Source organism: Coffea eugenioides, chromosome 2, assembly GCF_003713205.1.
Source record: "Coffea eugenioides isolate CCC68of chromosome 2, Ceug_1.0, whole genome shotgun sequence".
In the NCBI taxonomy this organism is placed as follows: Eukaryota; Viridiplantae; Streptophyta; class Magnoliopsida; order Gentianales; family Rubiaceae; genus Coffea; species Coffea eugenioides.
Genome location: NC_040036.1, coordinates 11,365,659 through 11,429,043, shown reverse-complemented (window position 1 = coordinate 11,429,043; position 63,385 = coordinate 11,365,659). Strand labels below are relative to the sequence as shown.

Sequence of the window (63,385 nt, the reverse complement as noted above, 5' to 3'; positions counted from 1 at the left end):
CATAAATTAGGCCAAGATTTTGAAGCATCAACATGCATATATAACAAATGGTACGTAGATGTTTCATCGGCTGACTTTGTTGTGATGTAAGAAACGAAGAACAATTACAAAAAAAAAAAAAAAAAAGGGACTCAATATAAGAACATTAGGCTTGGATGGCAGAAAGAAGTATATCAAATTAGGAGCTACCAAATTCATCACCTTTTCTTTTTGGATATCCTAAAGGAATTTAGTTGGCGTAGTTCGAAGAACAATAATAGTGCTGCAAATTAATCGAACCATACATCTATTTTAGGAGGATTTGGGAGGATTTGGGAGGATACGGGAACTAAAGGCAATAATCAAATGTTGAGATAAAATCATGTTTGCCATAGTGTTGTTTATTCTATGCTCAACTATGCATATAGAAATCCATTGAAGTCCAAATAGTATCCAAAATTTCGGCATTATCAAATAGATTAGATCCTTAATTAATAGATAATTAAAGCAGTGGTTAATACATGATGCTATGCTTCTTTTTTTGTTGAAAATGAATTTTAATTCGCCAATGACTCCAATAAATCATTTAAGTAAGCAAAAGTTTTGTTGAACTGCTTATAAAACCTAGGGTCCGTTATTGCTAACTAGTGGCTAAATATGAACAGATTCATCACTTTTGAAAAGAGTACTTTGCACGCTTGGTTGGAGTCAAAATAATTGTGTGTGTTTTTGAGAGGTTGAATTATCATTGACGTATCAAGTTAGGCCTCTTTGCTTGATCTCATTCGGCTGGATTTCCACCTAATCTTGAAAGGAATCAATTTTCTTTAGGTAATTAGTCAATGGCTTAATCCTTTTTGTAGGCATTAGGCATTGCTGCAGTCTAAAACCTTTAGACTTGCGTCGTTCGTCAAAAAAAATATATGTATATAAACGAAAGATTTGCTCAAGTTTTCAACGCAGATTAGCAAGACACGCAGGAGAAAAAAATTGGTGTCAAAAGAAATGATGACAGAGATGGTTTCCGATCAGATCAGCATCACGGATCTTAATCTTTCTTTGCTTGTCAACCCATAACAAAACATATTAACTGCTACTGCAGCTTTTCCCTCTGAGTTTACGCGCACATAAACTGACATTAATCCAACATTACTATTCTAAAAGGGAAAAAACAAAATTGGACACTCCACTGTTTAGGTAATTGTGAATGAATTGAATCCACTGTAATAGTTGTTAATAATGATGATTCTAACTGTTTGGATAATATTTGGTCTCATATGGTATAGAGATAATGTTGACTCGTACTGTAACATGCAAATAATGAGTCTAGCTGTTAAAGTACTCGTCTTTACACCGTTCGTGTGTTAACATAAAAGAATATGGAGCAACAAAGAAAGTTTTGTCAACTGTGAATGATGATCAGTGACACTAAAGGAATAATCAATGTAGGAAAAAAATAATTAGTAGACCTCTAGTAAAAGAACCAATTAGAATTGAGAGATGAATCAAGTTATTCGATACCTGAATCAAGTTAGATTTGATGAGAGCTCGTTCGAGTTTGATTTGCTAACTAATTAAACTAAATTTAAATAGTATTTTGTGTTTAATAAAGTTTCAAATTCAACTTGAACTTGGCTCGATTAGTATAAAAGGAAAATTTACATATTAAAAGTTCAAAACTGCTCGAGTTCAATTTAAATTTAATTTCATAAAATTGCGTTTGAGTTGGATTCGAGAAGTAAACAAACCAAATTTGAACAAAATTGGAAACTCGTCAAAATAATCAATCAAACATGAATATAAAGACATTCGGTTTGTTTAGTCTCGTTTACGCCCATAATTAAAATCACACTCCGACTAAATATTGTCCTCTTGCTGTAGTTAAAAATAAAAAGATCGTATCTTTGGTAGAAATTTCCACAGACCCAAATTGAGTACCATTGCACTTGCTGGACCAAATTTTTGGTAGGTCCTGAAGGCTGTTACCAGTGCCTCGTTGGTTGTGGGCTCATGTTGTCTCTTGGGTTTTACATGCGGCAGCCACCACCCAATTATGAAAACTTTTCCTCTTGGATCAGCAGACTTGTTTCTCTAATTGAGCCAGATCAAATGGTACTGCACCATTCCTAATTGAGCCTGGGTCATTGGTACTACAACACGACCAACATGGCGTCTGTCTTTCTCCGACCAAAAATTTATGAAGGTACGGAGGTGGAGTCCAATTCTCGATGGGGTATCTAGTTGATTTTTTTTTTTTGTAGACAAGATCATTCAATTTAATAAATCTGCAGTAATGACAGAAATATATCAAAATCAAATAAAATATAACATAAATATATATAGATCTGATGACAGAAATATATCAAAATTAAATCAAATATGACACAAATGTATCTAAATCTGAAATTAGTTGAAATCCCAAGTTGAAGAGGGGTTAATTTTTGCTTAGATACCTAAAGAATGGCTAAACTAAAGCATGCAAGTTGGGATAACACTACTGTTTGTTTTTGGATCTTACTTTGGAATTTGGATGAAGTCCGCCAAATTTTGCGTGTTGATTTCTGATTATTAGTTTTTCTCTTTGTAATTAGGCCTTGGGCCTCCTTTTTAAAAAAATTAAAATTAAAAAGAGTACCATTTCCGTAAAACTTCCAGTTGCCTAAATAATTAAGTCCTCAATACACCTTTCTCTTACAAAGTTCAAGGGTTGAATGGACAAACTTGTTAGATTAAATTGAAGACTCTAATTTTTGGTGGTTGGAATATCCACAATTAAGGTCAAATTATAATCCGTTCATGGATCTTTTATTGGCAAAAATTCACTTTTCATCCTCATTGTTTGGAGTGTTGAACAATTTCATCCCTAAAGTTGAAGTCAAAACACATTTCATCCTTATAGTTTTATAATTTTGACGAATTTCATCCTTAAAGTTTCATGCAAACACATTTCATCCTCATAAATTCATAAATTTAACTAATTAAGAACAATTGATAGATTGCCAAGTAATTTGAATAGAATATTATCACTTGACCACAACATGCACATTAGTAAAATGCAAAAAAAATATTGGATCAACAAAAACCTCAAAAATCATTTTTTAATTCATTTTCTTATTAAAAAAACTAAAAAATTTTCAGCCCCCATTATTCTCTTCTTAATCACAAATTGAACAAAAAGATTGAGAGGAAACGAAGTCATCGAAAGAAATAACCCCATTATAGCCAATTGGATAAATCTTTCAAACAATTCCATTGCAACCAATTGAAGAAAAATATCAACGTGAAAGAAAGAATTGTTTAGATTGTTTTTTATTTGCAAACTTTTGTTTTGTTGATCATATACATGTTTTTTTAAATTGTCTATCGATCATCTAATCTATTTTTTTATCTCGCATATATTATATCACAAATTGAAAAAAATAATCTCTTACCCGAACACACTCATTATTATTTATATAATTTAATAAACAATCAAATTAAATATTAATAATACAATTATTAACAGGGCATGCTAGTCATGTGATGATACTCTGTCCAAATTGGTTAACAATCATTCAATTTTCCTCAATCGGTCAATTTGATGAAAATATGAGGATAAAATGTGTTTGCATGAAACTTTAGGGATGAAATTAGTCGAAATTATAGAACTACGAGGATGAAATGTATTTTGATTGAAACTTTAGGAATGAAATTATCCAATACTCCAAACATTGGGGATGAAAATTGCATTTTTTCCATCTTTTATTTGCTAGCCAAAAAGATTTATTTATTAAGAAAAAGCCAATAAAAAGAAAAGGAAGACGAAGAAGTATCACAATCCATATGGCCTCATAAGTTATGGAATTCCTTTTCTTCTTCTTCTTCTTCTTGGTTTTTTTTTAAAAAGCGAATTGAATTCCTCTCTATAAACCAAAGGGATTGAATTTCTCTCACCGAATAAAACGATCTAGACTATCTTTTTATCATTATGTTTGTAAAAGATCTTGGGATCATTTCCTCTTTTTCCCCCTTTTCTTCTACCTATTATATAAAAAAAAAGTGGAGTTACTATAGTAGCTCCAATGATTGCCAAGTGGATCCCTCTCAATTTGACACATGGCCCATTCCTTTTTTTTTCTTCATTTTGCTTTGTTTTTTCTTTTGTTCACTTTATTTCCTTTCTCCTTTTTGATTAAAGATAATTAAACAAATCCTCATGTACACTGCAGGTTTGTTATTTAGTTTCCACTTTGTACTCCATTTTTTCCCCTATCATCCTAATTAATCATTTATTCTATTTTTTCTCTATTTGATTAGTTGATGCATTTTCTTTCATTTTTGTCCATAATTAACTAAATGAATGATTTCATTATCGGAGATCAAGAATGGGTTTTGATATTTCCTTTTTCCATAGTCCAATAATTATGATTCATGATCTTCTACTTTTAATGTCTTTTTGGTATATACTATTTGATATTTTTTTTTTATCATTTTTTGCGTCTTGATCAGCAACGTTTGCTTATTGCTTTTCTCACCTATTTCTTCTTCATCTGACTTTCTTTTCTGCCCAAAATAGGTATGTGATGCTGTGAATATTTTTCCCCAAATCTAAAGAAACATTTTTTTAGTTTTTTATATTTTATTTATTCTGAAACTACTTTTTGATCTTTTTATTTTTGGAAAAGGCTGACAACAAGACGGGTGGTGATTACATGAATAATTTTTAGGCTAACAATGAAAGAATTGTAACTACTTTTCCCTCATAAAATAAATAACACCATTATGTAGATTCATTCTAATTCTAATTTTTTATTTATTAAAATTGTTATTTGATAATAGGGTGACAGTACTACAGTAGAGGAGAAAAAAATCTAATAAATGAAAATCCAAGGTAAACGATGATCAGGAAGAAAAAAATGATGCCTATTAAATTAAAAATTAACCAGAATCTCTTAATTTATGGATAGGTAATTATATTTTAATTTATATAAAGTTTATTAATTGTGAAAAGTGCTTATAAACTGGATAAGGTGGATGACGGGTAAAATAAATGTTGGTGCTAGCAATTTAGAATGTGAAGATAATATTTTATATCTCTTCATTCAACATTTTGAACGACTAGCTTGTATCCATAATAGGTAGTTTATTTTCATGGTTTTAATTTTAGCAAATGATAGCTTGGAAATAAAAGAAGTGCAAAATTAGATTTCAGAATCTTTTACTTAAACTGGTTCTATATGACTTTGTACTCTTATCCCTTTTTATTGCCCATAATGATAGATAATGTAATTAGAGTTCGAGATGATTGTTAGGCATAGAACTGGACATATCATTACTATTTGGCAAAAGAAGTTAATAATATTTTGTCGATTTGACTAGCTAAAACAATTGCAGTTTTCAAAGGAATGCATTTGGTGGTGGAAGTTAGTATTGAGGCTTTTAGCTTAGAGTGTCACTCTACAAAATATTATTAGAAAATTCTATTTTGATTAAGAAGACATATTTGCAAACAAATTGTTGGATTTGAATTTGCATATGTAGATTTACAAATATGGCAATTCATGTTTTTATTTAAACTTGTTATACGTATTCTATAACTATTTGGTTAGATAATGTTTTCATCTATTTGTAATGCTATTAGACATGATTTAAATGGACAGATTAACTCGCTCTTTCTCTCAAAAAAGAAAGAAAAATATGCAAGTTTGTATTTTTGTTATTGATGTTGAAGATAGTGACAGGTTTTTGTGGCTTTCTATATTTTTTCTAATTATTAAAATGTTAGAAACATTATGACTACTCTTTATTTAATTACAACTAAAACTATATTGCTATTAAACCGATAATGCACTCATAATGGATTTGCTTTCTTTTCTTTTTTGGTATCATTACGTACACATAATATTGGATAAAAATTCTTTTTCCAAATCACAATGAATTGGGGTTAATTTTATATATGAAATTTCTTTTCACAGTAAATTTTAATTATTTTTATAATTAATTTTTTTCCTATATTTCTATTCAGTATGTACTAAAACATTTGTTACGATGTATTTAACTAATGTTCTAGAGGCCCTGGCTGTGCGTTGTACAGCCGAGGTACCTCTAGCTTTCATGATAGGAGGGGCCTTAACTCGGCTCGGGTCGAATTGCTATACTCCTTATCTTGATATGTTTTAACCACAAAATTGGACCATTTGGCTTGTCTATTAGCGATTGAGGCACAAAAATATCTCTGCCCTTTTCGGCTCTTTATTTCCCTATTCTGCTGCTACTATTATACCTTTCCTGCCTTATCCTTTTTCCCAGTCATCTTCTTCATTTCCTTGAACCCCATGGCAACTCTCAATCTCTCTAACCTGACCAAAACCCTAAACCCCAGCTTCCAATCCCACCCCAAAACCCCGACTTTTCTGCAATCTCTCCCCAACCCATTTCCTTCTGCCTCCCCATCGTTTCTCCCACTCCAGAAATCCATCCAATTGTCAAGAATCCCGCTTGTAAAAGCAGCTTCTGATAATAATGACTTCTCTGCTAGGAGAAGCAACAGCAGCAGCAATGAGCCGAGAGAGACTATTATGCTACCTGGCTGTGACTATAATCATTGGTTGATTGTCATGGAGTTCCCGAAAGACCCTGCTCCTACTAGAGAACAGATGATTGATACTTATCTTGAAACTCTTGCCAAGGTTCTTGGCAGGTAACTCTATTTTTTTTCCTCTCTCTCGAATTTTTCCACCCTTTTAGTTTGGATTAGATCCTTTTTTTGGGGCCTGATAATGTTATAGCTTGTGTTTTTTTGGCATGGCTATCTTAAAAACAGCATTTGTGTGAGTTGGTGTTGAGGTTTCACCAATTTGGATGGGGGTGTTGTTTGTGCGGTTATTTGATTTTGTCTGGATGAACGGTTGAAATTGTGTGCTTTTGTGCAAATGGGATATTTGGAATGCTGAATGACCTCTAAGAATTGATGTGAAAGATTGAATCTTTGGTGAGAAAGTTTGAAGCTTCTTTTTGGTATTAAAGGGGAGGATTTTGAATTTAAACAATAGTCTTGTATTGCCTAGCTACATAGCTGAAATTTGTTTAGAGTTAGCTTGGTCTGAAGTTTGGCAAAGATCATAAATCAAGAAAGAAACATCGTATCCGTTAGGAAATAATGTACCTCGTTGGGCTTTAATCTGTATTTGGGGAAGGTTCTGGTGAATTAATCTAGACTGACTCTGCGTAGCATGTAGGACGTTATGTTATCTACGTATGTGATTGTTGTTCATGATAAAATTTTGGGAAAGACTATGACTTTAAATATGAAACAAGGGAAGGAAGGAGATGAATACTGTCTCTGTTGATTGAAGTGCAAGTTTGTTACCGATCTTTAGTTGTAGTCCAAATTAATTTCCCTTGCAAAGAAAGAGACCTTACATCTCCTTTTCTGTCAATTGATCTTGATCTGCAACATTGGAAAGAGCAAAATGTTCCTAAGTTCCTAACATCGTTTGGGGTTACTTATGTGAATGAATCAAGAAAATGTCTTGACGCATCACATCTAGGATGTTGTGGTAAAGATGCTACAAGAATACTATAATGAACATTTAAGTAGTTTCATCAATGTGGTTTTATGTGAAAAATTATGTTTATCTTTTGAAATTTCTCATATGTTGGGTCATCTCTCTGTTTGTCAGCATGGAAGAAGCAAAGAAGAATATGTATGCCTTCAGTACGACCACATACACTGGATTCCAGTGCACTGTAGATGAAGAAACATCTGAGAAATTCAAAGGTTATTATTGTGTGAGAATGTAAAATTTGAGTTTACAATGTTATTTTGCAGTGGTCATGATTTTTTTGGGGATAATTTCGGAAACCTCCCTCGAGATTTCTAACAATTTCACCTAGTATTCTTGAACTTTTCAATATTACACTTACCTCTCTTGGCCCTACAAAATGACCATAATAGCCTTAATATATTAATTTTTTTTCATGCAATTAAACAATCCACTCCTAATCTTGTTCATATGAATACATCACACAATAAGACATTTAATGAAAACCAAAATAGAATTCCCTTGTGGAATAATCGATTATGTCCTAAACAGAATTATAACATATTAAAAATTAATTTTAACTTTGCTTGGAGGATCTGGAGATGAATAGAAAAAGATGTAAATTGGGTTTACAAAGGATAGGGATGGTATTGGTACTCCAATATTGGAGGGATAGGATGTTGTATTGATGCGGTTGTTGAAATTTTTTGAGTTTAGCTATGCAAATTTTTTAAATTTCGATCGAGGCTTTAGAATTTAGGGATTGATGGTGGTAATGGTCATGATGATAATGGTACTAATTTGAGATGTGGTAATATGAAAGGTTTAAAACAGTAGATACAAGGGTTGACAATGAGTTTGAGATTTTGTGCATGTTTAATAGTTTTTAAATAATTTTACAAGGTTAAATGAACTTCACAATTTCATGAGGCATTTTGGGTTATTCATTCAAAAATTTGACCATTAAATAGTTTTTGTTACGAAAACGGTAAACTCAGGGAGGTATATGTAATTTTTCAAACCTCAAGGGAATTAGGTGAAATTGTTAAAAATCTCAAGGGAGGTTTCTGAAATTATTCCTTTTTGGTTGGGTGAGGATTTCATCATCTTGATGTACTTGTCATCTTCTATTTTCATATTTTGTAGGAATGCCAGGGGTTCTGTGGGTCCTTCCAGACTCTTATATAGATGTGAAGAACAAGGACTATGGAGGTCTGTTTTAGGAATAGCTGTTCTGCTTTAGTGATTCATTTTATTCCGGATGCAGCCTGAAGTTTTTATATTTTTGTTTTAGGTGACAAGTATGTAAATGGAGAGATAATACCTTGCCAGTACCCTACTTATCAGCCAAAGCAGTCTAATAGATCCAAGTACAAGAGCAAAGCATATGTGAGGCAAAGAGATGGTCCTCCACCTGAACGAAGAAGACCAAGACAAGGAGCTACTCCAGAATCTGCCTCACAATGAGCTCACTGTGAGTTTCAAATCTTCATCCTGGTTCTCCGTACGGACGTTTTTTTTTTTTGGTCTTCAATCAAGACGGTTGTGAATGTGCATTTTGTGTTTCTTTGCCTTCTCTGCTGAAGAAATATTTTGTTTTCGTAGTCTTTTTTTCTGATCAACTCAGTTAAAATGCTTTTTGATTGTTGTGTTAACTCTGCCTCCTTGCAGGTTGTTTTTCATTTTAGAGTTGTCTAGGAAATATTTATCAGAGAGACGCCCATAGTCAAAGGTTAGGAGCGCCTGCGAAAACCTCAAATTCTTGTTCACTGTGTTTCTTGGAGATGCCAAACTTGTAGTCTCATCACGAGTAAGAAGAATCAAGGTTGTATGAGCGTGTAATGAGCAACCGGCTCTCAGGTTCATTGATGAAATTGTTTGAGCTGATGTCGGATACTAGTAGTTCCAATTTACGGTACTTGCTATCAAGTTATTATACACCCAATAGACAAATCTGATGTTTGTAGATGACTTTGCAATGGTGTGCCTTTTCATCCCTTGAGCAGAATACTTGAAGTCGCAAAACCACGTTATTTATCTGTTACATTTAGGGGAAGCCATAGATGGGCTGCCTCCACAAGGATATGTGCTTTGCAGACTTGTGACTCAAGGCTCTGCCTTCTACAATTGTTGCTACTTGATGCCACCTAGCAACTTATCAGCTGTTATTGCCATATATATAATCTGATTCTTCGCGCTGCAGGACAAACCAACTGCATGATGAAACGGTTTGTGAAGCTCTTTGAAGTCAATCCATTTGATCTGAATTAAGAGTTTTATATCTAACTTCGAGATGAAATACGTAAAATATGCTCCATCTGCTGTCAACAGTCAACTGTCTCAAATTATCATCCTTCCCCACTATTTAGAAGGTCGGTAGAGATTTCGATTTGATCCCTTCTTCATGGCTGCGTTTTCTTGAGCAGATTGTCAAAAAGAAGGGGTAGTAGTTTGTGTTTATGGGATTAAGCATGTAAACAGCCGACATTTCTCTCGATTTTCATCAAGCCAAATGCTGCACATGCCCCTGGGCAGCAAAAACGAAAGATGCAACTGCTTGGCATGCTGATCACTGAACTGGCTTCAAATCCTCGGTCCCGAAGCCTAGCTGTAGCAATTCGGTCGCTTTTCCACGTGGACTCTTCACGTTATCCGTACTAAGATTGATGAAGCTGATGCCAACTTTATGAGACAAAAGACGTGCTTTCACGTGGAAGAGTCTGGGTGAAGCGACCGAATTGTGACCGCAGGGCTTTGCAACTGAGGATTTGAAGCCGAATTGTCAAACCGTTTTGCACGTTAGGTAAATAACTTATTTTGTAGAAACGATAATATGTAACCAAATTTCCAGCCAGCATCATTAATCAACTGATGCTGAACTGTAATTCCCCAAATTTCTTTTGAATGACCAGTTTTCAACCATTTTTTCTCCGACACTATCAGTAAAGACTGGAAACTAGCCCTTCCAGCTTAACAATAAGCTGGAATGTCATCATCTGAAATTGACATTTTCGTTTTGTCTTACAGATTTATAATAGCCAAATGCAAGTTGTGTACGAAATAAAGCTAGCTTTTCAATAATGTGACTTCTATATTCAATTTTTCCACTATTGACATGAACAACAACTAGTCCTTTCACGTTTGCTTTCCCCCCCTCTTGCCCCCATATTGTACGTGTGGATAAGAATCCAATGGCTAACATTCTAATTCTGTTTGAGATACACATCTTCAACAGACCTCAGTAGTTTTGCAACTACCAAGAATTGAAGTTCCTTTCATTCTTCTCTGATGGCTTTCTATGGCTTCAAGGGAGATGTCGATGAGTGTTACTGGACTCCTTATATGAGCAGTACTTGTGATTATGATGCTCTTCTTCCACCTCCAGCTTCATTAGCATATTCTTCATATGAGGTGAATGAGCCAAGATTATATTCTTACAATTTCTTTGATTCTTATGCCACTCAACCAGTACAGAACTACTCTGTGCATAGTTTTTCTGAACCGAGGCTTATCCAATATGAGCCACCTCCCTCCTATGGTGTCGATTCCTTTTATTCTCGGACAAATTACACAGTCTCTTACTCCACCTTAGAGTTTAACGAGCCTGAGTGGGATGAATATGATCCAACACCTTATGGTGGCGGCTATGATCAAACTCAAACCTATGGCAAACCTCTTCCTCCCTCAGATGCAATCTGTTATCCTCGTTCCACCCCACAGCCAAATGGTGAATTGTTGGGCGGCTTTTCATATGCATCCATTCCTTCAGCTTATGGAGAAAAAGATGGCCATTCAACGAAGCCTGATGATGGACGCAAGCCTGCAGACACCAAAGAGCAAGAGCAAGAATCCCTTGATGGTGATGGAGATACTGTTACCGAGGGAACTGATGACAATGTTAAGGACGACGACGACCTTGGGAAACCTCTGGAGGAAAAACTTGGTCATGTTGATGGGAAATTGCCGGAGCGAGAACCCAGGGATTTTGATGAAATTCCTTCATCTGATTATGGAAGAAACGGAGGATATGGTCATGAATGGAACAGGCAAGTACCATATATTCCGTATGGTTCTGGTTTGGAATCTCTGGACCTTTGTGACAGTATATTCGGTTATTGGCCCTGCTTAGCCAAAATCGAACGGCAGCAGAAATGTCCAGTTTGTGATGAAGCAAACAGAAATGACCCCTGGAAAAGCACAGCAGATTATCTTTTCGGAAGTCCCTATGGATATGGTGAGCAACAGGATGGAGGTAGTGGAAATTATTACGATAGAAGCGGAAGTTATTATCAGTATCAACATCAGTACCTACAGCAATGAGCATGGCAATCACAGAAGAGCAAGCAACTTCTTTGATGGATATTGACATGTATTTAATTCTGATTCACTTATGTTTACAGAAGATCATATTATGCATGTTTCATCTATTTAATTGGAGGGCAGATTTTAACTAATTAGTTTGAAGACTTGTACAGATACAGTGCAAACTTTGATTTGAAAACTCTGCAGATTTAATTTATCTGCGAGGAATGTCTGGAAGCGAACAGGTACAATGACAACATAATTCAAGCGTCTCTCACAAGGAAACATGGAAGATTAAAAATGAAGAAAATCAATTAGAAGACGGATGAAAATATGGGGGGTAATTTAATGCAGCCGACGGTAAGCAAAGAAGAAAAAGACCAACTTGAACAAGAAAAAAAGAATAGAAACTAAAATGAGGATAAAAGGATAAGATATCAAACAAGAAAAGGCAGCAACGGAATACATATATGCCTGGTAGAAACAGGAAAGCCCAAGTCAACAAACTCAAAGAAGAGGATAGAAACAATCTCGATTTTGTTAAGAAATTGGTACTGGACGAAATCCAGCAAGTTTATCAACAAAATTATCATTTTATCAGAAAAGGAAGAAGAGGATAGAAACCTGAATGCAAAATTAAGTTGCAGCTAGTTGATGATGATTCGCTTCTGGAATCTGAATGTTGGCTTCTCTTTAGTAATTTTACAGTTTGACTTTTTTCAACTCTTTCCAAGAATTTGACTATCAGTCTTAAATTCCATATCTAGAGCCTAATCTTGTCAATCCAAAGTCCAAGCCCACACCTGAATTGGGATTCGAGATGCCTACGAGGTATAAAACCTGATTTGGCAAATTTATATGTCAAAAAAAAATATAACAGGCTAAGATGCTAGAAAGAAAGACTATTAAAAATTTCACATGTGTTATTGTTTGGATTAATATTTTATATACTTTTAGTGTATATACTATCACCGTTAGATTATAACAATTAATTTTAATTAAAAATTAAAAATTAAAAATTTAAATATGTGTCATACATTCAACTCAATCGTATTAGTGATTACTAATATGATGATGTATATAAAATTAACTTTTACTGATAAATGTTTGTTGCTCCTACTTGGGCCACTTTCAGAGTTCCAACTTTGCCCATGATTTTTGAAAAGTTGCCCGTTGCTAAGGCCTAAGAGTCATTGGAACCCGATTTTCAACTTAATGGGGCCGAAGAGAGTTGGAAATCGCAGGCCTACATACATGGTGCAACTTGTTGGGCTCGTTGCAATCTCATGCAAAAATCAATTTGATTCGATCAAACTTGTCATTAGTTTAAACAATTCGACTTTGATCATAGAGAATTAATAATAAAAATTTAATACCATAAATACATCACTGAAAATCCATGACGCACCCCTAATGATAGCTCTAGAAAAAAAAAAAAAAAAAAAGGACAACGGTGTGGAAGTACCTTGTTCTGATACTGTGATGATACGACAACAATCGTTAGAAAAATATAGAGAAAATTAATTACCCGTTTATCCTGTGAACTCAACTTTTTTTTTTTTTTTTTTTTATCAATTGTCATCCCTACTCCTACTCCTACTCTATCTATGGGAGAGGTTCAACTGAGCTTATGGAGGTTGATAGTGACAGAATCACCACTGGACCAGACGAGTGCACTACGCACCCGTCTGGATTTGAAGCAGAGCCACAAGAGTGGCATTTTGGTGGGAAACAAGGTCCCCACCAAAGCCTTAAGGGTCAAACCTTGCCCCAAAGCCTGCCTTAAGGGCTTGGTGGTGGCCACCAGCCCAAGAGCTGGTGGTTCTGTGAACTCAACTTGATGAAGTGACAGTCTGTTGTTCACTTCTTCCATAGAAAAGTATTTATCTTTTGTCATTTCAAGTGCAGAATAATTTTTAAATGGTTAAAATTTGGGAAGCTGATCACGGGCAACTAATTGGGTTCCACGATATGTAGATTCTGATCTGGCGGTTGATATATAATCTGAAGTTAACAATAGGTTTATCATGCACATCACAAAAACAAATGAAATTTGAGCATGGCGGCTGAATATTTGTACCCATTCTGCGTCAAAAACATTAAAATAAGATGTTTATCAAGGGTATATAGTGATTTAATAGATGTTGGAATAGGAAATAATACAGAAAATGAGATAGAAGATATTTTACGGAAAAAATATCTCATTAGGAGTGTTACCATAATAATATCAACGGGCTTACTGGCTGGCATTTCCACGCAATCATTATGTTGCCAACGTCTACTAGACAATTGCTTGCCAAGTTACTTAAAGCAAGTATTCATTTTTCAAAAATGGCTTTTAGAATTCGTGAAACTGCATGTTTTCAAATTTGAGTTAGTCAACCAATTGACATTTTCACCTATACTAGTGTCCTGATTATCCAAAATAGTTCTATTCATCTGGCAATTTGAAATAGCTAAACTATTGAAGGTTTGTTTGTTTTTTTTTTCACAAATTCTTGCGAGATATGCCTGGACAATCAGTGAAAAACAATGAAAGCTGTAAAAGGTAATACTGATTCTAACTAAGTGCTGAATTCGTGTACTGGAGCTTAGCCCCAAATCTGCAACCCAAAAAACAAAAGGCGCATTTAAAGGCAAAAAAAAAAAAAAAAAAAAAAAGAGCGGCGAAAAGATTTCACTGATTCTTGCGTATACTCTTTTGTTTAGATGGCAATACAGATCAGCTGGGCAGCTTTTTTTTTTGCTTTGGTTGAGTTGTAGCGCTTTTTTAGCTTCGTTTTGTCTTTTTCAATAAAACGGCTATTTTACATTAAAAAAATTTCACTAAATTAGTCTCATCTAAGATTTTACGTCGCGCTATTCTGGCATATAGTCCTGTCAACTCTCATGTGAATGTGTCTATAAATCTTTAATATTTAATTTTGGGGATAATTTTAGAAACCTCGCTCAAGATTTTTGACAATTTCATTTAGTACCTTTGAGATTTTCAATATTATACTTAGCTCCTTTAATACTATAAAATGACCATAATAATCTTAAAATATTAATATTTTTCATGCGATTAAACAATCGGCTCCCAATCTTGTGCATATGAATGCATTTCACACAATGAGACACTAAACAGAAACAAAAACAAGATTCACTCGTGAAATAACCAATTATGTCCTAAATATAATTTTAATATATTACAAATTAATTTTAGCTTTCCTTGGAGGATTTGGAGATGAATAAAAAAAGATGCGTACTAAAGGTTTAAGAAGAATGAGGCTGGTGTTAGTACTCCAACATTTCAATGATAGGGTTTTATATTAATGTAGCTCGTGATTTTTTGTTTTGTTGAGATTGATGGTGCTAATTATTTTATTTTATTATTTCTTTATTTGTTTAGATTGAGGTTTTAGAATTTAGGGATTGGTGGTGGCGGTGACCATGGAGATGGTGGTACTGATTTACGATATAGGAATATGGATGGTTTAGAACAATAGACATTAGGGTTAAAAGAGGATTTGTGATGTTGTGCATGCTTCAATTTTTTTTTAGGAGCTTTATGAGAAAGTGAGATGAATTTCACAATTTCATGAGCGTATTCATTCAAAATTTTGACCATTGAATAGTTTTTACTACCAAAATAGTGACTGCAAGAGAGTTATGTGTAATTTTTAAGACCTCAAGGGAATTAAGTGAAATTGTCAAAAACCTCAAGGGTGGTTTCTTAAATTATCCCTTAATTTTGAGATAAATTTCAAAACAGTAGTCAAACAATGGGTGGGAGAGAGGAGAACGAGTCAAAGATGGGAAAGTTGCGGACAGGTAGGTGAAGACTCAAGGTACCTCGACAAAAGCACAAGACATTCCAATCAATGGTTGTACCATAATATCATTAGCTAGGCCTGGAAAGTCATGAGGAGGAAGAAAGTGGCTGTCTAGGTGCCACTATATTAAAGACAAATACACTGCTACAAAGTTTAAAAGGCGTCATTTCATTTGTTTATTGTCCTGTTCTTAGTCAGGAAGCCCGCGATTTCAGGAGGATTGTGGCCAATATTATGACCGCCATAGCAATTTTTATGTGCATTACTTTTTATCATGACAATTTATTAGCAAAATAATCACAAGCATGCTTGGAAACCTTCTTGTCACTTTCAAGAAGGCGAGTCTGAGTTATTGAGAGCTTTATACACGTATGTATGCATCTACATACGTATATAACAATTACAGTCGTAATAATAATAATAATAAATTTTTAGGCTTCGTTTTAATGGAATAATAATAAATTATCACCAGATAATAATAATAGTAGTGAGAGTGACGTAGCACATTATTTGGTGACTTCTATTGGTATTAATTAGTATGTTGTTGTGTGGCGTATATGGTGTTCCTAATATTTTTCCAAAGCATGGGTCAATGAAGTGAACAAAATGAAATTCTTGTATATTTGTGCTTTCTTTAACACTTTTTATTTGGTCTTTTGCCTTCAATAACTTGTTCACGGAATTGTATAATTAACAAAATAAAATGCAGTAAACAAAATGAAATTCTTGTATACTTGCGATTTCATTAACTTTTTTTTCCCTTTTTGAAGTGAAAAATTCCCTTTTTGCATCTAAACTCCATTATCCGTCAATAACTTGTCCACCGAATTGTATAATTAACAAAATAAAAACATACTTAGACAGAACAAAAGGCAGAAGAAAGATCCAAAGCAGCTCGAACCTCGTAGTTTCCGTCGTCGGATTCGCCAAAAGGGGACAAGGGATTATTCGTCAGCTTTGATGAAGTTTGTGCTTCTTCTTTCTTCTCCCAGATTATTCACGTGACATGATTGTCACTTTCTTGCCTGTTACCATGCAGATGCAGCTGCATCCAAGTTTAGACGCAAGCAATTTGTCTAGCTTTTTAGCTGGGCATATATGCTTCAAACTTACAAAGCCTATCCCCCGACTCAAATGTCCGTTACAATGGAAACCTAAATTAAAATTTTGCTTATTGATTCTAAAAGAAAAAGCTAATTTTGAATCTATTGAAGAATTGAAAACCTAGACAATGCTTCTTTGTTTTTGTTTTTTTTTTGGTGAACATAAATGAGAAAAAAATTAGTATTTTCTTTCTTTTTCTTTATACAAAGTTTCAAATACTAATGGAATCATTCAAGCCTCCAAGACGTTGTAATTAGTTAATTAAGTGCGTAATAAAGCTACATTTTTTATTGTCAATTTTTTCTTTATAGGTTTTATTCATCACTCAAATTATTAATGTTTCCCTATGTGATGCACGAGATAATTTTTTTTTTGTTTTGGGGGGGGGTAAATTATATCAGTTCATCACCATAAATGAATAACTCTTATTTTTAATGTCACCCTTTCTATCTTTTTTGAAACATTGATGAAGTGTGATTATATATTCTTCATAATTGAATACAAAAAATACTAAGATTAATGATTAAGTTAATTGACTAATAATTGTTAAGAATTAAATTATGCTCCTCAAAATTAATGAGAGACATAACAAAAATCTTGTCCAAAATTAAACTTTCAAAAATATTATATAAACTATTGATCCTTATAAAACACAAAAATGGACATTGAGAATTAAAACTCAATTTGGTCAAAAGTTGCAAAGCAAAACTAACCAATTATTAGAAGCACGAAAAAGAGTGGTTGAGAATTTAACTTCAAAATTCAATATAAAAAGTTAATTAGAATTATTAACTCCAAGAGACATGAAAAGTAAATTGCCGAGAATTGAACCTATGTCTTTATTAAAATAAGAAACTAAAACTATAAATGTTGAAGACGCGACAAACTTAGTCGACAATTAAAGTACGACAATTATAAAAAGGAAACGTGTAAAATTAATTTCAAAGATACGACAAAGAATTCATTGAGAATTAAATATGTACTATTAATTCTTAGAGACACGATAACAAAGTCGTAGAGAGTTTACTCTCAATTTTACTAAAAATAAGAAGCCAAAAATAATTAATTATAAAAGACGCGGGGAAAAATGCAATTTAAAGTTAGACCATAACATTTTTCATAAAAATGAATTATTATTGTTAATTTTCAGATATATGACAAATAAGTTGTTGAGAATTAACGTTTATATTTATTAGAAATCGGTAAATAAAACAAGTTAATTATTAGAGAAACGACAAACAAAGTCATTGAATTAGAAATCGATAAATAAAACAAGATAATTATTAGAGATACGACAAACAAAGTCATTGAATCAGAAACCGGTAAATAAAAAAAGTTAATTATTAGAGATATGACAAACAAAATCGTTGAAAATTAAACCATGTAATTTATTTTGTAAAAGAGACCGCCACCAATTCAATTTCCACCATAATATTTGCAAAAAATAGAAATGCATACATAAAAGTCTTATTGGGGATAACAATTAGTCGATGAAAAAACCCTTGAGGACTTAAGCAAGACACTCAATTTGATGAGGAATACAACAAAAATTTGTTAAGAAATTTACTAGACCTATGTTAATAAAAGAAACCAATACCACTGATTGATAGATACAAAGAAAAGATTAATTGAAAACTAAACAACCATTAGGAATACTATTTTAGAAAGATTTGAATAGGGGTTTATTTGGATGATTTATTTGAAATAATTACTGTAGCACTTTTTGTGATGTGATGTGTGTGAGATGAAAAAGGTGATTGGAATTTGTGAAATAAATTATTTTATTTGAAATCATCTCAATCCAAACATGTAATAATTTTCAAGACAAGAAATTTTTTGTTTGAAAATTAAACCACAAAATTATATTCCAAGAAAGAATGCCAACTATTAATTGTGGTAGACATGACAAATAAGTAATTGAGAACTATGTCCAAATTTTTTTTGTTGGAAATAAAATTTACAACTATTAATTTGCGGAGATAGGGAACAAATCCTTGAAAATTAAATCACAACATTTATTTGAAAAAAATGAGTACCTTATTTTATTACTCACGATTCTAGCCCCAAAATAGAAATACTTTTGAAACCTTTAATAATTATGCAAATCTAACTAAGAGACTTAAAAGCTTGGCAAATATTAATATCTCAACAGTTAACGACGAAAATTAAAGAAATAAACATAGTATATAAGTGGCCCGTTCAATTCGCACCGTAAACCCTGTTAGAGTCCACTCTTTTGCCTTCCTACTTCATATAGTCTAAAGCCAAGTTTTTTATCCTACTTTCCTCACCCATGGCCACATTTCGCAAAAACCACCTCACGCCATACCTGACATCTGAACTTCTTCTGCACCTCTTTCTTCTTCTTCCTCTTGCATCAGGGTCAATCCATGAGCTCCTCGTCAGCCAAGGCTTGCCGGCCGGACTTTTCCCTAAAGATGTAGTAAAATCATATGATCTTGATGAAGATGGGCTTCTTCAGGTTTACTTGGACAAGCCATGTGTGGCCAAGTTTGAGACCAGGGTTTTCTTTGACAGCGTGGTTAGAGCTAATCTTACCTACGGTGGACTTACCGGGGTGGAGGGTTTGTCTCAACAAGAGCTGTTTTTGTGGTTGCCTGTGAAAGATATCATAGTTTATGATCCTTCTTCCGGCCTCATTCTCTTTGATATTGGCTTGGCTCACAGACAGATGTCCCTTTCTCTCTTTGAAGAGCCTCCAGTTTGCAATCCTCAAAGTAATGTTTTCTCTTAATCCCATTCTTCAGTTTTTCTTACCTTCATCTATATCGTAGTAAATTTTTGTTTTTATTCTTCTGAAATTCTCTAGCCTCTCTGATTATCTTTTTTTTTTTTTTTTTCTAGAAGCGAAAAATAAAGAAGAAGAAGAAGAAGATTGCAAATATTAGGCTGTTTATGGTTCTCTGATGAAATTGGAATTTATGCTGCATTTACGTTTAGAAAATAGATTCCAATTTCCTTTAAATTCTGATAGAGAAGCAAAATGCTTTTTTTTTTTTTTTAAATTTTGTGGAAATGAGTAGTATAATGCATCAATTTAATATTGTTTAATTTTGTAAATTTGAATTGAAATGCAGATGAGGTGCAGGAGAAGATTGATGGCGAGAAGGGATTAATTCAAGTTCAGAGATAGAGGACTAATTAATTGCTCAACTTCAGCCATAATTTTGATATGATCTGATCTTGGTGTTGCATCTGTGTTTGTGAAACTGAAGAAAAGAATGACTGGGATTGTCATGTAGATGGCTATAGAAATGTAAAAAGAACTGACTAAGAAATGACTGAAGTTTGAGCCTTGCAATGCTTTGCAACCGCTTCCCAAACTCGATATCTTGAAGGGTCTCATTAGAGCTTATCAGTTATATTCTGTTCTCAGAGTTTTTTTTTTGTTTCTGCATTTGGATTCGATCGCCACTGAAAGCCAAAAAAAGAAAATGAAACAAATCGTCATTGTCATAGAAGAATGAACCCCTAAAGCAAAACAGTGACGTAAGTGTTTGTTTTAGTGTGCAACAAACTATGCCAAACGAAATATATTCAAGGTCTTAGCTCTCAAATGATTTACAGCAATTGACCATTTCAAAGAAATTAAGATAAATTGTACACCTAAAAGACATTTCTAGTTACCAATTCGGATCGAATTTTTGTAGGTCACAAGATCCAAACAATTTTAAATACTCAATGTTGAATTATGAACAGTATCTGCACCGTGAATTGTTTAACAGGCCTCAGTTGGTTGTTTGGAAACACATAACCAGTCATGTGTATGTATACATGACTGATGGATACTGCCACCTTTGTGAGACAACCATTTTATCCGATGACAATTGCCTCGGCCGAACGAAGGACAGCTTCAAGAATTGTCAGAAAAATGATTGGTGAAGGCACAGATATAACAGTCCTGAACAAGAAACAGAGCTGTCCCAGACCACTGACACATTATAGTCTTCTCTCCTGGATGCCCTTTTGAAATGGTTGGCAAATGGTATAATTTATTTGCATGACAATATTATAGCTTTAGGAACGGCATTGTGGGTCCAAGGATTATTTTTCTTCTTAAGCTTTTGGCAGACCAACGGCTGTGAATTCATGTGTTTGTTTCTGTGCTTGGATTTTTTATATCTTTATGACCTAGTGCCAGCTTTGGGTCCAGAGATGTGGTTAGAAAATTATGATTGAAAGTGAAAGTATCAGTTGAAATGTTTAATTTGGGTATTTTAGAAGGAATATTTGAATGCATGTATTAGGTGGTGAGGTCAATGTTGGTTCAGCTTTCTTAAGACTAAATGATTTCAAGTTTCTTTGACTAATTGCCAGACATGAAGGTTCACCCCCGAGTTCCTATACAAGTCCAATTGAACTCCTCCTCCCCATAATAGGGATGCAGGCAAATCAAACCTGTTGCGAGTAGCTTGTCAGGATCAAAAGTTTGGATCGAACTCGATTTGATCGAATTCGAGCTCAAGCTCGAGGTTGAGTTACTCACTTTGTGTAACGAGTCGAGTTCGAGCATCAGTAATAACTACTCAAATGCTCGACGAACTTAATCGAGTATCTATATTATTTATATATTATATATTTTAATTATGAAATGGCTATTATGGGCCCGTATTTTAATAAATTTACATGAAGTAATGTTCAGTGAAAATAGTGATGAATGGCAACATGGTAATCTGATAAATCTAAAATGTAAAAAAAAATTTTTAAAAAAAAGAAAAGAAAAACTCGAGCTAGAGCTCAATAAGGCTTGCAGTTTACTTGAGTTCAAACGAGTCGAGTTTGAGCTTAATTTCTATTATGTCAAGTCAAGTTCAATCTCAAATTTATATACTTGTTCGAACTCGAGTGGCACTGATAGTAATCGAGTTCGAGTTCAAGCATGGTGCTACTCAATCTCGACTCGGTTCAATAGCATCCTTACCCCATAGGATATGAGTAATGTAGATTGTTATCATTAGAAAAAAAAAAAAAAGACTAATTAGAAGGCTCGTGATTGATTATACCCCTTACGCCTACACCCACCCCCTCTCCCCCCAAAAAAAAAAAATGATTTCATTACTGATGGGTTAAATAAAATTAAACTTACATTGTTGATCGCTGGTCTAATCATATTGCAAAGGTTAAAAGAAAAGCAAGATATTTTAGCACAACCTGTTTACATTGCTTGTGGAACTATTTGTTACGTGATGCTTCATCAACCATGAAATGCAAAGCAAGTGGTCTTTGAGTAGAAAGAGAGTGAAATCTGATGAAGGTATGATTTATGATTGTTTAAATTGGTTTGGTTGTTATTGATTTGTTTAATTTTTTTTTTAAGGGAAGAATTGGAGAAGAGAGGGACCGGCATAGCAACCCATATGGTTCCCAATTGCAGCAAGCCCATCCTTACAATCCCACTAAATCGCATTGGTCCATAACCCGTCTACAAGTACCATAGTCCAGACCTGCTTTTATTAGGAGTCGTTCCACGGACATGGAACTAATTTATTTATTTATTTATTTTTTTGAATAATCTACATTATTTCTATCCTATGGGAGAGATAGCGCGTCTGAATTATTTAGGGTGACAAAATTAAAACAAGAGACTAACCTGAAAAAAAAAAATTAAAATTGGAGATGACTGAATGAGGATTAGCTTCATTGTATTCAATTCCTAGCAGGATATATGATTAAATCTCATAATATTACGAAAGGAAACTATGTGCAAAAAATGCCAAAAAAAAAAGAAAAGAGAAGTGATTATATCTTTTAAAGTCATGATCTGTTATTTTACTGAATCTCACTGATTATTTATTGTTCAGATCTCACAGGTAACATCAATAGATGAAATCTAATGAAAGAGAAATTAATCATCGATCCTAACCTGAAAAAACAAATAAAAAAAAAAACTACAAGAATAGGGGAGGCAAAGAGAATTTAATAGACAAAATTTCTTCTGCAAATCTACTACGAGTCGACACTTTGTGAATCATCTCATCTTCTACCTTTGGTGCCTATGCTTCTAAAACCTCTACAAACTTAGTACCATTAAAGGCTTCAGTCTAGACTCTCAGCCGTGATGTTTCTGATTGTTTCTTGTTACACGGATATAACAAAAAATCGCAACAGCCAAAGAAATAGCAAATCCACCAAGGATCATGTCTCCACCAGCCACAGATTTGTCGAAAAAATGGTGTCTGCTTCTTATATGCGTGATCGCAGGATATTCATTTGATCCCGGGTTCATTCTACCACCTGATGGAGCTGGAGCTGGAGCTGGAGATGGAGAATGAGGAGGAGAAGGAATAGGAGCTGCGATGTTTGGAAAGGCTCCTACTCTTCTGGTGCCGTGCGCATATCCGATAAAGATGCATAGCTCAGATAATACAAGAGAAACAAGAAGAAGCCTGGCCATGAGAGGTCATGCATGCGCAGAAGAATGTTTTCTTAGTTCACTGAATCAATGAGTAGATTTATATGCATGGTAGACGAAACAGGAAAAAATTCCTGAGCGTGCCTTTGTTTGGAATATTTTAAGAGAAAGTAGGTGAAGCTTCAGTGACTTCGAACTTTAAAACTTACATAATGATTTCAGATTTCCATTTGGAATGGGCTGTATCTTTGGATCTTATGGTGGTAATTTACCAAGGGAGGTGTGGTTTGGGGAAGTTCGTTCTGGGATATTGAGATTCATTGGATCTTCCTTGAACACTCCTGGATGGAGGACTGGTCAGAAATAGAATAATGCGAGGTTAAACACAACTGCCTTTTGACCCGCAAGTTCCAAGATTGCCCATATAATGAAGAATTATTCTGTGCAAGGAAACTAAGAGCCCGTTTGGATTGCTATTTTCATAGAATTTTTGTAGAAAAATGTACTGTAATGATTTGATATACATGAGGTTAAAAGTTGATTACAAAATGTGTTTACAGAAAACGTAAAAAATTTTTTGGGAAAAATAGCGATCCAATTTCATGATTTCTTCTGTGATTGTTAAACATTCTCGTGGACTTGAACTCATAGGCTCTGGCATTTGCTTTTAGCCTGGTTAGCAGTTTAGCCACGGAAATGTTGGATCAAAGACAAACTTGATCTAAGTTTCTTACCATAATTTATTGTATGGATTACGTGAATATTAGATTTGACTATGGTGAAAAAAAAATCAGATCAAATAACGAGACAATATTTAAAATTAATCATGGTAAGACTGTCTGTTCTTCCTATGCCGATGCAGAGATATATATGTTTACATATTCTCTACTTGGATTGTGGAGTTCGTGGATTTGCATGCCGAGCTTTAACTTCGTCAACCCTCTCTTCAAGAATTGCAAAGATGGTGATGTTTTGTCAACTCTTAAATTCCTTGAAATAAATCAATGTCATTCGACTTGATAAATCCTGTCACCACCACCACCACCAAAGAATTAAGGATATGAAAACTGAAAACTGAAGGTATTCACATACAATGACACCAAAAATCTTACTCTAATTTTACACTGTAGCATATGGAGAAATGCATACAATGACACCAAAAATCTTACTCTAATTTTACACTGTAGCATATGGAGAAATGCTCATGATCCATGCCAAAGCCCCCACCATCTCTATGTGGTTTTCTTTCTCCCCAAAAAATGCTCAGGAAGTGCAGGTAAAAGGGCAAATGTCATGTCCTCTATGCAGTTGACACAATCTCCAGTCCTAAATAATCAAACCAATCTTTAGAGATGACCATCAAGTGGAAGCTGGTAAATGGTAATAACCTATCATAAGCAAGAAATTTCTGCCTTGCAGGTTAGTTTTTCTTGTTTATGTCTACTGTCATATACAATTGCTCCTTCTTGGTCATGAAATCAGGGAAACCATAAGCAACCGCATTGACCAAAGATAAATGTGCAGCCATAAAATTCATGCTGCGGTCGTGGAGTACAAAGATAAATGTGCGCTGCAGCTCTGTGGCTGAAACCATCTCATGTGCGTCCAAGTCTGTCGCAGAGTCTCTAAGTCCTGCAATCCTTTCTAGGATGTAGAATTAGTGTTTTTTTTTTCACCATCAAGATAGAAAAGGAATCAATTAACTACATAGCTACACACACAATAGAACCAAGGAAAATATCATACGTCATTTAATTTGGATCAGGTTGATCCTTTCATGTTTATCCCACTTATACAGAACATTTTCTGCGGGAGTGAGAAAATGGCAAAAGAAGGGAGAAATGGGAAACCTTTTCGCAGTACCAGTTTGTTGGCATCCATTAAAGGTCTACAATCCATTGAGAGGTTCATCCCAAGCATGAGGCAGAGAAACTGAGAAACAGATGTATACAATTATCGATTTAGCCTAACCAAATCTCTTCTTGTGTTTTTGTATACTTCAAAGTTCTCTGCTTATAAAGTTTCATAATTCAATAACTATCTCGGGAAGCACTCGAATCGTTACAATTATCCATCTTTCATTTAGGTTAAAAGCAATTACATGATTTTTGGACTGAAGCTCCAATGAGCACTTAAAATATTCCAGATAGGAAGCAGAAAACAGAATTAAAACCCTGCGTTGTTTTGGAACTTCATCTTGGGATATTTGAAGATCATTCTAATTTGATATTAACTGGTTGCAAGACAAACATGCAACTGAGGGCTCACACAATGATCACTGCGACTGTATTATATGCGTCTGGTGGTCTCTAGTAAGAAATTTTTGATTTGGTCTACTTCAACACATCCATCATGAATTGCCTGAAATTCAGAAGAAAAGAATGAGATCGATACTCTGGCCATAGGTAGCTAAGAATTCCAATGCGAAAAACACTCTAAAAGACTGATGTCTTTCTTTGGTGACATTAGCACAGTAGTCCTGGTGAAGACTTAACCTGTTTGATTCGCATTCCAAATTCTAGAGGAAGAGTTTGAACTTTTAAGCGGCTGAAATGAGCATTAATCCGTACCTCGACACAAGAAGTAACACAAAGTGCTCCTTTGACCGTAGTAACACTAACATCTTTGGGATCATATCCAATGACACTAATGGCCTCCATCAATTTAGTAAATCCTCCAATTTTCTTCTGGAAAACTACTTGAATCCAGAGCTTGGCTCCATTAAGGCGAGTAACCTTAACTTCTGTCTGTTGCCGGCAAGAAATACAGCGATAAAGTGGGTAAAATACGGGAAAAAAGTTTTGCAATCTTCAAAACGATTATATTATATTGCTACTAAGATCCGTTAAGGTGTTAATAAGGTGGTACCTCAATTCCCCAGTTCTTCATTTCTTTTGCAGGATCAGTAACGTATTTATTTTGGCTTTCCAAGTCCTCTTTAAGAGTTATGTCCATCTGACAAAGTTGGTCACTAAGATCTCTCACCGTATTCTGTAGCTCCTCGATGTAATCTATTGCATCAGTTATTATCGTAGCCTTGTTCATCTGCACAAAGCATACAAGTTTGAGTCAGGTAACTGGTCAATGAATTTGCATCCAGAAAATCAATCTGGTGGAAATCATGTTCCAGCTCAAACTTCTGTACCTATCCATATATGAGATCATATCTGGATAGGTTACAGAAACAATTATATTTCAAAGAAATTAAAAGGGTTTTCGGATGATTGCATTGGTGATGTTTGGGACTAGTGAGCGTAGCTCGAGCAGCCTATCACTGAGTTTCCGCCGCCGCTTCCTTTCTGCCTCAAGGTTCTTTGATTTAAACTCCTTGTGCTCATCCTCGCACTCATTTCCTTCTTCAGATGCGCAATAATCATCGTAGGCAGAGTCGCCAAGTCCTGCCATCACTTTGAGTAAAATTATATGGACACTAATATGAATGACTTTTTAAGTTATTGAGTTACAAGGAAAAAACGCAGCTGAGAAAAGTGTGTTTATATAACTAGCAGTCACACTGGTAGGGGAGAGAGAAGGGGAAGAGGGAATCTTTTAGTTAGAGTTTGTTGGGCATCCTTCCATGGTCTAACATGATCAAATGCGATTGAGGTGTAAGAGTTGCTCATTTTAGGCATGACTGAGAGAGATTGTGCACTACTCAGAGCCAGCAGTGTAGAGTGCTTACAATTTGACTGGAAAATGTTGCAGCAATAATTGGACACCGCCAGTTTTCTGATTCCTTGTGCTATTGGACCAGGTTAACCACTTGATCAGAATGTTTAACTCTCACATTTTGTCAAGTACGGACCAAGTGCTTATCTTTTCCTATTGAATTTTTAGAGAGAAGTTAGTTTGTTACCATCTCAATTATTTGGAAAATCGACAATTATAAAGAGTTGCAAGACTAGTGCTAGCTAGATACAAGCCTATAACAGAAAATACGTAGGGAAAAGTGGACACTAAAATATTTTCGTATGCATTGCGCTGTACCGCTGCAAGATGAGCTGCAAAATCTGTTTCTTATAAAGTGCTCCTACTCACACTGCCAACATTAGTAGAGGAGAGAGAAGGGGGCAAAAAGATATAGCATATGAAATGTTTTAATAAAAGTGCCTTATTTGTCTGATGATTTAAGTTAACGGTTCCATCGACAATTTTTTCGTGTTTAAATAGTTGAATCGTTGAGTTGTTGTTTGATCAACGGATTTATTATCTGTCCAATTTAAATTAAAAATCGGCCCAACTAGGTGTCTGATTCATCGATTTGAACGGTTGAACAGACGGGGGAACTGACAAGCGTAACAACAACAGCCAAACTCATCCCAAGGATGATAATGCTACTTAGCAGGTAAATTTGATTAAGGAAACCATTGTGAGCTATAAAAAAAAAAGAGTATTTAGTGAAATTACAACTGAACCAAATTACAAAAACATTACACTAAACATAATTCAACACCTCACGAATTACCAAATTGCTCTAAAATAGATGAAACTTGTAGTAAGATAGGCATAGCCTGCCATCAGCATCCAATTAATGCTACTTGCACCCAAAAGCCCTAAAATATAGGGATTGCATCCAGATAAAAGTTTCAAATAATCAGATGGATTTATTTAGAGAAAGATAGCCTAAGATCCATATACATATGCATGTAAGGAAGTAAGAAGAGCAATTTATCAGGATGACCCCTGAACTTTTGGAATCGTTAAGTTTTGGCCATGGAACTATCTAAGGTTTAGATTTCGAGCCTTTTCATTAGATTTGATTGTTAACTATGCCTCTTTCTTTTGTCTCGTAAATCGTGTGAGCACTCAGATCTATCATATTTAACAATTAAATCTAACGGAGTGGTTCGAAATCCAAATTTTAGATAGTTCAGTGGTTAAAATCAGACTTTTAATAATTCAATGGTCAAACTCCACGGTTCCATCCAGATAATTTGCTCAAATAAGAAAACATATGTGCATGTACATTGAAGCAGAAATTTTACATGCATGTGCAAATAAAGAGAAAAGCAATCACTTGTACAGAAATACAAATGAGAGTGGTGAAGATATACGCTCAAGATTGTGGACTTATTTTGGCTTGTTTAAATACACCTTGGGCAAAGGATGTTAGTTTGGAACTTGATAAATGGTATAAATTAGTTTCTTTTGTTTTTTTTTTTTTGAGTATTGTGGAACATTACATTTCGTTTCCTTTCCTTTCCCTTCATCAGTTGTATTAGATAACTTTTTAGTTAAATTTAGCATACAAAATTTATTATGAGCTCCGGAGAGTTAATTTTGGAATTATAGATTCGGAGCTCCACCTTGGGAAGGTATAAGAAGTTTATTGAAATTTAGAAGATTGTGAGCTCCACTTTTCGTTCTAAAAAATGATTTGTATTTAACCCAAGCGACGGCCGTTTAGAAGTAGTTAACTCTGAGTTTCGGTAAATAGTAGGCTTCGCTTCTCTTCGCATGATTTCTCATTTCCATCCTCCAAAACCCGCCACAAAAGCCACCAATGTCGTTCCCCTTCTGCCTCCTCCGCCGTGTTTACTCCACTGCTGTGGCCAACCCCTCAAGTGCCTCCGTCAAGGCCATCTCTGAAGATCTGTTCAAAGAGCGTAACCTCAAAAGACTCGTGGAAAAGTTCAAGCAACACTCCAACTCGGACCGCTTTCGGACGAAAATCGGCGTCTATGAGAACACAGTTCGACGCTTGGCCTCTGCCAAACACTACAAGTGGATCGAAGAGATTCTGGAGTACCAGAAACAGTTCAAGATCGACCTCTCTAAAGAAGGGTTTTCGGTTCGGCTTATGTGTTTGTATGGGAAATCGGGCATGTTTGAGCATGCCCAGAAGGTGTTCGACGCAATGCCTGAATGGAATTGCGAAAGAACTGTGAGATCCGTGAATGCCCTTTTGGGAGCTTGTGTTAATTCGGGAAAGTTTGATGAAATTGATGGGTTGTTTAAGGAGTTACCAGAGAAGTTGAAAGTTAAGCCGGACACGGTTTCATATAATACAGTGATCAAAGGGTTGTCTGAGATGGGTGCGCTGGATAAGAGCATTTCGATGGTTGATGAGATGGAAAAGAATGGGTTAAAGCCTGACTTGATTACCTTTAACACGATTCTTGATGCATTGTACTCAAACAGTAAGTTTGATGATGGTGAAAAAATGTGGAGTCGAATGGTGTCAAATAATGTGGTTCCAGATATTAGGACATACAATGCACGGCTTACTGGGTTGGTTAGTCAGGGTAGGATTGTAGAGGCCGTTGACTTGTTTGGCCAATTAGGAATTAAGGAAATAAAGGTAGATGTTTTTAGCTATTGTGCCTTGCTTAACGGTTACTGTAAAGAAGGCAATTTAGAGGAGGTGAAGAGGTGGTACAGGGAGCTCGTTGCTAATGAGTGTGTTCCAAATAAAGTAGTATACTGGACTGTCGTTTCATTTGCTTGTGAGAAGGGTGACTATGATTGGGCTTTTCAGCTTTGCCAGGATATTTTCAAGAGGAAGTGTATTGTTGGCATAATCTTGTTGCAGAGAGTTGTGGACGGTTTGGTAAAGGAATCAAAGATAGCTAAGGCTAAGCAGGTTGTGCAAATGGGAAAGTCGAATGGTTTCAAGCAATACATGCTGAAATTGCCATCAGAGGAGTAGAGCGGTAGTGAAGGTTCGCTTGTTGGCTGTCCGTGCCTTTATTCTGTTTTGCTGGCTGAACAATGTCATGTCATGGCAGTCGAAGGAATGTTGGCAGTATTGTTTCACAAGTCTGAAGCTTTACTAATATGCTACAACCTATGTTTGTTTGCATCTGTAAAAGACTCTCAGTTCCAATAGACCAGTTTTCTTGCTTCTTTTCCTTTCTTAACGATGGACTTCTGCAGAAGGTAACAGTCGGATTGAGGACTAAAAGGAACTCATTTCTGATACAATTATCTAGAGAATTATGCAATGACTGATCTTGTCAGTTTATAGTTGCTTGATCTTTTTTAGATTCTCCATGAGGACTGATTTTACATCATGTCATGCAATCATTCAATTGATTAAAGAATTTCATGAAATAAAAAGGAAACTATGTCATGTAATCACTCAATTGATTCAAGTACTTTCAAAAGGAAAACTAACTATACATTACAATGTTGAGAAATGTGATTTTCAGATGGTTGCTATTGTTGTTAAGTTGCATGCTTATGGTGTACATTTCTGTTTACCCTTCATTGTGCTGCATTGAAGTACTATATTATGCATTTCAGAGGAAATTGTGGAATGAATAAAAGGATTTAAGTTTTTCTTATTTCACTAATTGTTGGTTTAAGTCCGAGATGTATTTATTTTTGTGTTGATTGGTACTTTATACATTATAAAATCCATGGTTTTTTAAGGAACTTGACACTTACGAAGTAGTGCTGTTTCAACCTGTTACTTTAGGATGCTTCTGAAGCTAATGATTTGTAGGTGCATTATATGCAACAAGGTCACAGTCACTGCTGCCTCCTCGGAGTTAATACTGTGTTCTTGACCACTTGCTTGTGTATAACTCATCAAAATTGCGGGTAATTTTTCTTGCTCAAGTTTTGTAAGGTGTGAAGAAAATGGAAGTAGGAAAGATATTGTAACACATTATTCAATTTGGGTAAATTAAATCATCAAATTTTGTGAAATGATGGTGGTGTTGTTGGAGGTACTCTTGAGTTGTTAGCACTTCCAGTTCAGATCTTGGGCAATGTCCCTGTTATTGGATGTGTTCCAAGATCTGCGTGTTTCACAAAAACAAAAGGTCTGATTAGCACAGCGAAGGAAAATGGTTCAATTTTCCAGAAGCGCAGTGGAAGAAGGGTCATTGGTGTAACCAGTCATTTCATGTTGAATATAACTACATTGGTAGGACATTAAAGCAACCAAACGATTTCTGATTCTGTGTTTAGGCTGTTCAAATGTTGTGTTGAAGCTGCATAAGTGACATTTCTGAAATAATCTACAAGAAATGACCATATTCCTGGCTTTTACTTTTGACAATTTAGAATTTTCGATTGTGTTAATGGTCTTGGAGCAAAGTGGAACCGGAAGCTCAGAAGTTAACCAGTGCTTCCTGCAACAGAGATACATCTCTTTGCTTTTCAGGACACAGGATTTGATATTACTGTTGTGTAGGTAAGGTATTCACAAGGTCATGATTGTGACCTTAAATATGTAATGGGTAAGAGGATTGGTCCTCGGACCAACTGGCCGCCCCGATTATACTATATATTGTTAACCATTATCTCTTCTTTGAACCATGATAAAAACAGTTAGTAATACATTAAAGAGCAAAGAGATGTGAAGGGATGGATTTCAAGTGACGTGTTTTTCAAATACTCTCTCAATTTTAACACTTGACGGATTTCAAATCCAATTCTATTCTTATTTGTTTATTAAAACAACCTCAAGGGATTTGGGTGAATTCCTCCGGCCAAACACACCATGAAATCATTGGCCTTTTGCGATCAAATTATAATAAAAATTCTAACACAGTTTATATCATTTTTGACTGATTGAGTCAAGGTAACTCTGAACTGGGACCAAAAGTCCAGCGTGGCAAGTGGCCCAGTTAGTCCGTAGTTTGTATGTTTAGATGACTCAAACTTGAATTAGATAATTTGGGCTGGACATTACAAACCGTCCCCTGGAATGACTTCCATTTTTTTCTTTTTTCTTTTTTCGGAAGGATCTTATCTTGGGGACTTCTATAAGTTCTATCTCCGCTTTTAAAGACTTTTCGTTTGAAAAAGATTAACCGACCGACCGCCTAGCGCTTAACGGGCAGCTCGAATGTCTTCCACCGCCTTCAACCGTCTTCGCGGCTTATTCTCCAAATCACCCTCTCCCATCATCACCACCATCAAGGCTAATCGAGCTGCTGAAATCCGGGCTCCCATTTCCTCCAAGGACAAAAAGATCTTATCCTCAGTGAAAAAATTCAAGGAAACCACGGACAATCCCAGATTCCGCCGATACCACCACTACTATGAAGCCACTGTCCTCCGCCTTGCCAGAGAGCAACATTTCTCCGCTATCCGGGATATCCTCGAACACCAAAAGAAGTACCCTGATATCATGGATCAGAAGTTTGCAGTCCGCCTGATTTGTCTATATGGTAAGGCCAAAATGGCTGACGATGCCCAGAAGCTGTTTGATGAATTGCCTAGCTTGAATTGTGAACGGACTGTTGTTTCCTTCAATGCCCTTTTGGGGGCTTGCGTGAATTCGAAGAATTTCAATAAAGTCACTGAGTTGTTTAAGGAATTACCCGAGAAATTGTCGATAGAACCTGATATTGTTTCATATAATACGGTTATTAAAGCCTTGTGTGACGTGCGTTCTGTAGATTCTGCCATTGTTGTGATGAATGAGATGGAGAGCAGTAATATTCAGCCTGATGTAGTCACTTTCAACACTCTTTTAGATGCATTTTATAAGAACAACAGGATTGAAGAGGTAGAAAAGTTGTGGTGTTTGATGGAGAAGAAAAATGTGTTGGCTAACGTTAGGACTTATAACTCAAGATTGCGGGGTTTGGTTGCTGATAATCGAGTTTCAGATGCCGCCGAGTTGATCAAGGAAATGGGGAAAAAGGGGGTGAAACCTGATAATTATAGTTTCAATGCTCTGATGAAAGGGTTTGTTGATGTTGGGAATCTTGAAGAGGCTAAGGTTTGGTATAAGAAGATGATGAGGAATGGATGCGGTCCAGACAGGGCAACTTTTGGCATGCTTATTCCATTTGCTTGTGACAAGGATGATTTTGATTATGCATTCGAGTTGTGCAACGACGCGGTAAAAGCAAAGCAATCTGTTTATAATTCCGTAGTCCAGAGGGTCGCTGATGGGTTAGTTGAGAGATCCAAGAACAATGAAGCACAAAAGCTAATGAAGATGGCTAAATTGAAATAACCACTTATGTTCTATTAAAATGATAGCACCAACTCTTGAAAAGTGTGGTTTTGACCCTTCGTCTGATCCTTTTTTGATCTTTACTACGTTGCTGCAATCTTTTGCTATAGTTTTTTGTTGAGCCCGGTGTTAGATGCGTTAATATCAATTCTACGGGGATAGTGGTTAACTCTTCGTGAGATGAAAGTTTCAGAAATCTTAATTGCCATTCAGTGTTTAAGATTTCAAGTTATATTCGTTTATGGAGTACGGTATTATTTGACTATGAAATAAGGTTTTTTTTTTTTTTTTTCCACTTGCATTCAACCCATCTAATGTTTAATTGCACATGTTAGTATTAGTAATATATAGTGAAGTAGTTGTTGATCCACTTTTATAGTTCTTAAATATTCTTTTACCAATACAAAATAGCTCGATTTAAAATCATTAAAACATGGTTTTTAGAAGATTGAACAATGAACAATTATTGAAACCTTCCTGACGAATCACCAAAGATTCAATTCAAACTTGGATCAATGCCACATACCCCAAAAGGGCCAATTACAACCTGAATTCTGTTATATATGACTGCCTTTGTTCCTTTACTCTACCCTTCTGCGGGGATCACAAAAGATGCTGAGTGGTCATAGCCGAGCTTGATTTTTCCGGCTTCCCTCATTGGAAAAAGTTTATACTAGTATTAAACATAAACCAATGAGCAGCAAGCCGGAATGTCTTCCACCAACATCAACCGTCTCCGCAGCCTGTTCTCCAGAATCCCTTCTCCCACCTCATTTGGCCGTAAACTGACCACCCCTCAAACCCCCACCAACACTAAACTGACCCCTAAAGCTGAAACCCCAGTTCCCATTTCCTCTCAAGACAAAAAAATCAATTCATTGGTGAACAAATTCAAGAAATCCACTGACAATCCCATATTCCGTCGATACCACCACGAACATTATGAAGCCACTGTCCGCCGCCTTGCTGACGGCAGACATTTCTCCGCTATCAAAGATATCCTTGAGCACCAAAAGAAGTACCCTGACATCAGGGATGAAATGTTTGCAGTCCGCCTCATCAGTCTTTACGGAAGAGCCAAAATGCTTGATGAGGCCCAGAAGCTGTTCGATGAAATGACTAGCTTGAATTGTGAACGGACGCTTCGTTCGTTCAATGCCCTTTTGGAGGCTTGCGTTCATTCCAAGAATTTTGATAAAGTCAGGGAATTGTTCAAGGAATTACCTGAGAAATTGCCCTTGAAACCTGACGTTGTTTCGTATAATATTGTTGTTGGAGCTTTATGTCATTTGGGTTCTCCTGATTCTGCGGTGGCGCTGATGGATGAGATGGAAAGAAATCATGTCAAGCCTAATGCAGTAACTTTCAACACGCTTTTAGATGCATTTAATAAGAAGAACAGGGTTGAGGAGGCAGAAAGGTTGTGGGGTTTGATGGAGAAGAAAAATGTGACGCCTAATGCTGGGAGTTATAACTCAAGATTGCATGGTTTGGTTGTCGATGGTCGAATTCTAGATGCTGTTCTCTTGATTGAGGAAATGAGCAAAAAGGGGGTGAAGATGAATATTTTTTGTTACAATGCTGTGATGAAAGGGTTTGTTGGTGCTGGAAACGTAAACGAGGCTAAAGTTTGGTATAAGAAGATGGCGGCAAATGAACTTAGACTTCGTCCGAACTGGGCAACATACAGCATGCTTATTCCATTTGCTTGTGACAAGGATGATTTTGATTATGCATTTGAGTTGTGCGCCGATGCAATAAGAAAGAAGCGAACGGTTGATATATTCGTAGTTCAGAGGGTCATTGATGGATTAGTCGCGAGATCAAAGAATGATGAAGCAGAAATCCTCAGGGAGATGGCAAATTTCAAACAGTCACTTGTATATTAGACTCCCAAGTGAAATTCCTTGGGGATAATGATGTTTGTTCATTTTTCACTTGAAATTTTGGCACGGAGATTGGAAGAAGAGGCATTTTCAGTTTAGAACCTCCCGTAGCGTATGATGTAGCTCATGATTTGGCTACTCATCTTATTTAAGGCTTACCTCTTAGACGCATCACTTCTGGTTTTGCATAGCTGAAGATAATGTACGCATTGCTCTACAGTTCAGTCAAATGAGCAAGTATCAAAGTAAAACTCCTAATATCATGCCTGGGAATGACAAGAGAGAAGACTCAAGATTTTTCATTCGACTGTTAGGCCCGCAGTTCATTCTTTTATGAGCAATCAATGTTATTATGTAGTGAAATGTGTTTACATGGTAGTTGGATTGCCAGTGAGTCAGTGACTGTGCAATTCTTGCGCCTTTTACACTGATCTCTAGAGATTTCTTAAATTGACTGTGGTTTGTGCAATTTTACGCAGTAGTTGGCTGGTTGATTTGGCTGTCATTTTGTGCACTTTGTACTTGTAGACTGGGGATGTGCATGGTTCTGGTCATGCAGCAAGTCTGGAACCCTATCATTCGGATGTAAAAGCGGGCCCTGAACTTGCATCCACCTGATGCAGAATGGAGGCGAGAGTGACTGAGTCAGTCCAATTCAACCTTGTCTGCAGGCTAATAAGAGACCCTTAAGCTAGGATTTGGAATATATACTAAGCTCTTGCTCGGACATTTTTGCGAACCAGACTGTATAATCAGTTTTGTCAGCATGTAATGTAATATAGATCCATTTGGGGGAAATCCATTTGGGCTTTCCCCCAAATCTCAATCTTCTGCTGAGGCCCATGGGGAAGACATACAGAGTTGGGACCTGTGCGAACATGGATGATCAGGCCTCTTTCGTCCCAGATACGGGCCATTGATTGGCTGTTCTTTGAAATGTATATTCTGAACGGCAGAAGAATTCAAAAAATTATTGAAAGGAAAAAAAATGATTTTAATATTCTTCATCAATTATTCATTTTACTTAAACATTATGATCAAAACTTATGCATTTCCACTGCATATTTTTTGAATTTCATGCATTACTTATCATGGGATCATTTGTTCGTATTTGTGTAAAAGGCTAATTTGTGAGTATATTTTTTCGTTCTTGGATAGTTTGCAAAACTAGTTTAGTTAAAATAAAATAATTAACCATGCACATGTTTTTCTTTTATAATGCAAAATTTTAACTGTTCATTGAGAAGTGAAAATAAGATTAAGTAAAACATAATCTCTCTACCAATATATCAATATATCCACAAAAGATAAGCTACCACCGATTCATCGAATTGTCCCAAAGAAGACTAATTCAGCCAATGACGGAGCTAAGAGGGAGCTAATGGTGGCCATACCCCCCCCCCCTCTCCCCTCAAGTTTTGAAAATTTTAATTCATGATGGGTAAATATATGTGTAAAACGAAGTTGGCCCACCTTCCCTAATTTTTTATAATTTTAGTTTATATTATGAGAGTTTATATAGACATGAATTAACCACATTTGAATTAATTTTTCTTCAAAAAAATTTATTTATGTTTTACATACCTTTATAATTAGAGTTAATATTTGATATTTTTAGATGTTATATATTTAAATAGAAGGAAATTATTTTAAATATAATATATTAAAAAAAATTTGTTAAAAAAATTTTTGATCCCACGAAAAAAATTCCTGACTCCGTCACTGAATTCAGCTGCTAAAGAAACTTGTGTTTGATCGTGGAAACTGATTGTAAACTATTAGTGTTCTAATTCCCCCTAAAACATCCCCAATGCTGTGTGGCTGAAGGGCCTTGATTTCTAGCTACATGGAAGTGAAGATAAAGGACGTGGCAGGGTAGCGGATTTCTTCGTAAATATGGGAGGAAAACTTTTGCCATCATTTTCCTCTTTTGTAAGATGTCCCCTTATTTTAGAGTCTATTTTTTTTGGAGGATTTGAGGAAGTATGCTTCCTTAGAAATATTGTAGTGAACTCATTTACTATTTAATCTATGCCAGATCTTTGCTTTACCCAAAAATAAAATAAAATAAAATCAAACAAAATCAAACCGTCCCCTATCTTTTTTTTATTTTTTCTTTTAAGGGAGAAAAAAACAATTGCTCATTCACGATGAGTTACTTTACTAACAGGACCACGTTTTGTAAAAATTTGGTTGGTGAATACACAAAGAGTTTCCAGTTTGCTCTGCCTTTCCAAGTTCACCAACCTGCTACATCTCTTCATGTCATCCACTGTCTTTTTCCCAAGAACAGTTCTGCTGCTGAACAGCTCATGTGCAGCGAGAAAAAAAAAAAAAAAAAAAGTTCTGTGATCGCTCTTCATCCCAGAGAGGGCACAGATTTCTATAGCAAATGCCCAGTTCTTGATGAGACCGGCAAAAGAATCACACTTCAGATTCTACACCCACCGCAGACTGGAGTAGTTCAGTAGTCCATTCAGTGGTCCCTCTTCTGTATACCGTACTTAAACAATAATTTGTTGTTGCAATCTGGTACATACATTTGCTGAAAAGGCCTTTTTTTTTTTTTTTTGGTAAAAAGCATTTTTTTATATATTTCATTTACTAGCTTGATGCCACAACTCCACAAGCTCAGTTGTACGCAAAAGATCTTTTTGTGCGCTCTCTTTGGGCTACATGGGAAAGTTTCCTTCCCAATCTAATTCTCTAACCAGTTTGACAGCAAACTTTGCTAGATTGTGGTCACATCCATTACTTAGTATTTGTTTGATAACATAAAAAAGTGTTGAAACTGAATTCATTCAGACATTCAGATGTTTTTGGTGTTTGATAAATAAAAATTTTTCTGCTGAACTTATTAAGTGGTGCTGAATTTGTATGTATTTTTTTCAGCACAAAAATCGTAACTGAATGTTTAATTTGATAAGAATCAAGAGATTTACTTCAACTATTTTATCTTATTTACAAAATCTATCATTGTTTATTAATTACATTCAAAATCCTTATCTAATTAAACAACCTAATATTCTCTATCCAAAATCCTTATCTAATTAAACAACCTGACATTCTTTGTCTAATGGCTTTCTACTTCTATTTTCTCCCTATTTAATGATTTTTTTACAATTTCTCCATACTACTCACATCTGTCTACTCCTTATCTTTTTCCATCTTTCTACTCTTTCATAATTTTGTCATTTTTTTCCTCCCAATTTTTTTATTGCTACCGTACTTACCGATCTCAAATTCATTATTTCCAAGGTAGCGTCAACATTTTTCCATTGAAGTAATTAAATTTCTATATAACTTGGTGTGAATTTAAAACTTGTTTATTGCAACTTCCTTTTGCTTATATTTGGACTTTTCTTATCAAACTCTGATTTAAAAATATATTTACACCGATATTTGGACTTTTCCATAATATATTTCTTCTTTTATATTACTTTGGTTTAAAAATAAATATTGCCATTTTCATACCAAACAATTTTAAGTTAGTTAAATCATAGGTTCTATTTTCTTTTCGGATTAAAAGATAGAAGGGTAAAATTGTACAATTTAACTTATTAAGTATTAAGTTATAAATGTTTATCAAACAGTATAAATATGTTCAGTATTAAGATTCAAATATTCATATATCTCTTTTCAATGCTTAATATTCAACAAATTAATTGTTTCAGTATTCAGAATTCAGAATTCAGATTCAGTTTTATCAAACGGAATCTTAGTCTATTAACAAAAGAAAAGATACATTTGTCAAACAGACTTTTCATGTTTTGTATGTCCTTTAGTAAAACGGCAACTCTGGAACCCTGTTGCTTTCTTTCATTATCATTTCCACTACTGCTGTGCAATTTGATTGAAACTCTACTACCTTCCATTGATCTTTCTTTGTCTTTATCATTCCCATTCTGATTGTTACAGCTTCCTCCACCAGTGGTTCACTGGTGTTCCTTGCTGCTTTTACCCATGCTTTGATTATCCCTCCTTTCCGGTCCCTTGCTACCCCTCCTAGTCCACATTTGTTCATTCCTGCTGAGAATGCAGCATCAGTGTTAATCCTTATCACTCCTTTACCAAGTGGTTTCCAAGTTGCTGAAAAGGCCATTTGAAAAAGAGATAATAGTCCTTCAAAAAAAAAAAGAGAGATAATAGAGCACGCCACTAGAGTGATCCCAACTTCCCAAGTCCTAAAAACCGTGCGCTGTATTTTGCACAGTAAACTAGAGCGGAAAACGTTGGAATTAGAAGTCAAAACAAAATAATGCGGGGTACATAATCAATAGGAAATCATTCTACTTTGGCTCAGTGGCCACAAAAAAGGGACTAAATCCCTCTTTAGATTGTAGGTCGGGAATTCGAATCCCATTTACAGTGAAAAAAATTCAAATGAGATGTTAGAGCACTTTTTGATCTAGTCGGGTCTATATACCTATTAGCCTCCCTTTTTAGACTATAGGTCGCGAATTCAAATCCCACATAAGTGCAAAAAATTCAAATGAGGTACCAGAACACTTCTTTGGTCTAGTCAGGTCTGTATACTTGTTAGCCCTTTACACAGTCCCTTAGGTTTCCTCTTCCTGTAGACTTGTAGAATATGATAGATTAGAAATATGATAAATTAAATTATACAAATGTTATCATTACCCAAATATATATATATATATATATATATAATCAATAGGGATAATTTCAGAAACCTTCCCTGAGGTTTTCGACTATTTCCCTTAGCTCCCTCAAAGTTTTAAAAATTACATCTATCTCCCTTGATTTGACACTTTTAGTAACTAAACCTTAAAATAGGGTCAAAAATTTAATGAATACCCTAAAATACCCTTATCTTATGAAGTTTAATTTATTATTCTAAATATTGTAAAGTAATTTGGCACAATTATAAAGAAATGAGGGTGAAGTTTTTCATACTAATATTTGTTGTTTGATGATCAACTATAATAATAAATCTATCACTATAATAGATTACTTTTTATAGTGCTTTATAAGGGATATAAATTCTTTTTAAGTTAGAGAGTAAAGTGTCACATTGATTTTTTTAAAGTTTGTGGACTAATTGAGTGGTGAAACTACCATTGTTTGGTAGTGATTTTGTTTAATTTCTAAGTTATTGTTGATTTATTCCTAATTTTGATACAAAAAAAAGAACTACAAAAAAGTTAGATGATATTAAAAATTATCAAAAAAATGTTACTAATTTAATGTTTAATCAGAATAGAGATTAGGGACAACATATAGTTCTTCAGTTTTTTCTGACAAAATATAAGAGAAATGAATAAGGAGGGAAAAGGAAAAAAAATTATAAAATCCCTCCTTTGTATAAACAAGAGTTTCAATAGAATGTTAAGGCTAGTATTATCATTTGGACGTGTTAATCTAGATGTGATAATCATTGAATACTACATGCTAAGAAGACGTAAAACTCAAATAAATCAAAATGTGGATTGTGCTACATACTGTAAAACTTTTAATCATGTCAAAGTGGTCGATTTGGCGTATCAACTCATTCAACACTTGTTTGTAAAACGCAATTAACTCTCGCTGGAAGATTACAGAAGGAAACCAAGAACTAGTCCTCCATACTACTTGTACTTGTAGTTCACTTACATAATTTTCTCAAGGTTACCATAAATCAAAAAAGGACTATTCTAAGCAATCTAGGCAAAATATAGGTTGGAAAGTGAGTGAGGTAAAATGAATGTTTTTGACGTTGAGGAATGTATACTTTTATGTGTGACTACTTAAGCTGCATCCCACAAGACGCCATAAAAAAGGCAGATTAAATAGCAAGGTCGATGATGATCATCGGATGGCCACACACACTTGGTGCTTAGCCATGTGAAATCCCTTACAGTTCAGGCAGCAGACGGACTGCCGCAATCATGGCTTGTAAGTTTTTGCGACATGTGAGATTTAAAATGTGGTCAATGCCAGAAAAGGCCCCGCAATCCCCTAATTCATAAAGATGATTAACAAAGAAGATTGATGCAAAGCCCTTTCAGTTTCCAAGTTCTTGTCGATCAGTGGGACTAGGGAGAGCAGTTTAAGAAAAACTATCACGTTCCCTTTTTTTTTTTTTGGCTTTGTTGAATGAATAATGCAGAAAGGTGCAATGGCCCATGAAAAAGATATATTCCTTAGCCAGGGGAAAGCCAGATCACTTTACTAAGAACGACTTAGCGAACGAATCATAGCCGAAATGATGGGAGATATTTATTGGCTTTTAATTATTGAGGTCAAATATTTTTCAGATAAACACTTCTCATTAGAAATTATTCTGCTAATCCACATCCCAAATAGAAAACTTTTTGAGCCTCTTCTCTTTCTAACTTTTAATGTATTAGTCAAAACAAAAATATTACAATAGTACTATAAGGTTGAACTGACAATCAGTTCTTGATTTAACGTTTAACTACAAAATTGAATTCAACAAGTTGAGGATGCATTGTTCTATTGGGTTGTAAAGATGAGATTTCGGAGCGTAAAAATTCTGGGTTTTAATCTCTCATCCTTTCCTGGTGCTTCTTAAATTACATCCCTTCTCTTCTATTTTTTTTTTCTTTTTTTTTAAAACAAAACAAGTAGACCTGTGGTACTTCCCACAAAGAAAAAAAAAAAGGTGGACGGGTTGTGCTGGGCATTGGTTGGCATTTCACTTATTTCCTACTACTGTTCATATTGAAGATACTAATGTAGACGAACTTACAAATTTTGCAAACAAGGCACCTGATAAGGGTAATGGATATGTTATTCCCAATCAACAATGAAGTAATTACAGTTTTCTTTTCATTTCCACTATTCAATTTCATTTCATGTCGTGGATTCGGTCTGGGACATTAAGGGAATCAGTCGTAAAGCATGGACTTGACGTACTCATCCAGATCAAGAAGGCGTTGATTATCATCGTAGCTGTACATGAGAGGGACCATTCTCGCGAGATTAAGGGAAGCCCTTTGGAAAGACGACGAAAACCGGTTTAGACGAAGACATTCCTTGTTAAGTCGCTTCCATTCTTCAGAAATTTGCTTGAAAACGTGCTCTCTAGCAATTTCTAACGTAACTCCTTGGTGTTCTTTCATGTAGTAATCAATGTAGGAGCCATCATGGCCATTTTGATCCTCATCCTGTTACAATATGTAGTCACGCACAAATTAGTCTATACTCTTATACGTAGAGGATCATGTATGCAATTGAAATCAGGATCCTTTTTTTTTTATATATATATATATATAATGCAATTGAATGAGGATCTATATGTTGACGTTTGACCCTCTCACTCTAATGACAAAATTTGGATGTATTCTATTTTGAAAGATCTAGTTTTTTTTTTTTATTAATCTACTTTTCAACCAAAAGTAGGCAGAAATGGAAGAAAAAAAGGCCAAAAGTAATGAAAATTTTAAAATTTATTAAAAAAACCTAGAATTCGTTTGCAAATTATACTTTTAAGATATGGATAAAAATGTAAGCATTACATCATAATTTCCTTTTGTTTCCTCTCCTTTTCTAATCCAAATAATATTTTTAATGTTTCCTTTCATTTGTTTTTGTATTTAATCCAAACAAGATGCACAAAATTTAATTTTTTCTACTCTCCTTTTTTTGTTTTCCGCTAGAGTCCTCTCCTTTCCTTCCTTTCCCTTTGCTTCAACCCAAATGGTGGAAATTAGTTGTCTGTCTCTAACCAATGCTTATTATAGTTAGCCAATTATTAATTCCGGTGTTTATGGATGGTGATGTTACTAATAGCTAAACTGAGCAATAAAAAAGCGGTTATCTTTTTCTATATAAAATTCTACAAGTGGTAACACAATAGATTCGTTATGGACATTTGTAGGAAAAATTCACTTTGGAAGCAATAATTCCAGTTCCAAACTCGAGTGCCTAGTGGTATGCAAAATATGTTTCTAATATAGACCACCCGTTCGACGAAGGTTGCTTACCTTGGCACTTCCCAAGTCGTCCCAAAGGCGTAGTATTGCTGCTACAGAAGAAATTATGGCAGATGCATCACTCAAGTCAATTGGGCCCTCGTTTGTTGCCCCAAATCCTAAGAGGAAAAATACGTGCACTAACACCACATGCACTCCTGAGCTTACTTTTCCATTTTTCAGGTATTCATCTGCCATCGGCTGGTCTCTGGAGCCTGAACGAAACCATCTTGATTCCACAAGAAATGCATTGCACAAGCTAGCCCACTGCCAGAGTTAAAAAGGATCTATCATTAATTGCGCATTAATTTGTAATTTAATTGCAATGAAATATTTCCTCTCCCAAACTGGAGTAGTGACTACTTTTATCATATTTCGAGAACAACATTACCGTCTTCCTTAGGAATTTAGTAGGGTTGAAGCCATGTTTCTTATGGATCTTAATTCCTGCCTCGTTTGTGGTATCATAAAGTGCCCTAAAACACTTCTTCATGTAATCTGGCAATTGGTCAACTGCAGCCAAATCCCATCTGCACATTGTTCAACATCATGATTTATGATCAGCCTAAGCCTAAGAGAGTTGGAGTTTATGAGTTCAGATATTTAAAAAAAAAAAAAGAGGAAATACTTCAATAGACATGAATGTAATCTGCCATCTGCCCACAAACCATGTAGCTAACATTTTCCACACGATCCATGGTAGACAGTAAGTCACTGATGAGGCATTGGTTTAGTGGCTAAAATTGAGACCCTAGTATTAGAAACCCTGGGTTCAAATCCCTCTATCCCCTCCCCGCTTCTTAAGTTTCATCCCTCATCTGCTAAAAAAAAGATGGTACAACATCGGTTCTACCTAGATATTCAGATATTTTCTTCTTTGAACTACGAAGTGATCTATCATGCATTGTAGAGTCCTACCTATTGACTGCTTCTGCGAAGAGAGTTAGCTCCTCAGGCTTCCCATAGAGATCAAAGATGTCGTCGATGATGTATATGAAAGAGATGGATTTCGTTAGCTCGACTCTTTCATCAGATAAGCGGAGATCATTGAGCATAGCCATGGGCCATGTGTACCATTTCAGTGGTTGGTCCCTGGCTTGCTTCAATTCCCTGGCCAGGCCAAGATCCTTCCACCATCTAAGATAAGGAAAATGTATGCCGATTAAGACTTAAAGTTCAATTAAAGAAAGAATTGACTTCGGCATAATGAAACACATTTCATGATTCCACTAACTTGGTGATTTGCAGCAACTCTTGTCTATGAATTCCTTGTGCCATGTAAAAATCAGCATATGATAGCTCGAGCAAGCAATTCTCCCATCCATTTATACCTTCAACTTCTGATCCCATGAAGTTATTTGCCTTAAATTTATACATGCTTTTGCGGTAAGGATGCTTCAGGGTATTTTTCACAAGTGCAGCGTTATCTTCATCAAGGTATTTCAGCAATGCATTAAGGAGCTGGCTACTAAACTCCGCAGCATCATCAAGTATATCTTCGCCTTCTATACTAAGCTGAGCTGCTTCATACAATTCCATCAACGCCCTTATATTATCTTTTCCACTACTCGCCATGAACTTTCCTTTCTCATCCTTGAAATTGTTAAACACATCTGTTTAATGACACATTAGATGTCAGTTGAAGACTCAAAAATTCCTTCATTTTTTTTTCAATACTTGTGGAGAAGGACAAACGGTGCACTAATAGTAGCCAAATGGTAACTACATAATCCATTCGTGAAAGAGCAAAAGTAAATTGAGGGAGAACAATTTAAAAACCACCTGGAGGCACATAGTAACCTTCTTGTCTCAATAGCCTGAAACAGAGTGAAACTTCATGAAGACCTTCAGATTGATCGAAGCAACATTTAGCTGACACATGCTGCCTCCAAATCAGTGCTTCAATTTCCTCTTGGAAGTGGTGATCGATGCCTAGCCTTTGAATTGCATCAACCAGCCTTAAATCCTTCAAGCGATCTTCTCCTCCTGTTTTGAGCATGTGCCTCACATCCATCATTTTCTGTGTACGTCTCGCGTACAATTCATCCTGCATCCGAAAATGTTGCTTTAAAAGAAATGCAAAAATAAAAAAGCCCAAAAAAACAAAAACATGTGTACAAGGAATAGATGGTCATTTTCTTACATTAACGAGATCTTCGTGGTATATTAAGGGGTTAAAAGCTGAATTAAGACTTTGGCTGACATTCAATCTTTGTCTGCTTGCACTACATGCAACTAGAGCCGGTTTAACCTCTCTAATTGGGGCACCAATCGTTCTAGTGGTCCGATAATACGAAGAAGCTAAAATGGTACAATTTATTGCCATGATATTGATGCTACCACTTGAGAGAAATTTTTACTCAATGAGGCAAAATTAGAAGAAAGCCTGGCTGAAATCTTTCTCGTCTCTTGAAAAAATTGATCAACTCAGCTTTCGTGATCTACATATATATAGCTTGTAAAGAAGACCCCACCCGTAAGGTGCTGATGACAATCATACCCATACCACGAGGAACTGTCCTCGTATACGTGTGCATGTGCTCGTTATTGAAGTCCCAATTGAAATACATTTTGATAGGTTGTATTTTTGCCATTAATTTTATGATTATTTTTCTCTTTTATTTTACCAAATATTGTATTAATTGATAGATTCTACTTATATTTGATATTTGGTACTAATTGTAGGAAGGTGGAGTAAAAAGTGATAAAAGAAGTGATTTTTCAAGAGTTTTCTAATTCAAAATGGAGTCGACGTGGATTATTGGCGGAAGATTAGGAGGAAGTCTATTTGGTTTCAAAAAGTTAAAAATTAGGAAAAATATAGGATGGCCAGGCCCGTGTGATTACTACTCGAAGGAGTCAACAATTACGAGAATTGGGGACTTGGTTTTCGTTTTGATTTGTAGTAGTTTTCAAAAACAATTCCTTAGCTTTTGAAAGGCGAGGGCGGCAGACGAGTAGTCATATCTTTTTCCTTTCCTTCTTTTCGGCCGCAAGAGACAAACGGTTTCGGCCTTGATTGTTTGCCTATTATTATTTTTCACTTCATTTGCAAAATAAAGAGGATTGTTCATTACTTTCTTTGGGGAGTCTTTGATGATAATGGAAACAATTAATTCGCTCGGGATTACTCTAACGAGGATGAACTAATCACTCACTTCTAGTCAAGGAGACAACTGAAGATTTGATTCACCAACGCCTGTGAGATCTAAATTATTTTAACTATTTCCTTCATTTATTGATATTTGTATATTTTCTGTTTTTAATTGTTGGTATAACTATCATATATGATTGAATATGTACGCAATATTTAATTATTCACGTAGGTTATTTGCTCATTGGGGGTAGTCGAATCTGTAATTGTTTGATTACTTCCGCCTCGGTAGCAATTGGCATAATTGGGTTTATGTCAGGGAAACATACGATCTAATTTAAACAAACCCTCGTAGCGTGTTTGTTAGTTAGGATTGGGTCTTTCTAATTATTAATACAATCTAGAAATTAAATCCTACGGTCGTACCTAGGGTTATTTCCGGATTAGGAAAATAATTAACGGTCGTACCTTAACTATCGAAAAATTAAAAAAAGGTTGGTTGTTTATCGCGTGCATGACAACTATAACCAATCTATTAATAATGTGGAATTACCTATGCATCAATGATCAGTGCATGAACCATTTCTGAAATGTATCTTTGGTTAGAGTTCTCCCAATTATTTCTGTCAATTAATTATTTTCTGCATTTAATTTATTTAGTTAGCATTTAATCCAAAAACCCCCCATACTTTGAACTTTAGAAGAAACGAATTATCTCCAGTCCCTATAAATTCGACCCTACTCACCGCTATATACAAAATCTGTATTTTTCTCGAGTAGGTATTTATTATTGTACAGGTTCGGCACCTGTCACATTTATACTCAACAAATTCTATGTATTAGACAGTTGACATAGTCAATCAAAAACTGTTCATTTTCTACATTTCCATAGATATATATGTCTTTCATTTCACTCAATGTAGTTTTCTATACAATCGACAACTTTTTCATGCTTTTCAGTTACTTGTGAAGTAGTTCGTTATGTTGCTCTTCCTCAATTCTGGTCTTTGTAAACAATTTAGGTACTGAATTACACTAATTAGACAATTTAGCGTTTGTGCAATAACACTGTAGAAGGAACCAGCCAACTTAAGTTCCAATTTGGCATCTCAATGTAAAAAAAAAACGATTAAAAAAAGAATAAAATGAATTTGGTTGCATTAAATTTGCAACCACCAGCCCAAGGCCTTAAGACAGTTACGTGGTTCTCTAAAAAATTTAAATAGGTTAAATTTGCCACTTTCAACTATTCTCGATTAACACTTGTCACCCTAGCACTGTATTGCAGCATTATAGTACTTTCAATAGTACTTTGGATGCCTGTAAGTCTGCCTTCTTAGGTACAAAGACATTTCCAACCACCAGCCCAAGTCCTTAAGGACATGTTATGTAGTTCTCTAAAAAATTTAGATAGGTGTGCAGTGCATTCATCTGGTTCGATGGTGATTCACTCTCCATCGGTCTCTTCATTGGCCTAGTTAAACTCCCTTAGAATAGGATAAAGTAAGTATAGAATAGATTATTGCCGACTGTCAAAAAAAAAGATACAAAGACATTTCCATAAGCATCAATGCTATAATAAATTGACCAAGTTATCCCTTTCTGAACAACTGTGCAGTTGATAATATAATGTAACTACGATATTTACCTATCAACAGAAACACAAACAGATATAATTATGAATATACTATTCCATTATTTAGACATGTACTGCATATAGAAGTTTAAAGCAACTTTATACTTTGCTGGTGATGGGTGGCTTGAGATTTAGATTTTGGAATAATTTCAAAAACCTCCCTTGAGGCTTAAAAAAATTCAGGCGTCTGGTCCGATGGTGGTTCAATCCCTTTCGGATTATCCCTGAACCTCTTTAGATTCGCTCCCTCCCCCTCCTATAAGATAGATTAGGTTATACAATAATTATCGTCTCTGAAAAAAAAAAAAAAGTGTCGGCAACTTTAGTGACAGGTGGGTTTTTCTCTTTCTTTCTTTACCAACCGAGTACGAGCTCAGAAACGCTTCTTCTTGGACATGCATATTTCCAAATCCTGCTTTTCGTTTTCCAAATCGCTTTTCTTGTCTATGACATTTTGTGCAGTTGCATATACCATAGTAAACACGTTCATTTTTCATCATAAATAATCGTGGGGGAAGCTGAAAAATGTGGTACTCAATACATAAAGTGAGTTTTTTGAACATTTATCTAGGCATAAAATTTCAGCATGAAATTTATAGAAAATTTTTTTAAGATGTATAAAACATTTTTGTTCCTTTTCTTTTTTTTTGTTCCTTTTCTTTCCTCTCCTCTTTTTCTCTCTCACTCCATCACTGATCTTCCTCCTTACTGCTGGCCATCAGCGCCGGTCGACCGGGCCAACACTTTTTTTTTTTTTTGGGCATTCTTTGCCGTTCTTACTGGAGCCTAGAGGACGTCGTTGTAATGCAAAGTCTCGGGTACAGTGGTACTCAGTTGTCGATGACAGGAGACAGCAGATTTCGTCACTGATAACGACTCATCAAAGTGACCTACATGTTGCCGCAATGCTCACAGTACCAAATAGTCAAAAGATATTAAAGCTAAGGATCCAATTGGCTCGACAAAATGTGTAATACATTTACGATGATGTTAAAACATTTACGAGGATGTTAAAACAAAATGTGTAAAACATTTACGAGGATTCCGCTCCTCCATTTATTTGGGCCGTCTCAAGAGTTCAGATTCGTTAGGTGATCTTGAAATTCTTCCTCTTCCACGTGACCTCTAACAGGATTTGGAATCTCCATTTGAATCAGAAAAAATAATTCAGGAACTTGATTGCTTTTCTTGCTAATTATTTCTTTGCCAAAACTCTTGAAATGCTGGTGACTAACAATAAATATGTATATTTGCAATTTTTTGGCATTAAAATGAATTCAACGTTCATCATTTATTTTGTCGTTTATAAGTTTCAAGTGTTCAATATTAACTAAATAACCATGATTTTTCTGATTTTACTTTCAAACTTTTTGTTTGCCCATTTTCCCTTACAAAATTTGGAGTCTCTCCTTTAAACAGCCAAAAAAAAAAAAAAGTTTCAATAGATTTGTTTACTTTTTCACTAGTTGTATCTTTATCAAAACTCCACCAAAAATAAATGGGTAAATCTTTTATACACTGACGACAATGTGCACACTAACAAGTCTAGATGCATGCCACATATACAAAATTTGACGTTTAAACTCAAATTCAAATGATGTGGCATTCATCCAATCCCGTTAATGTATACACTGACAGTGTAATAAAGATTAATCCAAAATAAATAGGTAGATCTGCAGGTTTTTACCTACTCTAATATAAGAAGTAGAGTAAATCTTACATACACTGATGGTATGTACACTATCACGATTGAATATACAACACATATACAAAATTTGAATTTGAGAAGTAATATATCTAATTTTTACATGTCTAAAAGGCATTTCATCTTTTCCTAATCGCAATTGACGTGCTTCTCTAGTTGACAAAACAACAGTTGCATGTGTTGCGAAACATGCGTCAGAGAAATCATTGACCAATACCAAAAGAGAACGATAATTTAGGTTACGTTGAAGCCGGAAATTTTGTTAATTGGTCGCAGCGACATATCATATCATTTATCAAATCAAATCTAAATACTCCACGTAATTTAAGATTCAGTGATGATTGGTTCTCAGTAGGCTAAGCGGCTTCGTATTTTTGAAGCTCATAGTCATGCAGAAAACGCATTGGAAACACTTGCTCTCTGTCACCACTCTTGATGTTGATATCAGATTTTCTTTTTCTTTTTCTTTTTTTTGTGGTTATGAGCAAATTCGGTTTCCAAACCTTTCAGAAATAACCGGGGCTAAGGCTTTCATATTTCGTGTTTCCTGGATTACTAAATGATGGATGAGGAACAAGCATCATTGAAAATTATTTTCAAATAGACATAAAAGAGGAATACAAATGTATGAATCTCTGTTCGTTACTGTTATGCATTGATTCTACGCTTCATGAATGAGAATTGCATGAAAATTACTTTAACAAAAGGTGAGGTGATATGAAAATTACTTCACTATGCGTTGCCTTTGATTGCTTTAACAAAGGTGATCAGGTGACATGAAATTTATGAGCAAAGTCATGATCTTATGCTCAGTCAATGAAAAGTTCACTAGCATTCCAACTATAAACAACAAACTTTTAGGCCCTTAAACAAAATTATTAAGATACATAAGATAAGAGGAGCCGAGCCGGCCAAACATTTTATGCATTAATAACTTTTGCTGTTGACATTAATGATTTGTGTTGAATGTAGGCTGATGTTACCAGTTTCCAGGAAGTTATTTGAAATTTTCAGACTAATATTTGATTGGATTTGTCCAATTCAAAAAATGCTAAGTTACATTAATATTTATTATTTCTAGACATACATTAACTTTCATATATCTATTTGGATCAATCTGCCTAGAATCCATACCAAAAGCAAATAGTGAAAGTTGATCGATCCGACCTCAACAGTTTATGTTTCTTTTGTAATTTAGAAATCTATTCAACAAATTTATCTATGAATTACTACATAATGTGCAAGGCACGTACTCTCATACTAGTCCAAAATAAAAGACGCACGAATCTGAAGAAAGAAAGTTCCTGCAATTACGTTTTTGCTCGTTTACTTCAACATCATTTTGTTCCCTCCAAAATATATATATATCATTTTGCTTCTCAAGGAACTGCAAAACATGAAGACTGTACATCTGCAGCATAATATTCAGCGTTTGGACATTAAAAAAAAAAAAAAATCATAGTCAGTGTAACATGTGTACAACCGATCAACCTGCAGCCAAGTGCAATCTTCTGAATTTCATCTGCACTATAACATCAGGAACCGTTTATTACCTAAGTCCTTTTGGGCTCCTGGGAGAATGCAAAAGTTTCTGAGACTTGAAACAAATATCAACCGTCTATTCCTCGTTATTTTGCAGGTAAAGAATTCAACTTCTTTTCAAGAAGTTTGGCCGTACGTAGAGCATCCAAGGCCTCAGTTTGCTTCCCCGAACGTTTAAAGTTTAGTGCCTTTACCTTCTCTGCCTTGATGCGTTCTTCCAACTCCCTTCTCTCATCATTAGAGTTGTCAGTGTCAGCAAGGTTTTTTTTGGACTCGTGGTTTTCAGTGCCCTGGGATCCAGAGCTCACATCATTTAGTCCAATTGCCTTCAAGGCAGACGCAAGCTGAGGATCAAGAAAATCCTCAACTATGACTTCATCTACTGCTTCCGCGGCATTTGCAGAAGACGTCATTGAATCTTGTGCAGCAGATTCTTCTAACTGGGCTTCAATAGCTTTTGCCAATTCAAATTCCGCTTCAGCTTCTTCTGTTCTGCCTTCCCTTCGCAACTTAAGTGCCTGACGCTTGTGGTTGAGCGACTCCTGCTGCAATTTAAAGCGTTCACGGCTGGACAATGGTTTTGCACCTGAACTAGGATTTGAGTCTTTTTTCCCAACATATGAGATGTCAGAACCTGGCATATCAGTAGAACTTGTACTAGGCTGAGACTTGATCTCTTCTCTCTGTTTTTCTAAGAGCTTTGCCTGCCTTAGCTCCTCCTTGGCCTCCTCCAACTTCCCTTCTCTTTTCAAGGCAAGTGCCTTCCTCTTGTGAGCCAGGATATCCTGTTGAAGGGAATTTCCATCCGTTGAAGAAACATCAGCCTGAGCAGAGTTTACTTCTGAAACTTTTCGCTTCTCATTTGTGCTAATCGTCTCCTCCGGTCTCTCAATTGTTACCAAACCTGTGCCTCCAAAATTCAGAATTGGGCCCTCTTCTGAATTCAACTGAATAGGTTGACTATCAATTTTCAGAGAGGGATCGCTTAAATTATTTTCTCTCTGCAAAATAGATTCAGCCAGAATATTTTTATCCACTGGTGCTTCAATCTCTGCCAATTGCGCCTCTAACACTTTCGCCATTTTTAGGACTTCCTCAGCCCCTTCACCATCTCCTTGACGTCTCAGAGCAAGAGACTTTCTTTTCAAACCTAAAAGCTCCCTCTGGATCTCACTCTTACTTCTTTTAGATACATCATCTTGGAATCTAGAAGTTGCTTGAATATCAGAAAATCTATTAACATGTGCAGCAGCAGCCTCATCCTTTTTTGAAGACATGGATGGAAGATTTTCAGTATCATCATCCTTCCAACCCAAAGTCTTTAGAAATGAAAGATAAGAAGGATCATTCATGTCTTGATCTGTCACTTCCCCTTCATCTCCATCATCATGGATCATCACGTCACCAGCCTGTTTACTGCTAAAACTCATGGGTGTTGCCCTGGGAACATTTTCCATCTCTTCAAGCTGTTTCGCAAGAACCTTTCCTTTCTTCAATTCTTCTGCTGCCTCATCTAACTTCCCTTCCCTTCTCAGAGCAAGAGCTCTCTTTTTCAGGTCAAGAAGCTCTTTCTGGATCATTGTTTTACTCTTCGACGCAATATTACGGCTAAAAGTAGTCCTCTCATTGACATTTCCAGCATCTGCATGGCTAAGTTTCACGTGTTCCTCCACAGATTGGGAGGGTGAACTCTCATGAACCATCACAGAATTCAGGGCAATTGACTTAGGTCCTTGAGAATTAGAGCTCTCAAGCTCCTTTTCAAGTAGTTTTGCCTTCCTAAACAATCCCAACGCCTCTCTATTATTGCCTGCCTTTTTCTGATTAAGAGCTTCCTTCTTCAAAGATTGAATCTCATTCAACAAAGTTTCACTATGAGTAGGTGCAATACCACAGTCTGATTCCTCAAAATGAGTGGTCTCCTCAGTCCAACCTAATGATTGTAATGAAGCAACCATTTCGGGATCATCCATGTCATTCTCCGTGACTTCAAGGTTACCATCAAAACCATGATCATCACCAAGATCCCCAAGATTACCAAAATCAAAACCATGATCCAGATTATACCCAATTGACAAATCATCATTTTTGTCAACATTCACACTCCGCATCAGCGCAGCAAACTCTTCATCAGAATCCTCATCATCTCCCAGCAATTCCTGCTCTTCAATCTGCTTTTCAAGAACTTTTGCCCTCTTCAGCTCTTCTTTGGCTTCTGCAAGATTACCTTGACGCTTCAGTTCAAGAGCCTTTCTCTTATGGGCCATGACCTGAGATTTATCAGTGCCATGGGTTCTCTTTTCTGTATTAGCTCTTTGGGGCGCCTCTCCAAGGAGTGTTGATAATTCACCCTCCAAACTCAGTGTTGTTGGCTTTTTATCAGCATCACGCATATCCAAATCTGACCATCCCAGTTCTCTAAGTTCAGCAGCAAGATCATCCTTTGCATGACTCCTTTGAGGAGGGAGCTTATCATCCAAAGAAGATGCCTTAGAATCATCTTTGCTGCTTAAAAGTTCAGAACTATTGTTGAAAGACGAGGCCTTTCTGCGGTTCTTTCTTATACTTATCTCCAAAGCCCCAGCCTGCTTTTCAAGCTCTTTCCCCCTTTTAAAAGCTCTTAAGGCTTCTTCAGGTTTCCCTTCTGCTTTTAATGTTCTGTATTTCTTCTTTTCTTCAACAGCTTGTTGACGTAAATCTTCAGGAGTAGCATCAGCCAACAAACTTGAGATATCTGGAGGCTGATCATGGGACAAGCTTTTATGCATGTCTCCTCTGTCATCCTGAGAGGAGATTTCTTGAATATTTGAACATGATGCACTACTTCTTGGATGTTGAGAACTTGAAAGCATGTCCATCGTGGATGCTGATTTTGATGACATTGGTGGCTTCCCTTCATTGCCCAAAATTTGGCCCAAAACTTCATCTTCATCCTTAGCCGTATGCTTTGAGCCACCTGCAAGCACCAGTATAGAGAATAAGTAGCAAGACCTCCTATTAGTTACTATACTTTGTAATTCTGTAGTGCACTTTACCTTTTGTGCATCCAATATTGCATCAAAACAATTAGACCGGAAAAATATTACATGAAACTGTAACCCAACTGCAGCTGTACTCAATACACTTTTAATGTCGTTTTCTAAAGTAAGAGTTCAGCTGTAAAGATAAGAACCTTGAATCATCCACAAAATGAGAAAGAAGACAAGACCACTTTTTAAGCTCGTCAATTATGCAAAAACAGACGCACCAAAAGCATTTCCATCTTTCCCTCAGAATAGGAACACACACTCTTCAGGCCATTAATTTTGAGACAAGGCACCCAGAAACAAAACTATCAACAAGTATACCTTCAATACAACACCTGGAATTTAAGCAACCGCAACTTCATTTTAATGATACGCCATTTATGTGTTTCATATTCACAGGGAGCAACCAAAAAGAGCAGGTGAACTCGGAAAAGAAGCACCAAAAACAACATGCATACAAGAAGCAGCTTCAGTAGACAAATCAACATATTTCAAGTGCATTTTGTCCTAGATGGTATTTGCAATACAATGACCACATCCATCTCAAATTCAAGCATTGAAATAAATGATATCCATCTCAATTCCAGACATTAAGATAAAAAGCTCTTCACTGGTGACAGGAAAAAGTAACAGAAAGGAGGCAAGGGACTAAAAGTTAAAAGCCAAGAATATAGCATCCTGCTAACAGGCATGCAAAAGAGAAGCTGGAATGTCAACCAGCGCTTTGCCAGCATCTTAAGCTCTCAATTAACATGATATGGCAAGCAATACTAGGAGAAAAAAGTAATATCAAGAACCCAGAGGAATAGAAGTCAAGAGATTGATAATAAATTTTCATTGGGGAGTGGAAACCATAAAACATTAAATCATATCTACACTTAGATATACCTCTTCCAGCTCTATTTTTGTGCCCATGTCGCATTTCAAAACGTGCTGCTTCTTCTAACTTTTTGCAGGGTTCACATATGCGCACAGGTGAATCACCTTGTCCACGCAACACCATTCTTTGCTGGGTACAGCTGTTGCAGAACAAACCCCCACACCTGCGGCAGTGATGCTGAAAGTCCGCATAGAGACCATCAAGATGTGAAGACTTTGATGGACAACAAATTAAATAAAAAATTGGTGTGCCTCTGAAAGTAAATGAGTCTGAAATTATCAGCAAAGAGAAAGAACTTAATAAAATTATAATTATGACTCCTACCATTTATCATACAAACTTCCAATAAGAATGAATTTTGAGCTTGATCACATTTAACCTTCTGAAAATTTTGGGAATCTAGATCTTGCAACCTCCTCGACCAAAACTTCGGGCAATACTTCTTTGTTTCGAGTTTAGCAATAGCTTAAGATGATTACAGTTAAATAAGTTTTCAAGAGTATTGTGATAAAAATGCCTTTGGCAACAAGCTTAGTACCGTACATTAATCACAGTCTTGCAACTTAGCCAAAATTTCACATATAAAGAAACTCTTTTCAAAGGATCACAGTGATAACTGCAAAACACACCTATTTTTATCGATGGGATACCAATTAACTTAGATTATATTTCATAGTCTGTCTTAGTACTTACGAATAGTGCTCCAAGTGCCTGTGACCCCAATTACAGACAATTTTACAAGATCAGCTCTGACTTATACTACAGATTTTCAGGTGATCCTAAGAGTCTTCCATATGCTAACAGCTACTAAAGTCTCCCATATACTATCACTTAATCTTCATGCGCATCACCTCTCTCATTTTGGTGAGCTGTCAAAAAATGTTTGTGTCTGGTAAAATTATTGTACAGTCTCCATATTCTTTGAATCTCTCTCAAGGAAAAAGCTGGAGACCTCTTCTTATCACCAATTTTCCCTAATTTTAAGATATGTCAAACCTCACAGATTATAAAGATGTTTGCATTTCTTTGTATCCAAATCTCACATCTTGGGCAGAAGTTACTTCAACAAAAATGGCTCTGTGCTCATATGCATCGTTGCATTCTTTTATGGTAACTTTTTATATGTGTTTTGTTCTTGCCCATGTTTGATAAAGACAAGAAACACTTAAATAATCATTGTCCTGCCTATAAGTGTTTTGTTTGGAAAACAAAGTACACTTGACTTATCACAAAATTAGATAAGGTGGTGTCTAGGTGATATTTTACAGTAGTAACCAAATGTGGTTCTTACAAATTGCAGTAAAAGTGGGATAAATTAAAATTCACTGCTACGAAAAATCAAGTTAATAAAGCAAAATGCAACATGGAGAATGTCTTAGGCTACAAAATATAACCCGTAGTCAATTTTCTCCTAAAATGTACAAAAAATATAAAGCTAACGAAAAAACAAGAATCAAACTTTGAAGGAATGTCAAAACCAAGGTTGAGCAACGAAGAGATCTTAGCTAGACAAATAAACATTTTCATAAACTAAGAAAGATGGCTATAAAGTTGAGTTCTTAAGAAAAACAGGGAATTCTGGAAGCTGACTTCGAAGCACAGCCAAACTCTGCTCTCAAAGCTGTGTTATGCCTAATGCCTTGGTTAGTACTATTATCACTTTAATTCCCTAAGTTGCTGCTTCATCCAGTATGAAACAGAATTAGTCTAGTTTCTGCAGAAGCATTGTGTATAAAAGGCTAGTCCAATGTACTCCAAATAGACTAAAGACCGCCCTTCCTACTTTACTCTTTCCAGAGGAAAATATTTCTTGTAAGGTAAAGGAATGGCTGTTAAATGTTGGTTAATAAATTTACATATTAAGAAATGTTCTCCTGCAGTGACTCTTTTTAGTCAACTGTTAGAGTTACTTTAATTAATCACAGCATTACTCCATCATATAAACATTGTGCCAAATTAAAGAGTCAATATCTATTTTCAGCTCAATGTCTTTAGAAATTATCAAATATACTTAGAACTCTATTCAAAAGCTTAGCTTTTTTATCAAACAAACTTCACAAAAATCAACTTATCAAGTTTGGCTGTTTCATTCCACGGTTAACAGAAAAAAGATAATCAGGACTCTTTGACAAACTATCCTACATAACTAGCCATATAAATTTATATCTCATCAAATAAAGAACCAAAGAACCATCACCTCTGCAATTAAAACAACAAAAACACCAGTTAGATGTACAATACATAGTTTCTTTAATCAGATATAGCGAGGGTTAGAAGAACTACCACCTATCAACCAGATATATTAACACATATATCTCAATGAGTGATCACTCTCAACAGTAGACACAAATATCAGCACTGTAAGGGATTATATAGTATTAAATGAAAATATACACCTTCACCGATATGACAAGATGATAACACTGTCATTCATGTCTGATTTCCATTAAAATTGATTAAAGCACATACGGTATGCAAGAAAAAACCAATTAGCACTTACTTTTTCCAAATGCAGCAGCTGATGCAATAACTGATACTACAAATGACATTATTGTCTGTCTAGATAACAGCAAATTTGCAACATGGACTTGATTTTCCAAAATTACAAGACTAAGTCGATTACCAATAACACGCCAAGATTTTTTTTTTTTTTTGGGAGCAATCACAAGCCAAGATTATAGATTGACTCGTTATTTTAACCCGTCAAAATCATAAGCTCCAACGATAAAACACCAGAAAGAGCCAATTTCGAGACAAGGGTATTGCAACAACCTATTAAAACCAAGTTTGAAAAAAAAAAACATAATACAAGAATTAAATAATAATTTCAAATAATAACAGGAAAAAGTTGCAGTACACTTGTGAGACACAAAAAGATTTACACCTGGGCTGTGGATAAAACAAGCAAATAAATCAAGAACTAAGAAAAGGAGTCGCCATATAACAAAACAGGAAACGAAAAAGAAGGAGAGTAAACCTTGCGATTGATGAAAGTGAACTGTGCAGAACATCCTTGGCAATGTGAGGCGTCAACAACCCAAATATTCCCTCTCAGTGATGGCTTTGGAGGCAATCCGATCTTCTCTAACATCTTCTTAGATTTCTTTCTTCGACTCTTGAATGGAGATTTCTGATTGAACGAACTTAAAATGAAGATCAGCTGCTCTTTTCTTGGCTTCTTTGAAGCTTCTTCGTCTTTTGGCAATACATTTTCTTTTCTTCTTTATTAATTCCACTTCCCCGTTTTGCCTTTCTCTTTATTTAGCAATTTATTTATTTAGGATTAACTCCACTTTCCACCCTCAAACTTATATCACATTTTCACTTTAGGCCCTAAATTTTAATTTTGAACACTTTGCACTTTAAGGTCTCAAGTTTATCTTATTAAGTCCAATCAATGATAATGTTAGCAAAATTAACAAGATAGAGGACTATGCAAACTAATGACAATGCATTTTATCTAGGACTATAAATGTCTAGAAAATGATTGCATGGTAACTGCCACAAATGAAGTTGGTCTTTATTTCTTACAAATAGGCCCAATATCAGTTGGGCTTCCGGCATGTTGGGTTTCACACTTTGGATCGTTCCTGGTTTGTTTGTGCAATGATGACAATTGAGAACAACAACCACTACTAGCATCTTGGTCTTGTTTTTTTCCCCCATTGAATGCATAGTAAATGTATCTAATTATATATATCAGCACAAAAATGTATGTGACTTGAATTTGGAATTGGCAACTTGAGTGTATTATCACAAGTCCTTTTCGTAAAAAGAGATGCTTGCAAACAAAATTTTATTTCATTTGTACGATGATACATTCATAAATATTTTTGTATGAACAGTTGTTTATATATGTACACTAACAACAAACATGTTCCATATTAATTTTTCATCTAATCTAGCATGGAGGGATGGAATTTAAAAAGTGGAAAAGAGGTAGAAAAATTGAATTCAAGATTTTTAAGTTTTAAAATCTCAACTTTAACGACTAATAAATTACTTTGACTTCCAATTATTGCTGCCGTCCTTGACTTAACTTCACCTAATTTGCCCTGCTAATACTTAATTTTCTAAAAAAATCGATCTGTTTAAATGTTGTACTAGCTTTTATTTAACATCACCAACCACTATTTTATTGGTTTTGTTATTTTTCTGAAAGCCAATCGAAAAGAAGTACGGAGAGAATATTCAAGTCCTTTAAAGTGAAACTATATAAATGCATTTTTTGCGAGCCAAAATTTCCAAAAGTTCTCTCTCATGGAAAGTTTAGTTGCATACATTAGTTAACCTCATGTTTCCTTGTCTCGATTAATGCAGTACAGAGCATCTTTTATATATATATATATATATATATATATATATATATATATAAATTGCCAGCATCTTGAACAAAATAAAATACGTACTAGTACTACTAGAAAAGATTAAGGTCGTATTTAATTTACTCTAGAAGAAAAGATTCCTAGAGATTAACGCAAAAATGCCTAGGCATCACATTGGTTTTAAAGAAGCATCGGGAAAAGGCTGTTCACTTTGTTGACTCATTAATGCACCCAGATTTCAACAAAATTGGAAGCCTAAAAAGACAATTACTGTTCCCGAAAATGTTTGTCCTTCCTTTCTTCCTAAGATATTACTTACTGCAATAGACTAGTAGTTGGTTGTTTCAACCTTCGAGGTTGCTAACTAATCAGTCTACTTGAGAGTCCTTGAACTTTGCACTGCTACTAGAAATTCACTTTACAGTTTGCAGCTAACTATTAGCATCAAATCAACTTGTTAGGAAGAGATCCATGCTATTCACTTGCCACATTACCTTAGGAAGCAAATCTAATGAAAAGTAGTATCAGTTTGGACTCAATTTTAGGTGTAATTCAACTGTCTTGGTTCATCAAGATGGCTTTTCAAATACATGTTGGTTCAGAATTGAATTAGTAATGTCTTTGTTTGTCTTCACAAATTCTGCCCTTTTTAGCAGAAATGAACTGGAGTTGAATTACCCAGATGACTAGATCAGTGCTATTATTCAAATAAAGTGCAGTATCTTTCTTTTTTTTTTTTTCTCTTTTTGATGAATGATACTGATTTCTGTTCCTATGCGTCTTAGCATGGCCCTCAATGTGCAAATTGTTTGCCGCATTAATCGCTGTCATAGTGTGTTTTTTAGTGGTAGACTTGGCTCAATCTTCAGTACAAATATTCTTTAGAAACATCCATTGATTCTATTAATGCACGTTTCAGATTCTTGAAAAAGACAATGGACAAAGATCATCATCTTTATTGTTGAAGCATTGGTTTTCTACTATATTTCAATGTAGTTGCGCCATTTTGAATTGCAGCTTCATTTGCCACGAATCCTCGATTTTGGTGTAGACTTTGATATTTGAAAAGTGGGTTCGATGCTTCTGTGAAGATAACAATTTTCGTGCCTTTTGTCATTACTCATAACCACCAGCAGGTCCAGCACTTGACTTCTACAAACTGCTGAAAACCAAGTCTGAGAAGACTAGGCATTGACATTTTCATTGGAATTTTGTGTTTGCTATAATGTAATCGAAGTAACTAGACCTACTCTGGTGGACTAATCTATACGTCTTTTTTATGGCTTTGTCTCAATTGCCATGGATTCAGTAGCTTCTTTGATAAACTGCTTAAATTCAGCAGAAATGCAGAATCAACTATGGTAAGTACTGCAACTCAAGATACAGACTGTAGAAACGTATTTTACACTGCAAGGATTATTATTATTATTTTTTGCCAGATCCTCATCGCATTTTCTCCTAATATTTTGAATGGAAGAAACACCCAGAAAGTTTGAGCTTTCCACACTATGTTATCACAGTTTTAACCTTTGCCGGAAAAGAAAAGAACACAAAAAGAATGACTTTTCTCATCGCAATCGACATTCTGTCACAAACTATACAACATGTTCGGAGATGTTCGAGAAAACTTTAATGAAGTAGCTTCCTGTCAAGGATGGAGTCCAGATTGGTTGGAAAGATTGAACTCAATTTCTTCATGTATGTTGATCTAGTCTGTTTTTCCCTGTCAAACGTCTCTGTTGGCGTACAAGTTTTGAACCTGTTATCTATGGTTTGATATTCAAGCTTAGTCATGCGAACAACTTGATCCTCATCCTCACTAGTTCCCTTCGCACTACTATGATGCGACCTGAGATCCTCATGCACCTCAAGATGGCCTGTTTTCCGGGGGATTTCTCTAAGCTTTGAGTGCTGAGAAACAGAAGCAGTGACTGCTGCACAAGCTGGAAACTCCATGTTGTGAACTAGGTGGATCAAGGACCTTGCTGAGAGCTTATCAAAGTTCAGGACACAACAAATCTTTATCTTTTCTTCTTCTGAAAGCTTCTTGTGGACCTATGAGAAGATAAGTTCATTGTTGGCAAGATAACGTTAAAGAAGAATTTAAAACTGAACAATGTTTCTTTGTTTGTTAATTGATTTTGGAATTGCAAGAAGACAAGCAACAGCAAACAATTGGAGAGTTTTCTGATCATCCAAAAGTAGTAGACTGTGCAATGTTTAAGATTGTGTAGAATCTGATTGGAGTCTTATATCTAAGTTCACAAAATTCACAATATGCAGTTCAGGGTCATCATACCTTGAGATATATGTCCACTGCTTCATAAATCATGTCATGAGAGTCTCTTGCATATTCAGGTAGTGCTGTAGCTAATGTGACAAACTTGGAAGGTTCCAGACGAGGATCAGGGGCAACTTCAACTAAGTAAAAATCCATCAAAGAGGCAACTTTCTTGAGTCGATACACGAGAAACTGCTCTCTACTCTCAATCAGGAATTGTTCCTGTAACCTTAGGATCAAATCCACATCATATGCATAACATTTGCAAGGTGGAGATGGAAAAAACAAATCATCCAACTTTGCTTGATCCAGCAGGGAACCAACTAGGCTTTCTAACTTCTTCTTGGAACATCTTTTCACTTTGAACGCTAAAGAAAACCGAAGATTGTCAAATAGACCTCTGACGGAGATAAGGCTCCTATCCAACAAATGAAGAAGATTGATGACAGTCTCGGTGATTCTACATTTCTCAGCTCGTAAAGCACCAGTAATTTTCACTTTCTGATAATGTAAGAGGAATGCACATACAACGTAGTTGTCCAATTTCTTCGCAATCATTGTCTCCACTACCTTCTCAAATAAGTCAACTTTCAAGAATTCAAGGTCTTCAAACCACCAAGTCGAAGCTTGAGAGCTGAAGTTGCCTATGCTTTGACAACTAAAGTCGCCTGAAAACTGTATACAAGAACTGTCCGTCAATGAACTATACGGGATGATAAGAGAATACAAGGAAAGCCTTTCCACCAGACAATCCAGAAGCTCCTCAAGCATATCTAAAGAGTACATGGTTTGCTGCAGATCTTGAAACTGCTTCAAACATTCAAGTAGCTCAGGCAAGGCAAATTGGTGGATTTTCTTGAAGTATTCTTTGGTTTGGCTCATCAAACTGGGTGCTCCGTGAATATCCGTATCCATTTCCATAAAAGTGCTAGCAGAATGCAATAAAATTATGTTGGAGGGAGTTATGTTAATTTTGCCTCCGTTGTAGCAAAATTTTGCAAGTAGTTCAAAACCTTCAGGTCCGCCAGGAAAATCATGGAATATCAATTTGAGACTACCATTCTTGTCTGTCAACTTTCTGAACAATTTTCTCAATCTACCGGAAAAACATGCAAGGAAGTTCTGCATTTGTAAGCAGTTGTGAGATGGTTAAAAACTTCATATATTCACTTTTGTGAACCCGTAGTTCCAAGCAAAAATAGATGAATATATTGAAAAAATTTTAAAGGAAAATCATTGACTGCTGCAAAAAACAAAAAGTGCAATAAGGCGACTGAAGTTAATGACAAAACTGTGAAATGCTGCAGGCAAAATTTTAACTCTCAGCAATTTTGCAGCTACATACTCTTTACCAATTTGTAAGCTGTAGACATGTTAAATTTGATTTTCCTGAAAAGTCAGATGACACAACTGAGGCAATGGCAAAAAAGGATTGCAAAACAAGAATGGTTAATGATAGACACAAGGATGCACAAGGACTTGATGTAACTATATTACAAAGAGTGGAAATTGGTAAACAGGGCAGCTTCAGACGCTGTCCACCAGGAAATGCTTGTATTCCGTTCCTTTGCAGGACAAAACAAATAAAAGCAGAGAGAGCAAAAGGAAGAGCTATTCAGGCACAACTTCTACCTTGTCCACGAGGAACGTCTCCTGGCTATTGACATCAATTTCAAGATCACAGCACATTTCTATTAGCTGATGCACAAGCGAATACAAGACTGCAATGCAGGATCCTCTGGAGGAATGGGTTATGTGGACTAAAGGATTGATACTGGTCAATGCTGAGAAGAGAAGCAAAGAGAATTAAAGAAGCAGACGTATAAAGTGTGTACTGCATATAACTTCTAACAAATGCTAATGCTGCTTAGTCAATAACCATTGTGGGGGCAATGGAAGGAATAAGAAGCCTCCTAGACTAACTACTATAGAGAAACCTTTAGGCTTGGAAATCATAGACTGCCCGTTTACTAAAATAATCAGTCTACTGTTATCCCCAAGACATAGTCGCCCACACGCCCCCGCGCGCGCACACACATGCACAGTTGTACTGGT

The 63,385-nt window shown here is 35.6% G+C and overlaps 10 protein-coding genes across 11 annotated transcripts in view; 6 read left to right on the top strand and 4 right to left on the bottom strand.

Annotated features, from left to right (window-relative positions):
• Window positions 1–6,199: 6,199 nt before the first annotated feature.
• LOC113761774 (DAG protein, chloroplastic) lies at window positions 6,200–9,728 on the top strand. The gene is made up of 5 exons (XM_027304903.1): window positions 6,200–6,658; window positions 7,641–7,738; window positions 8,649–8,714; window positions 8,797–8,976; window positions 9,174–9,728. Exons 1-4 carry the CDS (start codon window positions 6,294–6,296, stop codon window positions 8,967–8,969), a joined length of 702 nt encoding a protein of 233 aa, XP_027160704.1. The 5' UTR covers window positions 6,200–6,293; the 3' UTR covers window positions 8,970–8,976; window positions 9,174–9,728.
• A 904-nt stretch (window positions 9,729–10,632) lies between these two features.
• LOC113761193 lies at window positions 10,633–11,956 on the top strand. Its single transcript, XM_027304062.1, has one exon. The coding sequence runs from the start codon at window positions 10,791–10,793 to the stop codon at window positions 11,820–11,822; it is 1,032 nt and encodes a 343-aa protein (XP_027159863.1). The 5' UTR covers window positions 10,633–10,790; the 3' UTR covers window positions 11,823–11,956.
• A 7,005-nt stretch (window positions 11,957–18,961) lies between these two features.
• On the top strand, window positions 18,962–20,056 carry LOC113763703. Of its 2 annotated transcripts, none has more exons than XM_027307602.1 (2): window positions 18,962–19,461; window positions 19,822–20,056. In XM_027307602.1, exons 1-2 carry the CDS (start codon window positions 19,017–19,019, stop codon window positions 19,875–19,877), a joined length of 501 nt encoding a protein of 166 aa, XP_027163403.1. In that variant the 5' UTR covers window positions 18,962–19,016; the 3' UTR covers window positions 19,878–20,056. The 2 variants fall into 2 exon arrangements, with proteins under 2 accessions (XP_027163403.1, XP_027163404.1); XM_027307603.1 differs by lacking the exon at window positions 19,822–20,056 and adding an exon at window positions 19,589–19,642.
• Window positions 20,057–24,328: 4,272 nt separating this feature from the next.
• LOC113756394 (transcription factor DYT1-like) lies at window positions 24,329–26,501 on the bottom strand. Its single transcript, XM_027300081.1, has 6 exons — window positions 26,325–26,501; window positions 25,965–26,141; window positions 25,667–25,843; window positions 24,947–25,028; window positions 24,551–24,740; window positions 24,329–24,422 (listed from the first exon to the last, which is right to left on the bottom strand). The coding sequence occupies exons 1-6, from the start codon at window positions 26,499–26,501 to the stop codon at window positions 24,329–24,331; spliced, it is 897 nt and encodes a 298-aa protein (XP_027155882.1).
• A 2,013-nt stretch (window positions 26,502–28,514) lies between these two features.
• LOC113761940 (pentatricopeptide repeat-containing protein At3g13160, mitochondrial-like) lies at window positions 28,515–29,956 on the top strand. The gene has a single exon (XM_027305137.1). It carries the CDS (start codon window positions 28,600–28,602, stop codon window positions 29,743–29,745), a length of 1,146 nt encoding a protein of 381 aa, XP_027160938.1. The 5' UTR covers window positions 28,515–28,599; the 3' UTR covers window positions 29,746–29,956.
• Window positions 29,957–31,866: 1,910 nt separating this feature from the next.
• On the top strand, window positions 31,867–33,238 carry LOC113762691 (pentatricopeptide repeat-containing protein At1g55890, mitochondrial-like). The gene has a single exon (XM_027306249.1). The coding sequence runs from the start codon at window positions 31,897–31,899 to the stop codon at window positions 33,016–33,018; it is 1,122 nt and encodes a 373-aa protein (XP_027162050.1). The 5' UTR covers window positions 31,867–31,896; the 3' UTR covers window positions 33,019–33,238.
• Window positions 33,239–33,728: 490 nt separating this feature from the next.
• On the top strand, window positions 33,729–34,907 carry LOC113756388 (pentatricopeptide repeat-containing protein At3g13160, mitochondrial-like). Its single transcript, XM_027300076.1, has one exon. It carries the CDS (start codon window positions 33,729–33,731, stop codon window positions 34,905–34,907), a length of 1,179 nt encoding a protein of 392 aa, XP_027155877.1.
• A 6,733-nt stretch (window positions 34,908–41,640) lies between these two features.
• Window positions 41,641–45,232, bottom strand: LOC113763536 ((3S,6E)-nerolidol synthase 1). The gene is made up of 7 exons (XM_027307368.1): window positions 44,985–45,232; window positions 44,624–44,888; window positions 44,076–44,454; window positions 43,760–43,978; window positions 43,233–43,371; window positions 42,854–43,108; window positions 41,641–42,034 (listed from the first exon to the last, which is right to left on the bottom strand). The coding sequence occupies exons 1-7, from the start codon at window positions 45,165–45,167 to the stop codon at window positions 41,756–41,758; spliced, it is 1,719 nt and encodes a 572-aa protein (XP_027163169.1). The 5' UTR covers window positions 45,168–45,232; the 3' UTR covers window positions 41,641–41,755.
• Window positions 45,233–50,660: 5,428 nt separating this feature from the next.
• LOC113764132 lies at window positions 50,661–57,944 on the bottom strand. Its single transcript, XM_027308196.1, has 3 exons — window positions 57,702–57,944; window positions 54,733–54,901; window positions 50,661–53,774 (listed from the first exon to the last, which is right to left on the bottom strand). The coding sequence occupies exons 1-3, from the start codon at window positions 57,813–57,815 to the stop codon at window positions 50,905–50,907; spliced, it is 3,153 nt and encodes a 1,050-aa protein (XP_027163997.1). The 5' UTR covers window positions 57,816–57,944; the 3' UTR covers window positions 50,661–50,904.
• Window positions 57,945–60,678: 2,734 nt separating this feature from the next.
• LOC113756377 (BTB/POZ domain-containing protein At3g22104-like) overlaps window positions 60,679–63,385 on the bottom strand; it is a 2,714-nt gene continuing 7 nt past the window's right edge. Inside the window, exons 1-4 of the mRNA XM_027300067.1 lie at window positions 63,368–63,385; window positions 62,963–63,114; window positions 61,349–62,452; window positions 60,679–61,104 (exon numbers count right to left, since the gene is read on the bottom strand). The exon at window positions 63,368–63,385 is cut by the window's right edge and continues 7 nt beyond it. Of these exons, the coding sequence (XP_027155868.1) occupies window positions 60,679–61,104; window positions 61,349–62,452; window positions 62,963–63,114; window positions 63,368–63,385 (1,700 nt within the window). The remainder of the gene's footprint in view (window positions 61,105–61,348; window positions 62,453–62,962; window positions 63,115–63,367) is intronic.

Bases quoted from the DNA above. Each gene is read 5' to 3' on its own strand.
- LOC113763536 (XM_027307368.1), bottom strand. From the start codon at position 45,167: ATGGCAATAAATTGTACCATTTTAGCTTCTTCGTATTATCGGACCACT. The intron at 43,372-43,759 runs GTAGGACTCTAC...AACAATGTGCAG, and splicing joins TTCGCAGAAGCAGTCAATAG to ATGGGATTTGGCTGCAGTTG. The intron at 43,109-43,232 runs GTAATGTTGTTC...TAACTCTGGCAG, and splicing joins CTAAATTCCTAAGGAAGACG to TGGGCTAGCTTGTGCAATGC.
- LOC113761940 (XM_027305137.1), top strand. From the start codon at position 28,600: ATGTCGTTCCCCTTCTGCCTCCTCCGCCGTGTTTACTCCACTGCTGTG.
- LOC113762691 (XM_027306249.1), top strand. From the start codon at position 31,897: ATGTCTTCCACCGCCTTCAACCGTCTTCGCGGCTTATTCTCCAAATCA.
- LOC113761774 (XM_027304903.1), top strand. From the start codon at position 6,294: ATGGCAACTCTCAATCTCTCTAACCTGACCAAAACCCTAAACCCCAGC. The intron at 7,739-8,648 runs GTTATTATTGTG...CATATTTTGTAG, and splicing joins AACATCTGAGAAATTCAAAG to GAATGCCAGGGGTTCTGTGG. The intron at 8,715-8,796 runs GTCTGTTTTAGG...TTTTTGTTTTAG, and splicing joins GAAGAACAAGGACTATGGAG to GTGACAAGTATGTAAATGGA.
- LOC113756394 (XM_027300081.1), bottom strand. From the start codon at position 26,501: ATGGCAGGACTTGGCGACTCTGCCTACGATGATTATTGCGCATCTGAA. The intron at 25,029-25,666 runs GTACGGATTAAT...TCTGTTTCTCAG, and splicing joins GTGTTACTTCTTGTGTCGAG to TTTCTCTGCCTCATGCTTGG. The intron at 24,423-24,550 runs GTATATGACAGT...TTGATTATTTAG, and splicing joins ATGACCAAGAAGGAGCAATT to GACTGGAGATTGTGTCAACT.
- LOC113764132 (XM_027308196.1), bottom strand. From the start codon at position 57,815: ATGTTAGAGAAGATCGGATTGCCTCCAAAGCCATCACTGAGAGGGAAT. The intron at 54,902-57,701 runs GTTTACTCTCCT...GCGGACTTTCAG, and splicing joins TCACTTTCATCAATCGCAAG to CATCACTGCCGCAGGTGTGG. The intron at 53,775-54,732 runs GTATATCTAAGT...TGGTGCTTGCAG, and splicing joins CAAAAATAGAGCTGGAAGAG to GTGGCTCAAAGCATACGGCT.
- LOC113761193 (XM_027304062.1), top strand. From the start codon at position 10,791: ATGGCTTTCTATGGCTTCAAGGGAGATGTCGATGAGTGTTACTGGACT.
- LOC113756388 (XM_027300076.1), top strand. From the start codon at position 33,729: ATGTCTTCCACCAACATCAACCGTCTCCGCAGCCTGTTCTCCAGAATC.
- LOC113763703 (XM_027307602.1), top strand. From the start codon at position 19,017: ATGGCCACATTTCGCAAAAACCACCTCACGCCATACCTGACATCTGAA. The intron at 19,462-19,821 runs GTAATGTTTTCT...ATTGAAATGCAG, and splicing joins TCCAGTTTGCAATCCTCAAA to ATGAGGTGCAGGAGAAGATT.